Genomic DNA, 72089 nt, shown 5'->3' on the forward strand with positions numbered 1-72089 from the left:
GCAGTTCAACTTGGGTGGTTTCGGAAAAAAAAAAACAAAACAACCAAACAGTTCAAAACTTCACTTGGAGCCAGGACAGTGGAAAGAGCCACAGCTGTACCATTAGTGTCAGTATTCTTAGCAGAACCTACCTCCCTTAGGCTTCAACTTCTTTTACTGGAAAATTGCAACCAGTCGTTAACTGATCTCCCTGAATCTGTTCCCTCAACCCTCCAGTCTTTTCTGTACATTGCTTGCAACAATTACCTTCCAAAAAATCAAATGTGGTCATGTTGCTCCTCTAGAAATTTTCATTACCCTATTGTTACATACAAGAGGAAGGTCAAACTCAAGAGCATTAACTGTACTGCCCTTCAAAACCAAATCCCAGTCAAAATTTTAACCTCATCCTATGCTGGTGTTTAAACTTGTATTTCAGCCATTCCAAACAGGGGAGAGTTTTTTCATATGATCAAATGTTCACTTACTGGTTCTTCCTCCTAGATTATCATGAATTTGGTTCTCTGCCCAGCAAACTCCTTCCCATCTCAACCTCTTCTCATGACCCTACAAAAATTATATCCTTTCCCTGTCATTTACTGTGGTGCTTCATTCAGACTCATCTAAAGGCATCTGTCAGATTCTTTTATCATGATTTTCTCCTGTCTCTCTCTCACCACTGGACTGACAACTCGAGAGCAGTGACTTCCTTTCACTTGCTTCTAGGAGCTACCCTATAAATGTTTGTTGAATGACTTAGTCCACAATGAGTGACACAGCTGACTAATACGAAACTAAAATGACCTTTGTTCACACAACAAACTACATTATTTCGTTGTTATTATTCTCATCCAGTTATTTTCTTGTACTTAGAAGTTTATTTTATTTGTTCATCATGCATCATGCATCATCATGCATCATTGGATGCATCATGCATCATGCATCCAATCATTCCAGCCTGACAAGATAGTTTTCTTTATCACCTTATAATTTTGAGTCTGTTATTCAAGGAATAACGTTTTCTCTTTCAGCTGCATCTTCAGCAACATTTATTATTGTGCTATCAATTCCTCATCCAAGTTATAAATAACAGTTCTGGACAGAGTATTTTACGTGACATTTATCTTATCTTCTCTAGGATTACTCTTATTTCTTCTTTTCTTTTGTCAACTGGATTGTGAACTTCTCAAGACAGATATCATAGATCTCTCATGTTTATATTTTTTTAACTTTCTTGATTTTGGTAAATGCTACAGAATATCCAATGTCCCTTGATAGTGGTGGCAGAAAGCTGATTCTGGATTCAGATGACCTAGGATAAGATCACAGTTCCCCACCTGGGTGTCAACTTAGACAAGTTCTTCAAACCCTTCAAGCTATTGATATAGCATTTTCTCATATACAAAATGGGGAAAATAGTAGTACTTACATCATATAACTGTCTTGAGTGAATAAAACAGATAATGTATATAGAACATTTAATACTATACTTAATGCAGAGTAAATGTTTATAATCATAGAGATTATTAGAGGTGTTAGTGGAACAAAATAAATAATGGAAATATCAATGTCATCAAATCTGCTAATTTATTCATCAGTGTCTACTTTGTTAGGGCTGCCATTACAAAGTACCACAGTCTGGATAGCTTCAGCAACAGAAACCTATTTTCTCACAATTCTGGAGGCCAGATGTCCAATATCAAGGTGTCAGCAGGGTTGGTTTTGTTTCAAGACCTTTATTCTTGGTTAGTAGATGGTCATCTTTTCCTTGCATCTTCATGTGGTCTTTCCTCTGTACATGTCTGTGTCCTAGTCTCGTCTACTTATAAAGGCACCAGTTTTATTGGATTAGAGCCCACCCCAATGAACTCCATTAACCTTACTTATCACTTTAAAGACTCAATCTTGAAATACAGTCACATTCTTAAGCACTGAGGTTTAGGATACCAAACATGGTTTTTTTGGGATGGAACATGATTCAGATTATGACAATCCGCAATAGATGTCACACCTATTATAAGTAACAGCTAAGTAGCCATGACCAATTGTATAACCAATAACAACTTCCTGGCTCTTCTTTTGTTTCTTTGTTTTTTGAGATGGGGTCTTGCTCTGTCACCTGGTTGGAGTGCAGTGGCACGATTTGGCTCCCTGCAGCCATGATCTCCTGGGCTCAAGTGGTCCTCCCGCCTCGGCCTCCAGAGTAACTGGGACTACAGGTGTGTGCCACCACACCTGGCTAATTTTTTAATTTTTTGTATTTTTTGTAGAGACAGGGTTTCCTCGTGTTACTTAGGCTGGTCTCAAACTCCTTGCCTAAAACAATCCAGCGGCTCTGGCCTACCAAAGGTCTGGGATTACAAGCGTGAGCCACCATGCCTGGCCACTTGCTCTTCTTTTTAAAGGATTATATGTCCCCAACTTCTGCAATTTGATTGGCAGTGCTTACAGTGGAAGGGATAAATATTCATGCCCTATTGCCGTCAGGCTCAGCCATGTGACTTGATTTGATCCATGCAAAGTGAGTGTGTGTGCAAACTCCACTACCAAGCAGAAGTTTTAAGAGCCATTGATTGTTTTCTTTAGCTATCTGACTCTTTTCCCTCTGCCACAAGGACCATATATCTCAAATAATGGCTGCTCCTTAAGCCTAGTGCCCAGAATGAGCACTTTTCAACATTCAATGAGACCTATTGGGCGGAGCTGCCTAGATAAGAAGCTGCTGCTAATTCACAAAGTCAAGTGACAAGTATATAGTTTTGGTTAAGTCTGGGATTTGGAGGGATTATTACTGCACTAAAGCTGCCTAATGTGATAACCAGCAATGTATTATCCACAGATGCATATATAGCTCATTCCTTTTCCTTAAATTAATAGAAGTCATAGAAAACTGATATGCCATTGATAAGGTAATTCTAATAAACCTACACTGCAAAAGAGGATCAGGGTTTCAAAAATTTCATGAGGGATCAAAGACTTATTTATTGGATATTGGACATTGGACATTCTTAGTACTTTTCCCATTTATATTATATATAAGAACATGGGAGCTTCCCTCATGTGTAAATTTTCTCTCTAATAAAAAGAATTGCAGATTTTGCAGGCCGAATGGCAGCTTTTCAGCCCTGCTTTCCTTGTTCTAGAGAGAAACATTCTTCTGTTCTTGGAGAATCACAATGGATACAGGAAATCGGAACCGTCTGCTCTCACTTGGCAAACACAAAGGCTCTGTAATGCGGTAGCACTTCACTCACATCAGTATCAAATTTACCAAAACACATGCTAGGTTCACAACTCAATTAAAGAACCATTCTTCAACTTTCTCTTATTTCCCAGTTTCTAAGTGAATGTGACAACTGAGCCAAAATGTAAGGAATCAGCAAGATTTGAGCTGGTCAAACAGGAGAAAGACATTTAAGGCAGATGGTGCAGTTTAAACAGAGGCATGAAGTGTGTTGGAATATAAGCAGTTGAGGGTGGTTGGAGCAGAGGGTAGAGGAGTGGCTACAGATAGGGCTGACAACTTAGCTGGAGCACCATTCTTGGAGGCCAGTGTCCTTGATTCTACCTACACTAGAGCACAACTCAACAAACAATGGGTAAACACTTTTAAGTTTTATGGATCATAAATTTATATGTTTCTGCCTGATTTAAAAATGATTCCTCCATAATAAATACATCGTTTTGCATAGCAGTTAAAAACATAGGCATTTTCAGCTGACAGCTGAATTCCACACTGTAGCTTCTCCATTGGTGTGCCCTACTGAACCTGGGTACATTGATTAACCTACATGAGGCTCAGTTGCCTCTTCTGAATAATGGTGGTAATAGTGATCATCAGCCTTGTATAATGAGGATCATTGACTATAAAGATGCATGTAAACTCTTGGCAAAATACCAGAGTCAAAAGTAAAACTCCAGAAATGGTGCTTTCTGAAACTGTTGTTATCACCATTGTTCAGAAATGAAAGCTTAGTTATGTGCCCCTATGAGGTTTGACCACCTATACCCCTTAGTCATTCTCTAACATTCTAAATAGTTCTTCTTATCTGTCCTAAAAGGTGCTTAAGACAAAGTCAGTAAGAGACATGACAATTCCTTGATTGATGTGGACTAAATGGAGAGCCATAGTTATGCCTCTCAGTGCCTGTCCCAACTCAAACAGGGCTAAGCTCACACAGTTCAAAGGCAGCTCAACTGAAGGCCTGACTTATCAGAGTGACCACACCGGATACGACCATGGAACAGGAAAGAAAGAGAATGTCCCTGGTGACTCCTCTTCTGGAGATTCTCTGGGAAATCAGTCTTTCTGGCCACTATCAAGGCTTGGGGGCAGCTTGGATTGAAAACTGTGGCACTGCATTAGTAGGCAACTTTCCTCCATGAAAATATTATTTTTCTTTCCTTTATTGAATTACTGACTTCATTATTGTGAGATTTATTTGGGAGAGGAAATTTCTGCCTTCCTTGAATTAAAATCTGTGGTTAGGCAGTGGTTCTTTTGTACGTATGATGTTTGGTAGGGTTTTGAAGAAAGGAAGGGATGAAGGAAAAGAAAATGATGAGGATAAAACCACCAGTTGGCTTATTTATTCTTAAATATTTTCTAGTTTAGTTTCAGATAAAAGCATTTGATCACTGGGTCTTTAAAACAATATTGTACTGTGAGAACTTTGGGAGAGTGTTGTCTTAGAAATGAGGAATGGCATGATCCAGAATCATTTTTCCCTTTTCCCACAAAAATTAAAACATGAGCACAGGGCTTAAATGAACAGTAAACACTGGTATTTTTTTGCACTATTTCCCCCAAATCTAACCAGCAAAGCTACTTCTCTTATCAATCACATAATCTTAATGAATTATATTGACCTAGTTTATGATATGGAATATCAGTTGGAGGGTCCTAGCTGCTTTTTTATTGCTGACGGGTTGAGTGTTCCCCTTAAATAACACATTTCTGTTGGGTGATACTGACTATTCTAGATAATGCTGTTTTAAATAAATGAATTACAGCAATCAGTTCTCTCTCTCTCTCTCTCTTTCTCTCACTCTCCCCTCTATCTCCTCCATTTTCCTCTCTGTCTGTCTCTTCTTCTTCTTTCCTTTTGTCCTCTTTTTTGAGTTCTTTTGTTTATCTACCATTCATTCATTTAATCTACATTTACTAGCACTTAAAGAAGCTTGGAGAACAGAACAGGGAAGACTTGGAAAGAATCATAATTCAGAAAGATACAGCAGCCCCTCATCAATCATAAAGGTCAGATTTCTCGAAACACTCAAGGGAAAAATATTAAGTTCTTAAAGGCATAAATCACATGGGTGTTTTTAACTAACATGCAGACCTTTTAGACTGCCTGTTTTTATTACTTACAATAACCAAAATAGAATGTCCTCTGCTTTTCCTATTTTCAAACTTCAAGTTCATGACTACCTCTGACTGGGTTCACTAAGTTTCCAGAGACACAGAGTGGCTTGAATGTTGGTGTGAAGGATGAGAAAAAAATTATTTTAATAACTAGTTAACTTGATTTTGCTTATGAGGCAAATACATTGATATACATCTCTGCCTAATTTTTAGGGTATAGCATAACGTTGATGACAAGTGGAGAATTTACCTGTTCATCACTGAAACTCCAGAAGATGTGAGATGCTCAGCTCAGAGTGTGTGTGTTTGCCAGGTGCTCCTTCTCACATGGCCTGGAGGAAGGTGTGGGATGACTTAGAAATATGCTTCTGCCAAGGAGACAGTGAATGCTCAGACAGGATGGAGTATATTTCCTAAAAAAAAAATACCTGCAGAGTTGGGCTAAAGGAAAGATATGTGTTTACATCCATTTTGGTGTATTACTACCTTAGTAACAATAAATTATTTTAAGTTTATGTTCTGTTAAAAAAAAATCATACTGGGAATCAGCTCTCATGGAAACAACTGACTTAATTAGCAAAATACCTTAATAAACCACTTGAGATTAGCAGCTGAGTCACTGAGAGCATCAGTTAGAAAAGAACAGGACATTAAAGAAAGAGCTCAATGCTCTCGATTAGAAAACCACAGGAATATGGGAACAAGAGAAAAGAAATAAGAGATTTTTTAAAGAGATGGCCAAGTCATATGCCTACAATTTCCATGAGAATCTTTGGAAATTTTTATGTCCAATCATAGGGTGCATTCTGTGCTTCCTATAAGCTCCTTCTATCTGCCTAAAATTTCAGTAAAGACCTTGAGTAATTTGTTTCTTTGTAAAAATAATAGAAAGGGGTTGGATCTATGTCCAATCAGTGTCAAGATGTGAATCACAAAAAATAACAGCAAGTATGGGGCATGGAATGATTTACCAGTATGTGGAAGTCACGGCTGGAGTTTATTATGAGGATGTAAACCTCCACAAGAATTCACAGTGCATGGGTAATGGGGGCAAAATTCTGGGCAGTAAGGAAAAAAATAATCCAGAAGTAGAGATACATTTATTGGAATTACCCAATAAAGAAACTCACTGTTGGGGAGTGATACTGTATATTCCTAACGGAGCTTTGCACAAAACCTTTTGGAGTCCCCAAGGATAGAATGACTAACTGAGTTGAACAGAAAGGAATTCGCCCTATGTATGAGAATTTGGTTGAATGACCACTTGCTCAATGTAGTCCGTTAATGATGACTAGAGCAGATAGTTCTTGCTAGACAAAATTTCCTTCAAATTCCTCAGTATAACATTTCTGCTAGGGGGATAAGTACAACCTGCTTATGAGAGCCATTGCTGGAGTGCCCAAAGGCTGTTCTCTAATTGGATTCTCCTCTCCATGTCCTCTCTAAAATCTCCCCTGTCCTACAGGGCTTCCATGTTGGAGCATCTGAGTACCAGCCAGGTAGACAAATATGAGGAGTTTGCTTTCCATTAGGGTCATAAAGCATTCAAGGACCTGAAATAAGTCCAGGAAGACCACCCTTTGGTGTTCCAGGAGGCAAATCCTTAATTAGTATTGAGTTAGAGCCAGTAAAAAATAAGTTCCCACATCCAAGAGCATAAGCTGAGCCAAATCAGGAAGAGAAACCTAGACTAGAAGGGAAAAGAATTGTAATAAGATGGAAGAAATTTAGGGAATAGGGCAGAGGAGATTATCTCAGTTGAACTGATGGGTCCCTGGCTCATATGTATTTGCTGTCAGCCATTTGGTTTGGGTTTCTAGCTGTGTTAGCTCAACTTAAACGTGCAGATTCAATACAAGTTGTGCAAAGGAAAAGCACAGAGAACTCAATGGTAGCTGAGTCCTCATGAGAGTGACAGAACCCAGAATGATACAAAAGTTCTGGTTAATTCCCCAAATCAATGACCAAGGCTTTGGAATTACCCAACAAAGAAACTCACTGTTGGGGAGTGATTACCGTATATTCCTAATGGAGCTTTGTGGTATAGTTGAAAGAACATCAAATTAAAAGGAAAGCAAGAATGATTGATTCCAAACTTGTTGAAAAACCTACTAGATTTTGTGTGTTTGTTTGTTTGTTTGTTTATCTTTAGTTCAGGAGACCCGCTTCGTGGATCTAAGCCTATATAAATTAAAATTAAAAAAAAAAATACCTACTTTGCCAGGCTGTCTATAAGGATTAAATAAATTATGCCTGTGAAAGTAAATTCTTTTCTTTCTTTCTTTCTTTCTTTCTTTCTTTCTTTCTTTCTTTCTTTCTTTCTTTCTTTCTTTCTTTCTTTCTTTCTCTCTCTCTTTCTCTATCCTTCCTCTTTATCTTCCACAGTAGACACCTGAGAAGCATTTCTACCTGAGAATCAGACGCACCAAGACTTTTACTCCAGTCTGATTTTCAGACATTGCCCCAGTGACCTTCAAGTGCATTAATCTGTTGGATTCCTTTCATGCTGCCTCAGCTTGGGGGATACTCTATGCCCACATGGATGTCAAAGAGGGTGATTGGAGCCCTGAGTCCAGGTGCCTTGGGAAAGATAAGTGGAAACCTCAGCAAACTCAAAGCATGTGTTTTGTGTATCAGGGGAGCACACAAGGGCAGACTATCTGTCAACAGTTTCCAGTGATGAGCAGGGAGGCCTTGCTGCCAGCACCCCACCAGTCACTGCTGACACCTCCTCAGAGGTGACTTATTCCCTTCTGCCCTATAGCAAATTTGTCTTAATAGCTAAAATGATACCAGTTTGGGAATATCCTCTCAAAAGCAGTTACCCATAGAGTTACAAAACCAGGCTTAAGCAGACCATATACATATTCATAAATATTCCTGTGACCAAAATTGACCAAAATTGTGCATTGTTTATTTTGTAAGCAGATGAAAAAAGCAACTACAACCCAGGAAAAAGGTTTTGAAGGCATCTACAAGAGGATGGTAGCTGAAACCATGCAACAGGATGAGATCACTCAGGGAGACAGTGGAAAGCAATATTTAAGGAACAGACAGAGAAAAAGGAGATTGAAAAAGCATAGCCAGAGTAGTGGGAGTATACCCAGAACAAAGTGGTATCTCTGAAGAATCAAGGCTAAAAATGTCAAGATGGCAGAGGGCTAGCAGGCTGAGCGTATAGATTGACATGCAGGTTGAAGAAGATGGAAAACTCTTTCCACGTGTCCCATTTCTCTTAGGATAAGTTCCTGTATTTCTCAAAATGCCCAAATGTCTTTCAACCTCATCTCACATTGTGCTCATTCTCCCACTTCCAAGTCTCTGTTCCCATATCACTGGCTTTCTTATCGTTTCCCCAATGTGCCATGTTTCCTCCTATCACAGAGCCTTTGTACATGCTGTTCCTCTGCCTGAAATACTCTTTGCTTTAGATGCGCTTTAATTCATTTTTCCATACTCAGATAAGCATCATTTCCTCAGTAAAGCCTTCCCTGGCCAATTCAGGTCAAGAAAAATTCTTTAATTTTATAGAATCATGCTTCTTTATATCTTAGCACTATTCCCAATTTATAATTATGCATGCGTATGTGTTTTTTGGTACACATGTCTCAGCCACTGGATTGTAAACTTCATTAGAATGAGACTTGAGAAATTCTTAGCACAGCAAGATTTTAACCAAACAGCAATGGTTACCAACTGGTATAAAGTTAGATGTAGAAAGATACTTCCTGTACTTTTTTCCTATTAGTACGTGCCTAAACAACCCCATCATAATTGCCTTGGTGTTTCTACATGATTTGGCACTCAAGACATACCATGGCCCATCTCAAGCCTACAAGCTTGCTGATTAGGTTGGTAAAGGATAAGCCATAAAGTAGATTTTACAGTCGCTAGTTCTTAGTCTTTGTAAGGGTCACAAGCCCCTTTAAGAACCTGATGAAAACTGGATTCTTTTATGAGTTGAATTGTTTCCCCTCAAAGGAAACATTGGAGTTCAAACCCCAGTACCTATGAATGTGACCTTATTTGGAAACAGAATCTCTGCAGATCATTAAGTTAAATGTAGTCGTTTGGTTGGGACCTAATCCAAAATAACTGATGTCCTTATATAAGGGGGAAATTTGGACACAGAGACCAAATTTGGATGCAAGGAGACAACCATCTATAAGCCAAGGATGTCTGGCACTATCAGAACCTAGGAGAGAAGCCTGGAATAGATTCTTCCTCACAGTTCTCAGAAGGAACCAGCCCTGCACACACCTTGATTTCAGACTTCTAGCCCCCAGAACTGTGTGGCAATATGTTTCTGTTGCTTAAGCCACTCAGTTTGTGGTACTTTGTTAAAGCAGACCCAGGAAGCTAACAGAGACACTTTCTCTAGAAATAAAATTCCTTGAAGACATACCCGATTTGCATGCAATTTCCAGGTGTTTACAGATCCACTGATGACCAGGTTAACCATTTTATAGTATCAAAGATGCTATAAAATTCCTAAGCCAAAATCCCCCAGGATAAAGGCAAAGGAAAGAAGAAAACTGGCATCAGCATCTATTTGTTACATGTTTGGCCCTGCCTAGGCACCTGGCATATATTACTTCACAAATTCTCCAAACCACTCTATGAAATAAAGGGAAATAGAGACCCAGAGAGATCAAACATCATGAAGAAATTAACACATCTAGAGAGTTACTGTGCTGGAAACAAGGCCTGCATTTTCTTTTCCCCTGAAACTAGTGCTTTTTTCATTCTTGCCCTGCCTCTGAGCATGAGTGACCTGTGAGAGCCAAAGCACAAAATATGTGGCTTCCTGGATTGTGAGGTTACAGTGAGACCAGGGTTATGTGTGTGTCAGTGGCTTCAAGGGAAATCGGAGAAGAGTTTTTTTAAAGTTAAGAATGAAAAAAAGACCCTTCCTTTTGACTGCTCCGCATTATTTTTTGGCATTATTATAACTTCTTTGGAACACTCTAAGGATTTTGGCATATAAGAATTTTTGTTCTTGCTAGGCAAGTATGGAGATAACAGTCTTAAGTCAAACTGATAAGTCAAACTGATGATGCCAATTATCAGCAAGAACTTTAAATTAGGATTTTCCGAGACAGAGGTAGGATAGTGGGGAAAATGTGACAGCGAAGCAAAAGAAATTCAAGTTTTTATTCATCCAAAGATATTTATTGATCACCCATTTGGAGGCAGGCTCCATGCTCTGTAGACAAAGTCTGGCCACATAGAGCCTTGTGTCTAGTGGGGAGACCAACAGCTCCATCAGTCAATACAATAAAGTAAGATGTTTGATAAGCAAAGAACAATGTACTACATAGCAGATGATATGAGTAACTACCCATTTCTTGTTGGGGAGAACACTGGATCTAAGTTTACCCTGAAGTCTGAATAGTGGTTGTCCTGGACAGGCAGATAGGAAAGAGGTGGTTCCAGGCAGAGAAAACATATGCAAAAGTCCTGAAGTGACAGAATATAATACACTTGAAGACATGAACACAACTCATCATAGACTAAATGCAGAATGAGAATGGAGCAAAAAATAATAGTAATTACAGTAGAGAGGTATGCAGGGGCTGGATTCTGCAGGGTCTTGCCTGCATCTGTGATGGAGATTGTACTTCCTTCAGAGAACAGTGGGATGCCATTAGAGATTTGCACCATCCTGAAGAGAAGGCTACTGGCTGTGGGAATCAGGCAAGTCATTGAATCTCTCTGAGTCTCAGTTGTCTCATAATACAGGATAATAAGGGCCATTGTGAAGAATAAAGGGGTCATTTCACACAGTACTCTCAGAACAGTGCCCCAGGAAACATGAGCCCTCATATTAGAACAGTGACACAGGCAAGCCCTGCTGGAGCCCTGCCTTCATCAGACGCAGTAGTCATACCTTTCATTTCACCTGCTCTCCTTAGAACCACTCCCCAGTGGCAAGTGTGGCAGCAATGCCCTGTGCATAGTGTCTCTGGATCATTTAGAAGTTTCAACAGGTTGGTCCTATTCCACATGGGTTTTCCTGCCACCATCTTCAGGCAAAGTCTGCAAGCCTCTAAGTCTACTAGGCTGTAGGCAATGCATTGGGGCAGGGCAGCGGGCAGAGCCCAGGGCACTGGGCATTCAAAGGTGAGTTGTTGGACAGTGGCCGGCCTTGAAGCCCTACATTCCATCTGAGCTTAGACTCACCAAGGCTAATCTCCTTTGTGGGTTGTCAGGGGCTGGCAGAGACTCACTCTGGAAGCATGCACGCATCTGCCTCTCGATGCCCCATAGTTTTGTTTGTTCGTTTGTTTTGTTTTGCAGCTTTTGAAAAGCTTGAAAAGTTTTTGAGTTTGGTTCACTGAGGCCTGGGGATGGTAATATTTAAAATATCACCATGTCTCTCTGCTATAGTCAAATTCTGGAAAATTCAGTTCGGTTAAGAGCTTCCTTCTTGTCCCTTTTAGGTGAAATTTTGATTCAGTCAAAATGTGTATGCGTGTGAGTGACAACTCTTCCAAACACAGCATGCCCCAGGACACAAGGGATGTTTTCACCTTCAGGCACAATGCCTTTAAGGATGGGATAGAACACATAGATGTATGGGACCAGAGAATGCACACCCTCTTTGTTCTGAAGATGTCTTCTCATAAGGACAGAAACTCACATGTGCTAAGTACACATGCTCAGGGGACTGTTATAGTTGTTTCTGCACACATATTATCATTTTACTTTATGAAGTCTGTGATGTAATTATTAGGATCCTTGATTATACATGGATGAAAAGTTGGATTCAAAAACATCTATAGATTGGATCAGAACTTCACAGGAGTCCTTTGATGTGAAGCCTGTGGTTTCCCAGTATTGCATTGCAGCTCAGCAGCATGGCTTTAAGCCCACAGTTTGGCACAGTGGTTAGAGACTGACCAGCGTAAATCCCAGCTGTATTACTTCCTGGCTGACATTGGACATGCTACTTAATCTCTCTGTGCTTCAGATTTCTCAACTATAAAATGAAAAATAAAATAGGACTGTTATGAATTAAAAGAATTAATACTTGTCAAATACTTAGGACAGTGCCTTGCGATTAGTTAGTGCTATAAACAAATTAGCTATTATTACTATCACTGGAAAGGGCACCAAAGCCCCAACTTCATCAGGGGAAAATAGGATATTGCCCAATGGCTGGGATAAAAGTAAATACATATATAACCACATAAGTACATAAAAAAGAAGGAGACAAAGAACATTCGATACCCAACCTCAACAGCTTTTTCCAAGAAACCTTCCCTAAAAAATAAAAAAAAGAAAACCTCGAGGTCGATACATGAGAAATGTTGGCTTTTAAAAATTGTTTCCCAGGCAGAGCTAATTCCTTTATTTGGATGTCTCACACTCTCCTTCTCTTTCCCCGCAAATTCATTAAGAACCGGAATGAACTGAATAATACCATCCTCATCCCATGATTATCATTATTATCGGCATCCTCAAAGTCCATCCAGGGACTCTTAGATGAGCTTTACCATCATTACAATCTTCAGCCTCAAAGTTTATCTTCAGCTACAACTGGGAAAATGGAAAGATAGGGATTTAGTGACATTCCTTAACTGGGCTAAGCACCAAATCCTAAATTGTAGCTGTGGCTACAGTCCCAAAACTTTCTATGGATTCTCTCTTTTCAGGGTATGTTTGATTTATGAATTCAGTTCAGAAGCATATCTCTACTGATCCTTTACCTGTGCAAATAACTATGGGGAATTAAAAAAAATGTTTAAGATGGAAACTTGCCCTTTAGGAAAAGAAAGTCTAACTGGAAAACCAAGGGCTGGTCTCACATTGAAAAGTAGTAAGTGATGTCAGAGTGTGGCTAGGATATTGGGATGGCACCAAAATCTCTGTCGCACACTAGCTGATATGTGCTTGAAATAATTAATAATTCTATCATAGTTTCATGTTTTTAATTCAAACTTTTTGCCCCCTCAAAAACCAAATGACTACTTGTCCTGCTCACCTTAGAAATACTTTCCTCTGGGCCAGTGGTTCTCCACCAGCATCAGCATCACCTGGGAGTTGGTTAGAAAGGTGAATTATCAGGCCTTTCCCCAGGTCTACTGAATCTGAAACTCTGGGAGCGGCGGACCAACAAACTCTTCTATCAACTTTTTCAGGGGATTTCAAGTCATGGCACAGTTTGAGATCCACTGCTCTAAGAAGTGTACTCTAACCCACCATTCAAAATTGGACTAAAGGCTTGTGAGGGACACAATGTATTTTTGCCCAAGCATGTGCATTTTGAAGGAGTGAGAATCCAAAGATTCGGTGGCTGGTAAAGAGGAGACCCCTGACGTGGTTTGGCTCTGTGTTCCCACCCTAATCTCATCTCAATCTGTATTCCCCATGTGTCAAGGGGGACACTTAGTGGGAGGTGATTGGATCATGGGAATGGTTTCCCCCATGTCATTCTCATGATTGTGAGTGAGTTCTCACGAGAGCTGATGGTTTTAGAAGAGGCACTTCCCCCTTTGCTCGCTCACACTTTCTCTCCTGCCACCTTGTGAAGAAGGTGACTGCTTCCCCTTCTGCCATGAATATGTGTTTCCTGAGGCCTCCCCAGCCATGCCGAACTGTGAGTCAACTAAATTCTTCCTTTATAAATTACCCAGTCTCTGGTAGTATCTTTATAGCAGTGTGAGAACAGACTAGTACAACCCCCGAAGTTTCAACAGCCCATCAGGTCGAATTCATATCCTTGGATGGAAGATTAAAAATGGTTGGATAAAAGATTGCCCCAACTCTCAAAGATAATCTCAGGAAGGGCCAGTATTTTCTTTAAAAGATCAAGATATGTTTGCCTATTTTTTAGTTTCACAGCCTTAATAAAATTATTGAGTGGTTTTACATTGTTTTTACATCTATCTCTTTAAAGCATTACAACTGATTTCAGTGCATGGTCTGAGTAAGTGTCCAGCTAGACTTTGTTTCTGAATGAAATAGATAATTTTAATTTTCCCAATACATTTTGGTAAGAAAATCCATCCCTTATATTGCCTAAGGATGCTTTGCTATGAAATGTTCAATTCATGTTTCTTTTTTAAGGCCATTGTGCTCAGTGGCTTGACTGTGAACTCTAGAGTCCATGCAGCTTTTTATGAACACTTTGTTTTGTACCTGGCATTTCACAGGGAGCATCCACAACTCTGCTTCCTTTTATTCTTCTAGTCTCAACTGTTCCTTTTTCTAGTGAACTTTGAAATTATTTTGTCAAATTGCAAAGGAAATCTTTCTGGGGTTGGAATTAGATATTTTAACCCCATATTAAGCTGAAAAAATCATATTTTTCATATATATCATATATTCATTATATAAAAATTATATAAAATATTTAGTAGATAGATTTAAAAACTGGTTTAAAAATCATTACATATTGCTGTGTATTTATAAAGTACATTTTTTTAAAATAGAGGTTTCACAAATTTCTTGTAAAGATTATTCCTGTCTGTTTTCCTAATGCTCGTGTAAGTATAATTTTTTGTTTTGGTTTTATTTCTAGCTATTTCTGGTATTTAGAAAGCTATCGATTTTTAAAATATTTATCTTCAGGCCAGGTGTGGTAGTGCATGCCTATATTCCCATCACTTTGGGAGGCCGAGGCAGGTGGATCACAAGGTCAAGAGGTTGAGACCATCCTGGTCAACATGGTAAAACTCCATCTCTACTAAAAATACAAAAATTAGCTGGGTGTGGTGACATGAGCCTGTAGCCCCAGCTACTCAGGAGGCTGAGGCAGGAGAATGATTTGAACCCAGGAGGTGGAAGTTGCAGTGAGCCAAGATCGTGCCACTGGACTCCAGCCTGGTGACAGAGCAAGACTCCGTCTCAAAAAAAAAAAAAAAAAAAAAAAAAAAAAAAAAAAATTATCTTCAAACATTTTTCTGTCTAAGCAGATGCTCAAGTGCATAAGAAGATGCCAGTTTCCCCAGAGGATGGACAAACATATTCAGTTTCATGAGTAGAGTGGGCTAGGGATGGCAGATCCACTGTCTGAAAACTGTGCACACCCAGTGAGACTTCCTTCACAGTCCGTGGCTTAAAGGAAGGAGGATGAGATATATGCAGGAGTTAGTGGGAGAGCCAAGTCTTCATTAGTGCCTCTCAGTAAAAGTAGGAGATGACTGGTGGCTCTCTAAACATTGTCCTTGGTTTTGAGCCACGAAAACAGGAAAAATTCTGTTTGATATCCTGTTACATAGCATCACAGACAGACACAAACATGCATATATACACATTTTTCATAATTAATAGAAGTTTATTCATTGTTCTAGTAGCACGCACACTCACATTAGTCCACTAGACACTAGATTGAGAGGTTTCCTCCTGCCGCTGTTGTCTAGTTCTCTGAATATTGTGTAAATTTAATCATGACCAAAACTCAACTGGATTTCCTCAAACTCCTCCTTCCTCCCTCACCTTCCACAGCTAATCCATCAACAAGTCCCACTTACTGCTTCCAAACATACCCTGACCCTGGTGCCTTTTCCCCACCCCCCTGCAGCCACCCCCATGCAAGGCACCATGCTTTCTCTCCCAAGCTGCTGCACTCCTGCTCACCGGTCCTCTCACCTTCTCTCTCACACCCCTACCATTCATTTCCACACAGCAAACAGGAGGATCTTAGAAAATACAAACCAGATTTTGTGACTCATCACTGAAAACCTTTCAACAACTTCCCATTGGCCTTAGAATGAAGTTTAGACTCATTGCTGTGGCCACTCCAGCATGTGAGGTCTGGCCCTCCCTTGTCTCTTTTGCCTCATCTGGATCCACTCTCTTTGAAAGTCTCAGTCACCAAGCTCCATCTGCTTGGCCTGTACAGTTCCTCAAACAAGATGAACTCCTTGCAGCCTTAGCCTTTGCTTTAACTGTTCCCTCTACCTAGAATGTGACCTATTGGATCTTCTCCTCACCAACTTCTTCCCGACATTGGAAACTCAGGTTAAAGGGCACCTCCTCAAAGAGGCTGTCCCCAACCATCCCCATCATAAGGAGCTATTTATTCACCCTATTCCCTCACCCTCTTTCCATTCTCTGGGTAGTTATTGTCACTCTCTGGCTTTTAAAATTCTCTGTGTGTCATCTGTCTCCTTCTCAGTAGAATGCAGGCTTCCTGAGGGCAGGACCTTGTCCTCGACTGTCTCCCCAGTGCCTAGAAGAGAGTCTTGCATGTAGGAGGGCCTCAGTAATGCTCAATAAATGAATGGATTCCTGATCATTTTGAACAAGCGATACTTCTTTAGTCTGAAAACTACAATCCTCAGATCTTCTTCTCTCTTTTGGGGATTTCATTAACTGTTCACCAGTGGCCCCATTGCCTCTCCTATTTCACTCTTGGATGCTGCTGGAATTTGTATTATCTGACATTGATTCAAGGAAAGAGGTGCTGTTGAAGAGTAGTGGGATGAAAATTGAGGATAAAGGGGTGGCTTCAGCTGCCCCCAGTAGAACTCTCTCAGTAAAAAAGATGACTGTTGGCTTTCTGATTGATGGGCCAGACTTTTGGCAGAAGTGGCAACAGTATGTGAAAACATTGTCCTACCTTACTCCTGCTTGCCCTGGCACCTTTCAAAGCCTGGAAATGGAATGGTCATGACCTTCCTGAGCCATGACACTTGATGGCCAGTTAGTGAAAATTCTTGCACAAGTTGGCAAACTGCTAATGGGTACTTCTTGTTTCCAGTGCCAAAAAATAACTTAATATATTGTGAGTTTACACCCTTTTTGTGCTTAAATGGAAGTGTGATCATGAAGTTCGGGGAAAGTTAAGGTTTCACCACAGCATAAAAGCCCACAGGCCTTGCTGGCAATCCAACAAAGGTGATATTGAAACAGTTTTATTTTCAGCTCATATCATTCAAAATCAGCTTTAGAGAAATGTGTTTTAATGTATTCCCCAGTCTTTTCTTCACTTAGTCAACATGACTTCTATAAGTAATGCACAAATAGCATGCATCCAGTAAATAAAATCATAGTTGAAAATTATTATCAATTATCCTGTCAAGTCAAGGCATTTGATATGGACTTCTGTCTTCTAATCTATGAGATGGGCATAATAACAATAGTATCTAATTCAAGGATCATTGTTGAAGTTGAATAAAATAATCAGTATAAAACTCTGGAGAGAATGTGACACAAAACAAGTGCTCACTGATGTAGATTGAGGTCAATACTACTTTTATTTTCTCTATCTTAAACGTTGTGTGCAAAATGCCAGGGTCATGAGAGATGTATTTATTAAGAGCAACTTGCTGGGGTTTTTTTTGTTTTTGTTTTTGTTTTTTAACTTAGAGAATGGTTTAGCTAATGGGTCCAGCAGAGCCCACCAAGGACACTGTCTTTGTAGGCCTCCAGGACCCTGCTCTAATCCATAGCAGATTCGTACAGTCATACAGGTTTGATTTTGTTGGTCCATGGAGGATTGGTCAGGATCTCAGGGGAAAGAAGCCAAAGGTAGAAGACATCTAATATTTTGAGTGCTTATTGCTTGCAAAGCTGTGTGCTACACACATTCTAAATGCTATTCATTTAACCCTAACAATCCCCATATACCACTTTTTTTGTTTGTTTGTTTGTTTGTAAGAAGTGGAGGAAACTTAGATTCATAGACTGTTCAAATGACTTGCCCAAGGTAACACAGTGGTAATAAGGGACTGAATCAGCATCTGAACTCAAGTAAGTTTGGTTTCAAACCCTCATCCTTTCTACTACACTTCACAACCTCCCTTACAGACTGACATGCACTAAGCAATTTAACTTAGGAGACTGGGAAATAAACCAGAAAAACAATGCATTGTTTTGCAATGACGTTTTAAATTTTTCCAGCAAGTGAAACACTTAAATCTGCCATTTTGGATATTCAGCTATGATTTTAAAAATTACTTGAGAAGTAAAATTTCTAATCAGAAGAAAAGTTACCTAGTTTGGAGGATCATTCTGAGCTTATTAGATTCTGCTTGACCAACAGGCCTGGCCAAATCTCTCTGTTTTGGGTGTTCCTCCCATGCAGGTTGGCTACTGCTCTGAGCAGCCCAAGGTCTGGGGAAGGCAGCATTGGGCACCAAGGCACAAACTTCTTTCCTTGTCCTTGCTCCTTTTCCTCTGTTGCCAGTGGGTCTTCTCTGTGTGCCCTTTTGCTGACCCGGGAGCAGTAAAATCTACTTGTGTTGGGACTTGTAATAGAATGCACGGAACTAGTAATTTGGTCTGCTCTGGCCTGTGGCTACTTTGGCCTCCACTTCCTCCAGTTGGTCTAACCTGATTGACCAGAGGTCCACAGAAGTGCTTGGGGCCAGAGCTCCAGCTAAGTAATGGTAATGACTTGCTTTGCTCTGTCTCGTGACCTTGCTCTGTTGTGGATTCCTGACAGAGAGAGTGAAGTGAAATATTCCTAAATCTCAGGCAAAATAACAACACATGACTTTAATCTCATGATTGTCCCCAACATTCTGTATATGACTGCCAGATTCCGTATTTTTCTCTCCTGGACACAGTTAGATAAACACTGCCAAATCCTTGGTTTTAAGGTTCCCTAACTAAACTCCATGTAAACCAACTTCCTTCTGTGAAAACACTTCATTTTCAGATGAAATGACAACATTCCAGTGTTCTTTTACATCAACCCCAATTCTGATTAAACTTTGATGAGACTGCGTTTCAATGGCAATCTTGCTTTCATTGGACTTCATGATTTCTCCAGTTTTATAGCCCCAAACTTGAATACCTTCTCTTTCTGTGGTGTATATCTCTAAATAGCTACTTTATCCATTTATTAGGTGTTGGTCCTATATTTTCAATCACAGAGCTTAATCTTATTTCCAAGTCCGGGGCACCTAAATTTAGTTTATTTATGCCTGACTTTGTTAAGTTTATTTGTTGATGACCACTCTTCTAGAGACACATGGATGCATCTAAATGGAAAATTTATTAACAAATTTATTTTTGAACAGAATTGTTGTACTGAATGATTACATATGGCAGGAGTCTGGGGAAAATTTTTACTTAGCTCCATTCCAGGAACATCTACTGCAAATTTCATAATAGACTCTCATTCCTGTATTATCTGAGCTATTTGAATTATCTCAATAAAGCTGTTTCCTCCTCTTTCTTGATGGAAATACAGAGTTCTCATGACTGAACAGGGAAAGTAAGAGGTTTAGAAAGAATAAGATGGGCCTGATAGTTTTTCAAATCACTTGATAACCCATTATTATCCAAAGACTACCTACATAATCATATACTTTCCATACAAAGTTAAACTTAAAAAGTCCTTTGAGGTTCAATACCTACACACTTGAATACAGCATAATATTGAACTTTAGTTGTTATGAGCACACAAAATAAAACTCATTTTAAATGTGTTGAACTGAAAAAGCACAGAAATTATTCCCTGAACCAGCAGACTTTCTTTTTAAGGCTATTTTTCTTCCTCATTGAATGTCAACATTTACTATGAGTTACATAGACATGGGAATAATTCTAAATTTCTGACAGGAGGGGCCAATGGTTCATGGTTCAGGAAAGAAAGTTTAGTCTGGAAATGCTCTAATTTAAAGAAACTTAAAGGGGAGGCATCTGAACTGAAAATCTCTAAAGTGCTGCTCCATTATGGCTTGTGCTGCTCTCATGTTTATTCATCAATATACATCAACAACCATTTGGACTGAGAATTTATGGTGATGAATGTTTTCTCCTCTTCTCCTACATCCTTCTTTTTTTCTTCTTCCATTTCTCTTCCTTCTCTTTCTTGTCTTCTTCTTCTTCTTTTTCTCTTCTCCTTCTCCTTCTCCCCCTTCTCTTCCCCCTCCCCCTCCTGCCCCTCGTCCTCCTCTTCCTCCTCCGCATCCTCCTCCTGCTTCTCCTCCTGCTCCTTCTTCTTCTTCTTCTCCTTTTCTCCTTCTTCTCCTCCTCCTCCTTCTTTTTCTTCTTCTTCCACTTCTTCCTCCTCTTCCTCCTCCTCTTCTTCTTGTTCTTCTTCTTCTTTCCTCTTCTTCTTCTTCTTCCTCTTCTTCTTCTTTGTGTCCGCCTCCTTCCTTTCCTTCTCCTTCTTCTTCACCTCTTTTTGCAGCTTGGGATATAGTTAGTTTGAGCTAGATGGGATTATAGGATTGCTATCATCATGGTATTTGTTGTATTAAGGATAGGACATATATGGATCTAAGTAATGTCTTCAGTCCCAAGATATTCAAAGTTTTAAAATCCATCTAAACATCCTTGCATTGCTATTAGTTATCTTTTATGTGATAAGAGTTATGGTGATAGGAACATATGTTTACCTGGAGGAAATTATGAAAGGTGTTAAGTACAGGGAGGTTTAAGTTATAAGAAACATCATAAAAGCATACACTTTGGCTGGGCTTGAGATGTCATTTTGCCTACTCCCATTATTCTAATGTCCACTTTAAGGTTATTAAAATGTCCTAAGATCATTCAAGACAGGGCAGTCTACATCTTCATTTCATTATCCCCCAGCCCTCAGAGATGCCACAGCTACTGAGACAAGGTCACCTAACACTTTAGAATCAGAAAGTTCTTTAAAAGCAAAGCACTCTTCTAAAAAGAGACTAAATTGCAACTGCTTCCTGTATGTGCAACATCAACTAATGTGATCACAGAACGGTTTTAGAAACAACTTTTATCTTAGTTTTTTCCTCATCAAAGATTTTCAATTTAGTTTTTACACATTTTAATTTTTCTTAAAAAAGAATCCCCCATTTTATAATTGAATTTAATAGAAAACTAAGCTTTGCTAAGATGTACTTATATAAGAAGATAGGACAGATATACCACTATCCCACAAGAAGGGTATCATTTCTGGGATCAGGAGTGAAACAAAACCAACAGACCCTAAATTTCTCTAATAGGTATGTCAATACCCACATGTCTATCCCAAAACTACACTTTTAGTTAAACAGGTTTGTGTATTTGGATAACTAGGGGCTTTTCAATAGTTAAGTTAGTGCCTCCTAGTTGGGAAATTAAGACTAGTGTTTTCCCAACAGCTATTCTCCCAGGCTGACTGAAAAACTAATCAACTAGGGCTGAGAGGTTATTAAGTAACATATTCTAGGCTTGAAAACCCATTTCTCATAATAACTGATAACGCCTTGACTTCTTTTTATTTTTACATAATTTTCTTTATTAAAATCATAGAGGTCAAGTAAAAACGGCAATAATATTAATCATGTTTAAGTAACAAGAGTACCTATTTTGCCATCAGTTCTCTTGGTGGAGGAAAATAACACTTAGCTATGTGATTTAAACAATTGTATGTTGAAATGAATACACAATATGCCACTGGGAATGATATAACTGCAACCACAGCACAACACACACACACATATACTCAGATTACTTAAATCCTGAGTGTGTTATATTCGCTGCACATTATTTCTTTTTAAAAAATTATCATTATTATTATTATACTTTAAGTTATGGGGTACATGTGCAGAACAGAACGTGCAGGTTTGTTACGTAGATATACATGTGCCATGGTGGTTTGCTGCACCCATCAACCCGTCATCTACATTAGGTATTTCTCCTAATGCTATCCCTCCCCCAGCCCCCCACTCCCTCACAGGCCCTGATGCGTGATGTTCCCCTCCCTGTGTCCATGTGTTCTCATTGTTCAACTCCCACTTATGAGTGAGGACATGCAGTGTTTGGTTTTCTGTTCTTGTGTTAGTTTGCTGAGAATGATGGTTTCCAGCTTCATCCATGTCCCTGCAAAGGACATGAACTCATTCTTTTCATGGCTGCATAGTATTCCATGGTGTATATGTACCACATTTTCTTCATCTAATCTAACATTGATGGGCATTTTGGTTGGTTCCAAGTCTTTGATATTATTTCTAAATTATAGGATAGTTATAGCCCACTCCTTGAATGCTGGTACTACATTACATTTTCCAACTTTAATTATGAAATAAATATTGAAAATATGTGTTCATTTTTGCTCTAATGGAGACAACATAAATTTTAAAATTAGGATATTATAGAGGTAAGCATCACTCTCCCTGAATAAACTATACAACAAATTATAGGCCCAGTATTTTTTCTACACATGTAGTTGAGCTAATAATTCTGCTTTAAAACAAATAAAAATATGTTCTAATCCTTTATTATTCTAGCATAATTCCTAAAAGAGATGATTGTTTATATTAGAATATCCATAAATAAAGTTAAATTTGTCTCTTTAAGAGGTGTTCACCTACAAAGCCTTTAAATATCATCGATTATTCACAAGTCTTTGGCTGAGGAGGCTCATTCTGTCATTCAATAGGAATTATTTCGACTCAACAAGAATGACAAGGACGACATTTCTGCATTTGAGTTGCTTTCTGTGGATGGAGAAAGACAAGATCCACATAAGTGGAAAAATGTGAAAACACCCCATGTGCTGCAAGTGGATATATAGGCAAAGTGATTTGAAAAAACACAGGGAACATTGAGAAAATGAAGATGTTTGCTTGTTTGTTTGTTTAAGGGTCTCACTCTGTTGCCCAGGCTGGAGTGCAGTGGTGCAATCTTGGCTCACTGCAATCTCCACCTCCTGGGGTCAAGCGATTCTCCCAGCTCAGCCTCCTGAGTAGCTGGGACTACAGAGAAAGTGTATTTGGTAAAGGAAACCCAGCAAGAGGTGAGTGTTTTGTTTTCAAATGATGTCAAATTTAACTTGATGGGAAATTATGAGTAGTTAATTGAAAAATTTCCCAAAGACCTAAAATTCTTGGCCTTCATTAAATATTCAAAGAATTTTAAAATGTGTCCCAATTTTAGGACTCCCAATTAGCAAAGCTTATGGTAAGAAACTCATCCTGATGACAGAGCAATTGGGGACAGAAAGGTCGGGCCTCCTTGACTCCACATGGTCCCTGAGAGAGAGGGAGTGATGGCTCTATCGTAGAGCTGGGCCTTCAGGGTGGCAGAGTTGAAAGCAGGTGTATGTTGAGCACACCCCAGGGCTTGCCTGGACCTGGCAATTTGGAAGTGGTATGGCTTCCTTGGGAGAGGTGGAAGTAAATTGTTCCAATGCAGCATAAAGGCTCAGAAACATATGAGGGGTATCCACAAAGTGGTACCCAGCCCTGGCTCAGACCACTATCAGTGATACCACCTCTGCAGATGAGTGAGGCACTGGGATACTGCACTTCATTAATAGGTACAAGTCCATACTCTGTTTAATAGCCCTCTTTATTGTGACTCTGGTGGCCACTAGAAAGTTTTTACATAAGATTGCAGAGTAAGGAAACCCTCCTGCTACCAGGAGGTGACCCAGTCATTACTTCTCAAGCCCTTTGGGCATTTAGGTAAAGAAGAAATTGTCCCAAGGAGTGAGGCTGGAAAGAGTCAGAGGCCTGATGAAAAAGGGTGTGTCCACCATGCTACGGTGTCTCCACTTTACTTGTAAGCAGTGTAGAACCACAGAGGCAGGGCGCCATCAGATCAGATTTGACCAGATGTCAAATCCTTCTGAACTTTTTACTCCTTTCTGTGAAGTGGCTTAATAACTAAAACAGGCCAACTAAAAAACAAAAGGGTACCCACTTTGCATGGGCCTCCATAAAATAAAAGGAGTTTCCTTCTCTCTCTGAGTAATGCTGTGGCCTGCAATGGGCAAAGACAAAGTCCCAGGGCTGAGGGGAGATGTGCAGCTTGGAGAGGAGAGGAGAGGAGAGGATCATTCTGTGGTTGGGGAGACAGGAACTGGGGCAAACATGGTCACAAAGGCATTAGCAGACTGGGTCAGCTGGAATGCAGCTGCAAAACTCTTCCCTGTCTGTGCGGTTCAGATGCCTTCATGTCCAAACTTCACAATCCTCTGGGACCCCAGGAACCTGCGTGGGCACTGGAGGGAGCATGTGCTTAGTACTGGCTTGTAATTGACTGACGAAGTGAACGAATGAATGAATGAATGAATGAACACAGGATGGCTTCTAGAAAAAAAAAGACCAGGGCAAGGACAGAGGGTGTGAAGATCCTGCAAAGGCCTTTAAGATGTTAAGAGCCCAGTGGTGGGTGGTGGCTGAGGGAGTGGAGAAGAGGCAGGAGTTTTAAGAGCTATTTTGATGGGACTCGGGAATACTGACTGCCAGTGAGGACTGAGGGAAACAAATAGGTCAAAAATGACTTGAAGCCTCTGGCCTTGGCAACTGGACACTGGAGTTTAGGGAAGGTAAGAGGAGAGCAGGCTTTTGAGCGAGGATAACAAATTTGATTTTGATCACATGAAGCACTTTGTTTATTAGAGCATTGTTTTAACTCCCTTATAACCACGATGATCCATATTTATTACAAAAGCAATAATATCAAAGAATGCTTTAAAATGCAATTAGATTTGTTTAATATAGATAAACTGTGAGTAATGAGATTGTTTTCATCATAATATAGGTGTCACACATTTCTCCTGGTAACTAAAAAAGATAAATGGGCAGATAAAACGTAACAGTAGAATAACCTAGAATAGTAAATTTTATTACTGGAAGTTTCTCCCTAGCGATGGACAAACTCAACCACATTTAACACATAAGGAAACCAGGGACAAGAGAGGCTGGCATTCTTCACTCTACAAATACTTAGGGCACTGACCATGTGCCAGGCACTTGCTTGGTGCTAGGGATATAAAAGTAAACATACAAGGTACCCGTACCCAAGGAGCTCACAGCCAAGATAATGGATGACAATGTCCTGAAAGCAGAAGTTATCACACAGCTTAATAATTATTGTGAGAAATGCATGCTCAAGATGCAAGGTGCGACTCATCCAGGCTTGGGAGCAGCTCTTGTGAATGAGCTGACATGGACGGAGATGCAGAAGTCAGACAGACAGGTTATGAAGCAGCGTTCTAGGAAGGCCAAAGCGAGGGCAAGCCCAGTGCATTTAATGACCAAAGGAGTGAGAGTACAAGGGAACTCTAGTCCTGGGTTTAGGAGACAATAGTCTACTGATCCCCGGTTCAGTGCTATTTTAGAATAGTGCCTGTGTATTGACAAGTCTGTGAAGATTCAGCACATACATCAATACTCTTGCATAGAAAAAAAAAGAAGCTTACATGGCTCGCGCTTTACCAGTGTAGACATTAGGATTCTCTAAACTGTCTTGCTTAAAATGTTTCTTTAGAGGAATAATTGCTTCCTATTTTAGCTTTTCATTTCCTTCCAAATGTTTATATCAATTGGGTCATGCCATACAATTCTTCAGTCAGGAAGGGATTTAAGGTATCATTTTTTTGGCAACCAAGGGAGTGCAGGGGCAGGGTGGAGTAGGGCTCAGTGGGAGCAATGCCCACCCTGGTGCAGCAATAAACGGGACATTCTCTGCAGGGACCTTAAGAATTAATAATAAAATTGACCAAAATCCCTCTGCTTTTTATTATCACCACCAATTCTGAATAACGTCAACAATAAATACTTGCTGCCAAGACAAACTTCTCTTACTGACCCCTCCCTGTTTGCATGGCACTGCATTGTGTATATAGCTGTGCATGCAGAAAACCAGCCCTGAACAGGCATTAGAAATACCCAAAGTGTCCATATTAGCCACAGTTAGCTCATATGGCCACACCCTCGCCATTCAATTTTCTTCTGTTAACATAGCTTGAGCAGTCAAAATCAGACATATCAAAACCCCATATCAATGTGCATCTTCCTGAAATTATATTTCTCTCCAATTAGCATTCTCATCTTGACTAGTCTCTATCTATCTCCAGCTGGGACCACAGGGGGCTGACAACCGATGCTGCCACTTCCCTATGCGCAGGTTCACCAGGAGCAGTCTTCGCTCATCTTCTCCAGTTGGGCTATCTGGCACGTGCTTGGAGGGGTAAACACCGAGGGGTCTTTAATACCCAGCTGGATGTCAAAAAACCGCGTGGACAATATCACACTGTAGTTTTTGGTAAAGGTTTCCTGGACAGGATAGCAATCTTTGACTGTATAGATGCCAATCCAAGTTTCATCTATAAGAGGAAAAAAGTTGACTTTTGAATAAAGAAGACAGGCAAGAAGTTCATATTTTTTCTTGTGATGGCAAAAGGTATATAACATAAAATTAATCATTTTACCATTTTTAAGTGTTTGGTGACCTTGAGTACATTCACATTTGTTGAACAACCATCAGCACCATCCATCTCCAGAACTTTTTTTCATCTTCCCAAACTGAAACTCTGTCTCCGTCAAACACTAACTTCCCATTCCTCTTCTCCCAGCTCTTGAAACCCACCATTCAATTTTCTGTCTCTATGAATTTGACGATTCTACATGCCTCATGTAAGTGGGATTGTTCTGTATTTATCATTGTCTGCCTGCATTGTTTCTCTTAACATTATGTCCTCAAGGTTTTAGCATGTGCTGGTGTTTCCTTTCTTTTTAAGGCTGAATAATATTCTGTTGTATGAATATACCACATTTTGTTTATCCATTTATCTGTTGATGAACATTTGGGTTTCCACCTTTTGGCAATTGTGAATAATGCTGCTGTGAACATGGGTGTACAAATATCTGTTTGAGTCTCTGCATTCAATTATTTGGGATATAGATATATATACATATGGAGTTGCTGGGTCATATGGCAGTTTTATCCTTCAATTTTTGAGAAATCACCATACTGTGTTCCACAGCATGAATGCCTGTGTGGTTAAAGCTGTCTTGGGATAGGCATATATCAGCAGCAGGGCAGAGAATGGCTTCACATAAAAGCAGGCTTGTTTGCACACTCATCATGATGGGAGTAGATCTGAACCCTGCAACTGTAGGAAGTGGGGGAAAGAAAAGAAGGCACCTGATTCAAATGTCTGCCTTAGGCAGATGCCTTCCATATCACAGACCTCCGGGTGACCATAAAATGTCAAAATCAAGGCTAAGTTCACAGGAGTCAAAGTGGCAGAGAGGTGCAGGTGGCACTAGAAGGCTGAGGTGTTTCAAATATGAAGCTTAGATCCCATTGCCATGTAGTGAACAAAGTAACGTGCAGACCTAAGTGGAGGCTTTAAAAAAATTTTGATTAAGCGGATGTTTCCCTAAAAACTACCTTCCTTAAAGAACTTAAACCTTCTTTCCCATCACGCATCCTGAATACAACGCTTAGATCCTTTGAACGCTTACAGGATCTAGCTGACTTTCTGTCCGACCACTCCTGGACCATGATCTGCTCCTGGGGACCCCCGATGGAGTACTGGTCTTCAAAGGTGGAGTTCTGAGGAATGTCAAGAGGGTCCCAGGGCTCTGTCAGGGTCATCTTCGAGCACTGCTTGGTGGCTTGCTCAATCTGAAACATCACTCCATCCTTATACAGCAAAATATATTCAAATAATCTGAAACACAGATGGAAAGAAATAGTTTGGGACTTCATGTTACAATCATCTTGCGTTTTAACAGCACAACACCTTTGATAGATACTACTTTTGGAATAGAAAGAAATTGCTTGCTTGGCAATCACTTAACATTTATAAACACTAGACACATGAAACAACCTGTATATGAAATAATTAGAATTCAGAGGTCAGGCTGAGCATGATGGCTCATCCCTGTAATCCCAGCATTTTGGGAGGCCGAGGAGGGAGTCTGATTTGAGCCCAGGAGTTTGAGACTGGCCTGGGCAACATAGTGAGACCCCTGTCTCTAGAAAAAAAATTTTAAAAATTAGCCAGACATGGCAGCGCACAGCTGTAGTCCCAGCCACTTGGGAGGTTGAGGTAAGAGGATCACTTGAGCCTGGGAGGTCAAAGCTGCAGTGAGCCATGATCATGCCACAGCACTACATATACCCTGGGTGAGATCCTGTCCACCATCAAAAAAAAAAAAAAAAAAAAAAAAAAGAGGTCAAAAGTGTATATTCACTGGACAAATTTTGACCAAGGACCTAGTGTATGCCAGACCCTGTGCTTAGCATATAAACATGGTGAAGATGTGGCCCTGGCTGAACAGCTGGTTTGTGAACTTTTGTTTACCCACAGGGACACAGAAGGACTTGACTCTTGTTTGGTGCAGTTTCTCTTGCAGCACTCAGTCAAGGAATTATGGGGGTATACTGAATGTAGAAAAAGAACGCACTGAGGACTGGATGGGCCGAGTGCCTGTGCCTCACTGCCTCCACTGCCGAGCAGTCATGAGTAAGGGGCTTGGATGCACATAGCTGATCCAGCACGGGCGCAGCCCACATACCCTGCAGGGGCTGAGATGAGCAAGGACAAAAGCCGAGGTGACCCCAGAGCAAATGACTCCCTCAGCTGAATTTCTCTCCGTGCTCTCAGCCTCTTCCCATGACTACCTGCTCAACCTTCCTGGGGAGTGACAGGGAGATATTCAGAGGCTGAGCCCAGGAGTCACCAGCCATGCTGTTTCGGCATCAGTCTTGTATCTTTCTTAAAGCTGAGCCATCTTGGTGTTGGGGGAAGCCTGCTATGTTTCTATGCATTTCACTGTCAATCCAAATCTGAGGCCACAGCTGCTGGTCAAGCAAAGTGTGTCTTGCAGCCATGACCTCAGAAAGTGAAAGCTGCAACACTTGAGGGCTGAAAAGCCTAGGGAGGTGACTTTTCATCAGCAAATAAAAATCCTCTACAAATTATCTGTGGCTTATGAGACCCAATGCACTAGAGGAGGCTTCAGGGAGGACGTGTGCTCTCCATCCCAAGCCTCAGCTTAAAAATTGTTTTCTTCAGAAAAAAATATTATAAAGGGTTACTGTCTTTATAGTCAAAACACAGTCATGCATCACTTCATGATAAGCTTATGTTCTGAGAAATGTATCATTAGGTCATTTCATCATTGCACAAACATCATAGAGTGCAGTTACACAAACCTGGATGGTACAGCCTACTACACACCAAGGCTACGCGGTATGGCCTACTGCTCCCAGGGTCCAAACCTGTACTGCATGCGACTGCACTAAATACTGGAGGCAACTGAAACACAATGGTAAGGATTTGTGTATCTAAACATAGAAAAGGTGCAGTAAAATTATGGGATAAAAGATAAAAAATGGTACTCATGTATAGGGTACTTGCCATGAATGGAGTTTACAGGACTGGAAGTTGCTCTGGGTAGGTGAGTGAGTGAGTGAGTAGTGAGAGAATGTGAAGGCCTAGGACGTTACTATATACTACTGTATGTTTTATAAACATTGTACACTTAGGTTACACTAAATTTATAAAAAATATTTTCTTTTCTTCAATAATACATTAATTTTAGCTTCCTGTAACTTTTTAACTTTATATATATATATATTTTTAACTCTTTGACTCTTTTGTAGTAAGACAGCTTAAAACACACATTGCACAGCTATACAAAAATATTTTCTTTCTTTACGTCCTTATTCAATATGCTTTTTTCTATTTTAAAATTTACTTTATTTTTTTAAAAAACTTTTGTGTTAAAAATTACAACACAAACACAGATATTAGCCAGGCCTACACAAGCTCAGGATCATCAGTATCACCCTCTTTCACTCCCACACCTTGTCCCACTGGAAGGCCTTCAGGGCCAGTAACATGCATGGAGCTGTCACCTCCTGTGATAACAATGTTTTCTTCTGGATACTCCTGAAGGACCTGCCTGAGGCAGTTTCACAGTTATCTTTTATGTAAGTGAGAGCACATTCTAAAGTAATGATAAAAGTATAATATAGTAATTATATTCATGTGGCCAAAAACCATACGAAAAAAAGCTCAACATCACTGATCATTAGAGAAATGCACATCAAAACCACAAAAAGATACCATCTCATGCCAGTCAGAATGACTATTACTAAAAAATCAAAAAACAACAGATGCTGGCGAGGTTGTGGAGAAAAAGGAACACTTTTACACTGTTGATGGGAGTATAAATTAATTCAACCATTGTGGAAGACAGTGTGGCAATTCCTCAAAGACCTAGAATCAGAAATACCATCAACCCAGCAATCCCATTACTGTGTATATACCCCAAGGAATATATATCATTCTATTCTAAAGATATATGCATGCCTATGTTCATTGCAGCACTATTCACAATAGCAAAAGACATGGAATCAACCTAAATGCCATCAATGATAGACTGAAAATGTGGATAAAGAAAATGTGGTACATATATACCATGGAATACTATGCAGCCATAAAAAGGAACAAGATCATGTCCTTTGTAGGCACATAGGTGGAGTTGGAAGCCATTATCCTCAGCAAATTAATGCAGAAACAGAAAAGCAAATACCACATATTCTCACTTATAAGTGGGAGCTGAATGATGAGAACAAATGGACACATGAGGGGAGCAACACACACTGGGGCTTGTTGGTAGAGCCTGGGGGAGTGAGAGCATCAATAATAGCTAATGGATGCTGGGCTCAGTACCCTAGGTGATGGGATGATCTGTGCAGCAAAACACCATGGCACACGTTCACTTGCGTAACAAATCTGCACATCCTGCACATGTACCCCTGACTTACAGTAAAAGTTGAAGGAAAAAAAAAGCATAATATAGTAATTACTTATATGTTAGAATTGTATACAACTGGCAGCACAGTAGGTTTGTTTACACCACCATCACCCCAGACACGTGAGTAATGCATTGCGCTACCACATACTATGGCTATGAGGTCGCTAGGCAATAGAATTTTTCAGCTCCATTGTAATCTCATGGGACCACCATTGTATATGTGATCCTTCATTGACTGACACGTCATTATGAAGCACATCAATGTATTATTAGTAGCCGTATGCTTCAGATTTCTATGAGATAGTATGGAAATATAAACATGACATCATTTTACACATTTATATGTATCTTGCTTATTTCAGAAAAGATTTGAAATGGCTTATGAGGGTAAAAATAACCCAGATACATACCTTTAGAAGTGAGAATGAATATAGAAAGAAATATAAGTGTGCATTTTATGAGATATTGCTCAAAAATGGAGCTAATTTTTTATAATATGCATGCAGGGTCAACATAACACTGTTAGCCCTTTGAAAAAGTTTGGAGTTGTATTGTCACTGTTTTCTCATAACCAGCTAAATCGCTGGCACAACAGAGCCTAAGCACTGGCTGAAGAAACACAGCAACATTAACCCAACTCTTAGAGCATTGTTCATTTGTAAATGTGGGAATTGTTGTACATACACAAATCCTGTTCTGTGATACTTTTAATGACAAGTGGGCCACCCAAAATTGTCTTCATTGTTCTCCTCACCACCAGCAGTATCTTGTGCTTTCCCCAGTGCTAGGCATCTGGGCTAGAAAGGCATTCCTAGCGTTTGCTGATAAACCTATTGTGTGCTTCTCAGACTGCAATGATTGTTCCCTGGAGAGTATGTAGCCATGTGCAGGAGAGGGCTTTCCTTCTTGAGATCATCGCCAAATCCACAGGATCACAGAAGTGTCATTAACATAGTTTGACTGTGTTCCCACCCGAATCTCATCTTGAATTGTAGCTCCAATAATTCTCATGTGTCATGGGCGGGACCTGGGGGGAGGTAACTGAATCATGGGACCGGGTCTTTCCCATGCTTTTCTCCTGGTAGTGAATAAGTCTCACAAGGTCTGATGGTTTTATAAATGGGAATTCCCCTGCATAAGCTCTGTCTTGCCTGCCACCATGTAAGAAGTCCCTTTGCTCTTCCTTCATCTTCTGCCACTGTGAATCCATCAAACCTCTTTCCTTTATAAATTACCCAGTCTCAGGTATGTCTTTATTAGCAGCAGGAGAACAGACTAATACAGTCATCCTGGCCTCATATTTGTCATACATGTCATTCTAGCCTCATATTTGCCTCCCTCACCAGTGTTTACTAGACAGAAATGAGACAATGAGATTCTTTCCTCTCGACCTGTGTCATTGTGACCGAGGTCTAATAGCCTCTTGTGTGACTGAACATATCACATGTAAACTTAGAAGCTGAGGGAGGCTATTTTCCAAAATGCAAATGGAATAGGATTAAAGAATGAAGCAGAGAGAAGCACTAGCAAACTGGGATTCCAACAGTTGTTCATTTCCTGGATGCCCTTTTTTCCTGAGATGCTTGGAGCGCCCCCACTTACAGAGTTACAATAAGCTTCCTTTGTTCTAATAAACTTTCCTTCCTTTTTTGGCTTGCAGTTTTTTATGCTACTCAGTTCTATCATTTCTTTTTTCTTTTTTTTTTTTTTTTTTTGAGACGGAGTCTTGTTGTGTCACCCAAGCTAGAGTGCAGTGGCGCGATCTGGGCTCACTGCAAGCTCCGCCTCGCAGGTTCACGCCATTCTCCCGCCTCGGCCTCCGAGTAGCTGGGACTACAGGCGCCCACCACCACGCCCGGCTAGTTTTTTGTATTTTTAGTAGAGACGGGGTTTCACCATGTTAGCCAGGATGGTCTCGATCTCCTGACCTCGTGATCCACCCGCCTCGGCCTCCCAGAGTGCTGGGATTACAGGCTTGAGCCACCGCGCCCAGCAGTCCTATCATTTCTGATAGAGTCGAGGACTCCAGCACTCCATGGAGAACCCCAGGGAGCAGCTGCCAGCACAGCTGTGCTGGGAAAGGCCTGGCATGGCCCTGTGTGCCACCAAGGGCCACAGATGCCTGGTCAGTCACTTGCAACAGAAGGGCAGGGGACAGCAGGGAGGGAATATCACAGCTTCACTGTTTCCCTGAGGCCAGCTCTGCCCACATACAGAAGGAAAATTTAATTTTAAAATGAAAATTCTAGACCCGGAACAATCACTACAAAATGTTAACGTTTGTTAAATCTGGGTGGTCTGAACACAAGTGTTCGTTTTGGTATTCTCTGTACTTTTCTATGTTTTCAAAATATTTACTTTTTAAAAAAGTAGACATCATCTGATATTGAGGTTATGTTGACTGTACCTTAAGTTAAACTGAAAATAATAAATTAATGGAAAACAAAATAGAACTATATAATTCATTTGTTTTCAAAATCCCATGTGGATATAAATGCTAGTACTGCTTTATGATAAATTTTAGAAAACATTTTAAGGATACTGTAATGGCGTGTATGTTTATGTGAACATATTAACAGTTAGGACATAAGTCTCTCCATCACAAATAGAATACAGGGCCTGTGGCCTGACAGGGACCAAAGGTCAAAATGCAGAGATCAGCCACGGTTGAGATGAGTAATCAGAGTGGGGATGCTGTACGGGAATAACCCGTGGACCCAAGGGATTAACAGACTTTGAGAGGAACTGGATTCCTGGAGGCGAGATCAAAGCCTGGCTCTGTCACAGAGGCAATTGTGAGATGAGAGGCACCAACGCCCCCGCTGGGGCACAGTCAAGCAAGGTGAGACAGGGAGGCAGACCAGCCCAGGTCAACAACAGCAGGCAAACTTCGCCTCCCTCCTGGCCAGGCACCAAGCAAAGCACAGTTCACTGGGAGGGGCAGGCGAGTTCCCACAAAGGCCCTGCTGCTGCTGAGCCTCAGCTGTGAGCAAGGTCAGGTTGGCTAGGCCCCGCCAAAGGGTCAGAAGGCCAAGCTCTCCACGGCAACCACAACACACAGGACGGGCCAGCAGCCTGTTTTGCTTCTCACCATATGGGACAAAGGATTTTTGCTGCTTTTAATAAAATTCTCAGGTTACACTGACAATTTCCATTGTTTCCTGCAAATCCATTTCCCTAAAAGTAGGCTCTTGCATCACCATGTTTTCTGAAACACTAAAAATCTGGGGAAGTTTTCTTGCTTTTGAAAATAGTTTTTTTTTTAGTAAAATGGATTCATGATCAATATAAAAAAATGAAAACAATCTAGGGATGGAAAGGAAAGCAAAAATTGCCCAGAAACTCTGATTTGCAGAAATAACAACTCTGTACATGTGTCTGGACATATATTCTTCTAAATATATCTTTATGTACATCTTAATTTTTATATCTAATTTTTTATGTTTTAATTGTGGCAAGATGCACATGACAAAAATGTACCATCTTAGCCATTTTTAAGTGTACAGTTCAGTAATGTTAAATATATTCACATTGTGGTACATCAGTCTCCAGAACTCTTGCAAAATTGAAACTCTATATCCATTAAACAATAATAACCCATTCCTCCCTCTCCCCAACTCCTGGCAACCACCATTCTATGAGCTTGGCTACTCTACATAGCTCATGTAAGTGGAATCACACAATATTTGTTCTTTTCAGTTAATATAATATCTTCAGAGTTTATCTGCGCTGGAGCATGTGTTGGCATTTCCTTCCTTTTTAAGGCAGAATAACATCCCACTGTATGTATACACCATATTTCATTTATCCATTCGTCCACTGATGGATTCCTAGGTGTTTCCTAATTTGGGCTACTGTGAAAAATGCTGCTATAAACATAGGTGTACAAACACTGCATCGATTTTTCAATATGTACTCTACTCATTTTACGCAAATGAGTACCTATTTATTTGTTTTCTAACCATGCATTTTAAATTCAACAATTTGCCCTTGTTAATCTTTTAAGTGAAAAGATAAATCTAATTTTTCTAATTTTTATCATAAAATATTTTAAATATGCAGAACAGTTGAAGACCTAGTATAATGACCACTTTTATGTCTGCCTCCTAGGCTCAACAATCCTCTATATTTTACTGTATTTTTTCTATTTTTCTAAGTATTTGCTTAAAACAAGAGCTTCTGCCACATGGTCCCAATAGGATTGTATCTTAGAAATAAAAATTCATTCCCTGATATCTGCTGCATATTCAAGTGGTGCCCCAAATACATCTTAAAGTTGGTTTTTCAAATCAGAGTCCAATTAAAGTTCAAGCATTATATTTGGTTATGTCTCTATCAAAAATCTGGAGCAGTACTCCTACCTTTTTATTTTCCAACATGACATTGACTCTTTGAAGAGTTCAGGTTTGCAGATATTCCACATTGTGGTTTTTTTTGGCAGTTTCCTCACGGTGTCATTTAAATTGCTCTTTGAGCTTTTGCCATTCTTATGAAATGGATATGAAGTCTAAAGGCTCTTTTTTATTTGAGTTCCAAGATATTTGTAAACAACATGTCATTGGTGAGGTTGTACACTTCAGACTTTATCATATCTGAAGACAGGTGATGTACCTTCCCACGATTAATGCTGCTAACTTTGATCACCAAGTTATATGGTAACTCCAGATATCTGTTATAAAAGTGTTTCCTTTTGCAATTGGCAAGTAATTGATGAGTGATACTTTGTGATGTTGGAAATGTTGTATTACCCAATGGTTATCACCTAATGGTTTTAGGTAAAACCATTTCCTGAATCAATTATTTCACTGGGAGTTGGGATCATAGTACCAATTGTATAGTAAATGACATCCATCTATCTTAATCTACTGAGTACCACACTGGACTCGTGGATTTATTATTTATTCAATGTAGGACAAACAATTAAAGTCATTATTCCTTTTGATGCTAAAATTTGCCCAAGTTTGGTCAGAGGGAGCTCCTTCAAGTTGGTATATGTATCTTCTGACATAATCCTATTGGTCTCTGAGTGCTTCCTGATGTTCTATGACACAAGGTGGCACAGGCTAACCTTGAACTTTCCCTGCCCCAGATCTGAAATCAAGCATTTCTCTAAAAAACTCTAGTTACCTTTAGTGGGGAAACAACTTAGAAACTGACATCAGGGCACTAGATGTGCTCATTGCCATTGAGACGTCATTGCTTTGAACGCTTTTCAGTAGTCAGAGTTTCCAATTTAAAAAAAAAAAAACTCATGAATTAATATAGATATTTTCCATTTAAATTAACATTACAGGTTTTCCCCCTATTTTTTGTATTTATATATCTTTTCTCTTAAAATCAAAATCATGCTTCCTGAAAACATTGACAAAAACATTTATTTGCTTTATTCTATAATTTTGAAATAATAATAACTTCAAAACTATTATAAATAATAAAATTACCGAGTGAAGTTTAAGATTTCATTGTAGTTCTTCTTATCCTTAGAATATAATTCCCTAGTATTGAGAGTCAGTATTGTGTCAAAAATTTACTTAGAATAAGCCTATTCTCTGTGTGGTTATGTTTCCAGATTGATAGATCATTAGGTTCCTTTCTTTTAGTTTGTTCCCAATTCAGGGACTTCACACTTTTCCTCTCTGACTTTATTATTTAAATATGTAAAAATTTTCATATTTCAAAACTCAAAATGACAGAAAATGGTACATTGAGGCAAGTTCCTCTTCCATCCCTATCTCCTCTTCCCCATTCCTCATGCTCCTTATAGATAACACTTTTCAGCTGCTTCCATTTTGTTTTTCCTGCATGTCTGTCAAAAAATAAGCAAATGCATATGTGAATTATTATTTTCTCCTCTTCTTTACAGAAAGAGTAGCATGCTATATAGACTTTTTTTGCATCTTGCTTTCTCCATTCCCCACTAATGCCTAGAGACTATCCTCATTTTTTTATGGCCATATAAATTTACTGTGAGCTAATATCATTATTTATTTAGCCAGTCTTCTACCAATAAACATTGAGTTGTTTCTATTCCTTTGATATTAACAAAAATAATGACCTTGCGTTGTGCTGTTTTCGAGTTGTATGTTTAGGGTAAATTATTAGATGTGGAATTACCAGGTCAAAAGGTAAAAGTATTTGTGGTTTTGTTAAATATTACCAGATTTCTCTCCACAGGGTTGTACTATTTTGCATTCCTATCAGCATTATATTATAGTGCCTTTTTTCTTTATAGTCCTGCCAACAGAGCATGTCGTCAAACTTAAATTTGTGCTAATCTGAGGAGTAAGAAATGGTATTTGACTACTAGGTTTTTGTTAAGAACATTTTTAGTAAGTATAACATCTATAAGAGGGGTCTTTAAAAAGTTCACGGAAAAAATGTATTATGAAAAAACTATGTATGGATTCCAACTTTTTTCACCAAAATAAACTCACAACACTTGTTATAACATGCCTAAACAGGATCTAGTTTGAGGCACTAAGAAGGATAAGACATCAGTCTGGATAGAGCTCCTATCAGAGCAACATGCATTCTGCTAAAATGAAGCAAGAACAAATATTAAATTTATTTTGAGGCTCAAGTGGCAGAACGGTGAAATCACTGATGTTTTACAAAAAGTTTATGTGACATTGCTCCAAAGAAGCAGTTACAAATAAATAACTCATTTCACAAAGGTAGAACTCAGTATTAAGATTAAGATTTAAGATTTAAGCCCATAGTGGCAGTTCATCCACATCAATTTGTGAGGAAAAAAAAATCTTAGGCCAGGTGTGGTGGCTCACGCCTGTAATCCCAGCACTTTGGGAGGCCAAGGTGGACAGATCACAAGGTCAGGAGATTGAGACCATCCTGGGTAACATGGTGAAACCCCCTGTCTACTAAAAATACAAAAAAATTAGCCGGGCATGGTGGTGGGCCCCTGTAGTCCCAGCTACTTAGGAGGCTGAGGCAGGAGAATGGCATGAACCCAGGAGGCGGAGCTTGCAGCGAGCCAAGATCCCACCACTGCACTCCAGCCTGGGCAACAGACCAAGACTCCATCTCAAAAAAAAAAAAAAAAAAAAAAAAAAAAAAAAAAAAAAAAATGTTGATCATGCCCTAATTGTACAGGAGAAAATTATACAGGACAATTGTACAGGACAATTAACAGGAGAAACAATAGCCAGCACCACAGACACCTCAATTAGTTCAGCTTATACAATTCTGAATGAAAAATTTGAGTTGAGCAAACTTGTCACTCCCAAGGGTGCTAAAACAATTGTGGCCCAATCAGATGCAGACAAGAGCAGACCCTTCAGTGGAAATTTTATACAAGTGGTCAAGATCCTGAAGCATTTCTTCTACGAATTGTAACATGAGCTGAAATGTGGCTTTACCAGCACAATCCTGAAGACAAAGCAAAGTCGAAGCTATGGCTATCAAGTGGTAGAAGTGGTCCAGTCAAAGCAAAAGTAAGCTGGACAAGAGCAAAAGTCATGGTAAGTTTCTCTGGATGCTCAAGGCATTTTGCATGTTCACCTTCTGAAAAGCTAAAGAATGATAACATCTTCTTATTATGAGAGTGTTTTGAGAAAATTAGCCAAAGCTTTAGCAGAAAAATGCCCAGGGAAGCTTCACCAGAGCTTCTCCACCATATCAATGTTTCTGCTCATTTCTCTCATCAAACAAGGACAATTCCATGAGATTTTTTATGGGAAATCATTAATCATCCACTTGACAGTCCTGATTTGGCTCCTTCTGACTTGTTGTTTCCTAATCTTTAAAAATATTTAAAGAGGCTGGGTGCGGTGGATCATGCCTGTAATCCCAGCACTTTGGGAGGCTGAGGTGGACAGATCATAAGGTCAGGAGATCGAGACCATCCTGGCTAACATGGTGAAATCCCTTCTCCACTAAAAATACAAAAATTAGCCAGGCATGGTGGCAGGCACCTGTAGTCCCAGCTACTCGGGAGGCTGAGGCAAGAGAATGGCATGAACCTGGGAGGCAGAACTTACAGTGAGCTGAGATCATGCCACTGCATTCCAGGCTGCGTGATAGAGCAAGACTCTGTCTCAAAAAAAAAAAAAAATATATATATATATATATATATATACATGTATTATATATATATAATTTTTCTTCAGTTAATATGTAAAAAAGACTGCATTGACATGGTTAAATTCCCAGGACCTCACTTTGTTAAGGATGGACTAAATGGCAGGTATTATCACTTACAAAGGTGTATTAAAGTTGATGGGGCTTGTGTCAAGAAATAAGTTTATTTTTTTATTTGTATGTTTTAATTCTATTTTCCTATGAACTTGTAAAAGTCCCCTTGTACAACAGGTTGCATAGATTTCAGGTGTGGAGCTTGAGAAATTTTTATGTGAACAATCTGAGTATCTCCAGCCCAGATCAAAGATAAGGCACCTCAGAAGCCTCCATTGTGCCCTCTCAGTCACTAACTTTTCAAAGAGCAGTGTAATTTTAATTCACCTCCTTTCATTATAGTTGGTGGAGTGTTCATATGTTAAGCATCATCTGATTTTATTTTTCCATGAACTGACTGTTCATTTCTCTGCACATCAGGATTTTTTCTCTTCTCTATTTTCTATAGATCATTAATTAATTAGCCTTTTGTACTTAATATAAATTGCCCCTATTTTCCCCTGCCATTTGTTGGTTTTATTTAAATTTTTTCTACAATGCAAAGGATTTTTCATTTTTAAAAGGCAAATTCCTTTTATTGTTTCTGGGTTTTGTCATATTTTTAAAAAGTTTCCTACTCTCAGATTATAAAGGAATGCATCAAGTTTTCTATCATAACTGTGTGGTTTTGTTTTGTTTGTTAGATCTTTAATCAGGTTTGCAGTTTATTTTTACGTATGGTGTGAGATGTGGATTCAGTTTTATCTTTTCTCAGTTGTTCCAACACCATTGATTAGTAAGTCCATTTTTCCCCAGTGACTTGAGATGCCACCCTTATCATATACCTAATTTCCAGATGTATGTGGATCTATTTCAAGACTCTATTTTATTCCACTGAATAGACTATTTACACACCAATGTCACACTTTTTAATTACAGAGACTTACTAGTGTGTTTCAATATTTGTTCAAATTTACTGATCCTCCTCTTATGTCCTTCTTTTCCAAGGTTTTCCTATGTTTGGGCTTTTTAATTTTTCCATATGAAATTTAGAATCAACTTAGCTGAAAAAAAATCCTGCTATTTTGCATTTATTGGAATTGAGTGAAATCTAGGGGAATTGGTACCTTTATGATGTTGAATCATCCTATCGTTCCAAAAAAGGAGTGTTTTAATTTTTTCTTATACAAGTTTTGCACATTTCCTTTAAATTTGTTTCTAAGTAGTTGATCTTTTGTTGTCACTGTTGCTATTTTAAGTGACACTTTCTCTTACCCTATCATTCTAGCAAGGTTATTGTTTGTGTATATGAAGACTATTGATTTTTCATGTTAATTTTACATATGGTCACCTTACTCTTATTGTCTGAATTAGTTTTATGTTCAGGTCTTTTGTGTCTTCCAGGTATACTATATCCATATCATTGATAGAGATGGTTTTCAATTTCTTCTTTTCTAATCCCTTACTACGAATTACTTTGTCTTCTCTGTCTATACTGGTCAGCAAATCCAGCCCAATATTAAATAGAATGTAAGTAATGGGCATCCTTGCCTTCTTCCTGAGTTTAGCAGAAAAAGGGCTATGGTTTCAAGTAAATTAAGAACTACACAGGTTGTACTATGTTAAAGGAGCATCCATCAGTTCCTACTGAATCCATTGTATTAGGAATATTTGTTGAATTTTATCAACTGCCTTTCTGCCAGACTAAGGCTATAATCACATGATTATTTTATAGATGTTTATGGATTTTCTAAAATTGAACCATCTTTGCATTCCTGGAAATCTCACTTGATTACAATGTATTATTTTTTTAATGTGCTGCTGGACTTAGTCTGCTATTAAATAATTTTTAATCACTTATTATATCAATATTCACAAGTGAAATTGCCTTACAATAATTTTAACAGATTCACATTTCCCCATTTCCCTTGCATATATATATATATATATATGCCATGATTTGCTAGTTTCCAGCTCATGTCCATTTAGATTATTTCTACAGTTTTGTTAATATTAATGATGCTGAATATGAATTGGAGATAAAACCTTTTACCTTTCTGTGTTTATATCCCAGCAAAAAATTTATAGAATGGGACCACAGGATCAAAGGAAATTCCCATATCATATTTTATGAGACACTACTAACTGTCCCACCGCCCCACCCCCACCCAACAAAAACACTGGAATTTTTAACTGGATGCAGAGCTTCATTAATTTCTCTGCATTAGAAAAGATACTAAAAGTTTACCCTACTAGGAACAGGGAAAAAAACTTTCTAATTTTCTTAATTTAGCATAAAATTTACAGACAATGTAAAAGGTTAAAAAGCTTAGGTCAAAGAATCAAGCTTCCCAGTTTACTACTGATGAGCTGTATGATCATAAATGTCATCTCTCTACTTCTCATATGGAAAGGGAGATCAAAAATTTGAAACTTATGACATTCTTATGAACAGAATGTGAGATAATAGATATAAAATTGTTATATAAATGTAAGTCATCATAACCATGACAAGAAAATCTCATATTTGTGTTTATTGTCATCAGTTAATGTTTAACAGGGAAACAAATCATTTAACATGTACACATATGAATTGCTCTACTATGTAACAAAGAAGGGCTAATTCATCCAGGTGGGATAGAGAGATGAAGGAGAGAACATTCTGAGTACTATGGTGGGCCCCTTCCTAAAAGACCCAGCAGGCATTTGTACCCCTTCTCCCTTATCTGTCTCTCAATATGGAGGTTGAGAAAATCATACTGAGTAGTCCCTCGACTCCATGGAAGATTGGAGCCCTGCAGATATCAAAATCTACAGATGCTCAAGTCCCTTAGATAAAATGGTTTAATATTTAGATAATATGCATAGTTTAGTATAACCTATGCATATTCTCCTGTATACTATAAATTATTTCTAGATTATTTATAATCTTTATACAATGTAAATGCTATATAAATAGTGATTATGCTTTATATTTTTATTTGTATTATTTTTATTGTCATAGTTAACTTTTTTTTTTTTAAGACAGAGTTTCACTCTGTCACCCAGGCTGGAGTGCAATGGAATGATTTTCGCTCACTGCAACCTTTGCCTCTCAGGCTCAAACAATCTTCCTGCCCCAGCCTCCCAAGTAGCTGGGACCACAGGCACATGCCACCACACCTGGACCTTTTACATAGTTTTTGTAGAGATGGGGTTTTGCCATATTGCCCAGGCTGGTCTCAAACTCCTGGCCTTAATGGATCCTCTCACATCAGCCCCCCAAAGTGCTGGTATTACAGGCATGAACCACCATACCTGACCATTTTTAATTTTTTAAAAGAATATTTTCCATCTGTAGTTGGTGGAATCCACGGATATGGAATCCATGGATGCGGAGGGCTGATTGTACTCATTTTCTTAGTCTCCCTTAGAGCTAAAGGTATCTGGTTCTGGCTTTGAAGATCTAAAGGAAAGTCTGTAATGAGAGAGAATCCTCTGGAGATTCCTCCTCTCTCTCAAAGGAAAAAGAAAAATAAGGGAGAGTCCTTGTTCTAGGGAAGCTACTCCCTTCACTTTCTGTCTTTGAATGTAGTTGGGAGAGGACATAATGCTTGGAGCAGAGGCAGCCATCTTGAAACCATGAGGCAACAAGTCAACATGCAATCTTGCAACTATGAGCCATCATGCTAAGAATGGTAGAGTAAGGGGATGCAGATAAGCCTGGGGTCTTGATGAAACTGTTGAATCAGACCTAGGAACATGTATCCCAAGAATTCTGGAGTAAACAACAAATGTTCTTATATTTTAGCATTTGCTAGTCAGATTTTCTGACACTTATAGCTGTAAATATCCTTAATGAAATGAATAAAAACCACTCCTTTGTGGATAACATCTACTCAATTCATTACAAAAACTCTATGAGAGCCTTCCCTCTCAGAATGAGCAGGGCCCAAAGATTTGACTAATCCTAGAAACCAAAATACCAGAGCCTGGCCTGGGTGTAGGTGAACCTGAGCATTTACTGCCTTCACAGTCAAGAGACAAGTGTTTTTCTGTCATGATTTGGAGTAGTTAGGAAAAAAAGAACACATCCAAAGCAGAGGTTACAGACTGGCAAATTCAGCTGGTTGAACATGTTACTAGCATTTTTATTTTTTTTTAACTGATGAGAAAATATGAGGCTCAGAGCATAACTTCGTAGTTAAGTATGGAGTCAACCAGACTCATTCTAACTCTTAAACACTATGTGCCTTCTCGCTCTCAACGGGGGGAAGGAGTGATTCTTCCCATCCATGTAGAACTGCTTGGCCATCCAAAATATATTAAATTACAGAAAAGGGAGTAGACAAATATTATATTGTGATTACAAAAGGACTTTGGTCTTTATGGAAAAAATTGAACAAACTTTGGATTTGTTTAATACGCACTATAATAGATTAGTAATGCATGCTGGCCATCTGACTCTCAGGAGGAAGAATTGAGCTGCGGCCACTTGCCATGCTGGCGTACACTAAATTTGAGTTACACCCTGCAATGATTATGAGACATAAAAAAGAAAAAACACTATTTCAAAATTGTGTTAGATATAAACTCATCGTGCATATTGTTGCCAATCACATATAACAAAAGGAAAATTAAATTACTTAAGAATGCAGCCTGAGGAAAAGCAAAATCAAAGAATAATTATGTTTGCCATTTAAGAAACTGTAAGGTGATGGGCCTCCATGACTTGGATTCTAGTTCAAAAGATGAAAAAAAGGGCTTGAGAAATTGAAGAGCTTTTTTTCCCCAAAATATATCTGGATGAATATTGGCAATGTGTAGGCGAATACTCTTTCATCTGATGAAAGATAATAAAAAATTTCTCATGAGACAGTAGTGCAGGCTGGCTTTTGTTTTACCACCACAAAAAGAAACAGCATCATTAGTACTGAGATATCCAGGTTGCCATGGTGCTCCGTGGCTTCTAGAACGACACAGCAGGGGGTATTCTAAGGATGGGAAGGACAGTGCAGAGTCAGCATGATGCCATTTAGCAGAAATAGATCAATTCCCACCATGTTGAAATATAAACTCATGCAAACTCTTCCAGCTAACATTTAATGAAACTCTGAAATATAAATCTTATTTTTTATTTTCACTGGGATTTGGGATAGACTGTGTTTACAATTGAAAAGGAATAATGTGTGACCACAAGGATAGCTTTCTGATGAAAAATATCATTATCAAAATAAAAAATACAAGCGGGGTGGCAGTGCCAAGGGCCTGTAGTCCCAGATACTTGGGAGGCCAAGGTAAGCAGACCACTTGAGCCCAGGAGTTTGAGGCCAGCTTGGGCAACATAGTGAGATGTCATCTCTAAATAAATAAGTAAATAAACTAAAAAATTAGAAATTAAAAATGCAGTCATGGCAGTGTAAAGCAGATTGCGGCAAAAACAAAAAATGAAAACAACAACAACAACAAAAAAAAACCACCTCACAGACAGTGACTTAGAGGGTATTACTGTAGAATTCAGAGGGGAAAAAAACATATGAAATAATGAAAAGGCTAAAGCAAAGAAGACATTTGGAAGACAGATGTAATGTAAGAGAACCAGAACAGATAATCAGAAAGAGATTCTGTAAGGAACCAAAAGACAGCAGAGTATCAAACCTCCAGAAATACTAGATAAAAGTTCCCGACTGAGTGCGGTGACTCACACCTGTAATCCCAGCACTTTCGGAGGCCAAGTTGGGCAGATCACGAGGTCAGGAGACCGAGACCATCCTGGCTAACACAGTGAAACCCCTTCTCTACTACAATAAAATAAATAAATAAATAAATAAATAAATAAATAAACAAACAAACAAATAAGGCGGGTACAGTGGTGTGCGCCTGTAGTCCCAGCTACTCAGGAGGCTAAGGCAGGAGAATCGCTTGAACCCAGGAGGCGGAGGTTGCAGTGAGCCAAGATTGCGTCACTGCGCTCCAGCCTGGGTGACAGTGTGAGACTCTGTCCAAAAAAAAAAAAAAAGTTCCCCTAAAACTTACATCTTGCCTGGAGATGTTAATAAAATTCAAGAGTAATAGAAACAGCCTTCAAAAACATAGGCAGAAAAAAAGATTACTGAAAGGAAACCAAGTTTAATTTGGAATTTGGTATTTGACTTCTTTTTTTTTTTTTTTTTTTTTTTTTTTTTGAGACGGAGTCTTGCTTTGCCGCCCAGGCTGAAGTGCAGTGGTGCAATCTCAGCTCACTGCAGCCTCTGCCCCCCAGGTTCCAGCGATTCTCCTGCCTCAGCCTCCTGGGTAGCTGGGATTACAGGCACATGCCACCACGCCCAGCTAATTTTTGTATTTTTAGCAGAGACAGGGTTTCACCATGTTGGCCAGGCTGGTCTCAAACTCCTGACCTCAGGTGATCCACCCGCCTCGGCCTCCCAAAGTGCTGGGATTACAGGCGTGAGCCATCGCACCCAGCCTCAGACTTCTCTTTGAGAGCTGTAAATGCCATAAACATATATAAGCAAAAAGACTATTTTTACCCAAATTGTATACACCAAAACAATCATTATTTAAATGGCAATAAGTAGACGTGGTCAGACATTGAAAATCTCTGAAAGTATGCAACCTTAGTGTGTTCTTTGAAAAAAAAAATTGAATCATTTCTCTAGCTGACTAAAACATGAATTGAAATAAAGGTAAATGAGAAAATTAGTATAAAATAAGTTGCATTGAACTATAAAAGGAGTAAAATGGCTTGTTTTTCTAAAATAGAAGACCTGGTGACAAAGCTCCTTATAAACTTATGCAAACACACACACTATAAAAATTCCTCTGTGTTTTAGCAACTGCAGAAATTGACCTTTTTGAGTGAGGCTTGATTCAGCATGATGAAAGAGGACTACACACCACCAAAACACTTCTAATTCATTTCAATATACTAAGTGGAACCTGAACAAATACTTGTCCTGTGCAAAAGGAACTGTGTTCTGCTGTCCGAGAAGTGGATTCCCACCCTTCATTTCCTTTTTTTTTTTTTTTTTTTTTTTTTTTTTTGAGACGGAGTCTTGCTCTGCCGCCCAGGCTGGAGTGCAGTGGCCGGATCTCAGCTCACTGCAAGCTCCGCCTCCCGGGTTTACGCCATTCTCCTGCCTCAGCCTCCCGAGTAGCTGAGACTACAGGCGCCCGCCACCTTGCCCGGCTAGTTTTTTGTATTTTTTTTTTTTTTTAGTAGAGACGGGGTTTCACCATGTTAGCCAGGATGGTCTCGATCTCCCGACCTCGTGATCCGCCCGTCTTGGCCTCCCAAAATGCTGGGATTACAGGCTTGAGCCACCGCGCCCGGCCCCACCCTTCATTTCCTAACTCCTTAAGGAGAGTTGAAACCTCAGAATGGTGAGATCTCTGGGGTCCAAGGGTAAGCCAGGTCATGCCTGAAGCTGGGCTAGGATGAGAACCTCTATTCAAAAGGACAAGGTGTGTGACAAGGGACAGGTGGAGGGCTTGACTGTGAGAAGAACTCCCACACCTACAGGAAACACAATCCATGCCAAGACACAGCACTTGATGTGACATTTCCAGTGGATATGGAATCTGGGGCAGATTCTCTTCCCCCATCCTTCACTCCCAAGAGTGCCAACTGGTAGAATCTTTCACTGCTCCACAGCCCTGTTTCTTCTGAAATGGGAGCTTCCATCCTCTCATGCTTTCTCCACATTCGCTGCCTCTGCCTCCCACTTCAAGCAGGGTCCCTCTGCCAAGAGTTGTCCTAGAGTTGCCCAAGTGCTGCTGCCCTTGACTTCAGCCAGCCCAGAGACTCTGGGGTGTCATTGGCCCCTTCTGCCTTTCTCAGCCTGAATGTCCTGGCCCATCAGCATCTTGGTGAGACACTCTGGGAAGCAGTATTTTTAAGCAACCTAGAAGGGACTTGCATCCACCATATCTTCTCCCAGATGCCATGGCAATGAGCCTGGGGATTCATGGTGCCACAGATACTTTTCATAAGTTATATGTTACCTATTGCTGACAGTGTTGCGTCAGGCAGAGAGGTGTGCCCTCAGCCCTGCACCACCGGCTTCCCATCTGCCAGTGGCATCCCCGGTGGCTTCTGAGATGCTCTGGAGCAGTGTCTTCCCCGAGAGAGCTGGGTCTGTGACTCTGGTGCCTCTTCTGAGGTGAGCTTTTGGCTGTAGTTCATTGGCAGGGCTCATGTTCTAGAACTCTACCAGAAGATCTAACTTTAAGCCACAATAAAAGCAGCCTTCTGTGAGCAGGCAGGAGTCATCCAAAGCATCATATCCTTTTCCTCCAGGAGAAGTTGCCTTCTTTAGGGAAGCCTTCATCCCAAGAGTTTCTTCTTTCTTTGGGGGGCCTGAAGGTAACTTAGGCACCCTGCTAAGGATCTGATTCCTCTTCAGATGGCCTCCCGACTCAAAGAGGCACTGCTTCTGAGAAACTGTGAGTGCTTTGGAAATAAATCTCAAATGCCCACATTGGGTGAAATTCCCCAAAATTGAAATTGAGGCACAAGAGAGATACTGAAGACAGTGTCTGATGAGAGGGCAGTTGGGGAGTGGCTCATGGGCGAAAGGAGTTTGGGGCATCCACTCTCTGGGGGTGGTGGTGTGCCCTCCTAGGGAAGCTCTACTTCAACCCTACTGGAAAACTTTGCAAAACACTGCAGTGTAATTCGATGTCAAAAATCATTCTTAACATAGAAGAGGTATAACAACATAAAAATGAGAAGCCATGAAACCATTACATAAATCTATCATTTTATTGTCTAAGAAATTTAATTATAAGGAAGAAAGGAAAGAAAATACATATCTATTATTTAGATATCCTTCCACAATGAATGTATATTATCAGTTATTCATTTCCCTCATTCACTGATTCAAAAAAAAATTAGTCAGGCCCTGCTCTTAGCTGTTAGAAAATGGAGCTTGGGAATCGCCTTCTCCGACATCAGAACACAGTTCCTTTTGTACGGGACAAGCATTCATTTAGGTCCCACATAGTATGTTGAAAAGAATGTAAAGTGTTCTGAGGAGTTAGAGATACAGCAACAACCGTACAAAGCCCCTGGCCTTATGGAGCCTTACTGTGCGTGAGGGAAGGTAGGGGAGATGAAGGAACAAACTTTAATATTAAACTCTCTGCCAGATAGTCGTAAGTGCCTTAGATATATTAATATAAAGCAGTTAGGGGGCACTGAGAATGTTGAGTGGAGAAACAGTTTAATTTGGGAGTAGGTCATGCAGCTTCTTAGGAAAAAGGCTTCCGAGGCAGAGGCAATGACAGATTCAAGTGCCAATGGGGTCAGTGTGCTGAGGTCAGGTCCACAATGAGTGAGCTGGTGACAGAGATAAGGTAGGGAAGAGGCTGGGGAGCAGATCCTGAGCCAAGGAGTGGCATGACATATTTTCAAGAGAACCCTGGGGTTTTTATGTGGAGAAGAGACTAAAGGGGGCAAGGTCAGAAGCGGGAAGACCTGTTAGGAGGCTATCATAAACATCCAGCCAAGACATAATAAAGGTTTGGACCAGAATAACCATGGAGGTATGGTCAGATTCAGTATATATCAAAATTAGGGTATAGGTAGAAACATAAAGAGATGAGAACCTGAGCCCAGGGAGAGTCCACTATCAGCAGTCCAGAGAAGAGCAGAGAGAGCAACAAGGCTTGAGGAGAGGAAATAAGGTGGGAGGAGGAAAACCAGAAAACCCGCAGGTTGAAAATCAAGGTTGAAAATCAAGTGAAGAAAGTGCATCAAGATTGGGGAATTAATCTACAATAAGATGAGGACTGATCAAAGATTAGTTGATTGGTAATGTACAGCTTCTGGCTTTTGACCAGAGTATTTTCAATAGAATGGTGAAAAAAGTGATTGGAGGGTTTTTAAGAGAGCATAGGAGTACAAAAATTGTAGTTAGCAAGAGATTTGCTTTAAATAGAAGAGGAGAATGAGATTTCAGCTGGTAAGAACAAGAGAAGTTTTTTTTATTTAAAGATGGGTAAAATAAAAGAAAATGTTAAGGGGGAAAATAGAAATTTTTTACTGGAATTGGTGAAATCTAAGACTATTATATTTATTCCAGGAAAAACAAACCACTAATTGGTGGAATATTTTCAGATCTTTGGGCACTTTGCCCCTGACCACCATCCTCAAGGTCAGAATCAGGAAGAAACAGCTCAAGGTTATTGGAGAAAGTAAAGATGTTTTCAAAGCAGTATAGTGACCACCTCTGGCTTCCATTTGTAAATTAGTCTTACATTCCATCAGCCTCCTTACTCGCCTGGGCTTATCTTCTTTGGATCTCTTTTCCCTAGTGCCTGCTTCTCCCTCCCCATCTCAGCATTAGTTCTCTGAAATCCAGGGTCTATAGACCCACTGAATTAAGTCCCTTAAATCAAACTTTGTGTGCTTCCAAGAAAATCTGTTTCTTGAAGAAAAACTCAAATACTGCAAAACTCAAGTACTGCAAATCAGCATGGCTTATTCTTTGAGGATCAGGAGGCCACAAGCAGTCAAGACTTACTGAGCTCATAAAAGAATATGCTAGCTCCAGCCATCTGAGACCAAAATGATGGGGTAAAGGTCAAAGGAGAAGTCATTCTCCTAATATTCACAAAGTCATGATTTCTTAAAATGAAAATCCAATCCATGCAAAACAAAATTCATGATCAAATAGATTTATTGAGCACTTTATATTCATCTGCCTCCCCCAGCCACACAGAGACACCCTCTGAGGATCTATAATGATGACATATTGAGAAGCCCAAAGGAATATAAACATATGTTAAGAACATAATTTGACCTTCTCCTTTCTCTTGAACAATTTAGACTAAAGCCATTAGGTAGGACCAAGGAAGATATGCTTCTACATGGGCTGGCCTGGAGTGCGGAGCCCATGTGTGAAGGAGACAGCATAACGATACATGACTGGTTACCTACTGCAATTGAATATTACGAGCCAGTTTTCTCACTGTCTGAGAAGGGAGTAGCAAAAATGAAAGGGGAAAAAAAACTAGAATGGACCATGTAGTGTTGGATTAGAAAGAAAACATCAGTTTAAACACCTCTATGGATTAGAACTGGAGGTTCAGAAATAAATATAGATGTAAATGTGTATATATGTATGAGTGTGTGGGGGGAGGGGTGTGTGTATTCAAACTTAACACCCCGTGCTTTGTCCCTTGAGAGGACCTGGTAGCAGTGCCACCTGATAGCACTGAACATGACTACAGCACAGGTCCTGACTTCCACATATTATTCTCCAAGGAAAGTAACCAGGGCTTCTTGAAAAATGGTTTATCCTAGGACTAGGGCAGGAAAATAAAGATGATCTTGGAATATCTTGCTGTGCCAGAAAGCAAGGAAGTGCTCAAACACGTCAAAAGAACATAGAAACCAATTTGAAGAGGCTTCCACTGGCCAAATCTAGGACATTATGAACAGCAAAGTAAACAATGAGAGCAAATAGAACAAAATGAGAAGGCTTGGTTGCACACTGATACAAATAAAGTATAATTCAGAAGATTAATGAAGAATGGGATATGTACATGGTTTTAAAATATTTCCCTACCAAATCTTGTTAATTAAAAAAAAAATGTATCATTTCACAGTGAAGAAGCCTGGCAGACAGCAGTCAATCAGGTGATCAAAGTGAACATCAGGATGCAGTTAGAAGAGAGTATTATCCCTGATATTCCTGCCAAAGGTAAGTAACTTGAAGCTAATTATGAGGAAACATCAGACAAACTCAAATCAAGGAACATTCTACAAAATAACTGGCCTGCAATCTTTAAAAGTTCTAAAGTGCAAGGAATACCTAGGAACTGTTCCAGACAGAAAGAGACCACAGAGACACCACATTTAAATGTAATGCTTGCACTTAAATCTTTTCTTTTCTTTCTTTTTTTTTTTTTTTTTTTTTTTGCTATGAAAAACATACAAAGAACAACTGGCAAAACATGAATGACACCTGAATTTCAGATGGTCAAAATGAACTGGTGTTAATCTCCTGACTTATATGGTTGTATTGTGGTTATGCAGGAGAAAGTCCTTGCTGGGAGGAAATACACTGAAGTATTTGGGGATCATGGATATATCAGTTTGGCAACTTACTATCAAACAGTTCAGGCGGGGGGAAGTTCTTTGTATTATAATTGCAACTTTTCTGTAGGTGTGAGATTGTTTCAAAATAAAACAAAATTATGGATTTCAAAAATAATCCTCATCCTCTTTTCCAAACACATAAGATTACTGAAGTTACCTTAGGTGATAACAGCCCTGGGAATTAATCATCCACAGCTGATACTTGGACCAACACCCCTATAAAAACATTATTCCATTCTTAGTAGGAAGGGAGGCTCAATTGAGTGCAGAGCCTTCTGAGTTTGGGCCCGAGGCATTTCAAGGTAGCCTCTTCTCTTTCTCTATTCATAAGACAGGCTTAGGTGAAAAAGAGAAGGAAGAAAAAGAACTTTGAATTAATTTGTCTACATAATGGGATAGGTTGAGAAAAAATTTAAAATCTGTGTCAAGTTCGTTGCATTAGAAACAGTGAATCAGCCTGATATAATAAAAGTACAATTGGTGCCTTCAGGGTCTCATTTAATCCTATCTGTACCTAGCATTTAACAAATGAAAGCCTAAAAGTGATTTAGTATCAACATTGTAGGCATTATTCAAATTAAATTAAAAGATGAAAAACACAGAGGTTCTGAAATGTTGAGGACCTTATTGGGGTGAAGGCAGGATTAGAGGCCATGGTTGTCACTCCATCATGGTCTAACATGAATCCCCCTGCTCTCTCCACTACAGGAGGCTGATTCTCTGTTTAAAGAAAGAGAAGGTTAATGTTATTTTCTTCTCCAAGAAATAATATGCTGTGGGAGAATCAAGAGAAGCAGACATGAATTAACCAGAATTTGAATAAGAATCCACCTGCTGCTCCATTTGTGACATATTTTTCATGTTTTACAAATACAAATCCTTAATAGAACATGTAGGATTGGTGATGAAATAATATTCCAAGATACCAGACCGTGCGTATTGTTTTACTGGCTCTCTGTTCACTCTGCATTAAGAGCTTCATTGATTCCAACACCCAAGCCACCATTTTGTAAGGGGAAGCCTAAAGTTACTGGTGGCCTCAGAGGGTTCATTGTGTATCAACGTTGCTTCCCCCATAAAGTTCAAAATGTTGCCTGAAATATGAAAATAATCTTCTTGATTTTCCTTCAGTCTTTCAAATAAATACTTGTGAATTTAGTCAAGGAGTCGGAAAAGACAGTTGGAATTAGAAAATAAAAATGGTATCAATTACTAAAATTTCCCATTCGCTGCTCAGGCTTGTCTTATCTGAAGCTTGTAAAGTTGTTTAATCTTTTCCATCATCTCAGGGAAAAGAGAGCCTGGAAAATCCTAGTCATTCCACAGTAACTATCAATGGGATTTTCCATAACTATCTGGATAAAAAACGAAAATCTTAAGAAGTAGATCCAATTCTAAAACTTACTTCTCAACTTACTCATAAATGTGAAGAGACAACTCATCCATATTTTCTTCAAAAAACATCTGGTTGCTTGGCCAGACTGTTAATACCTGAAAAAATTTCTGAGTTTGTTCCAACAAATCTACACTTAAAGAGCTTAAAAATGTGTTTATGCATTAAACATTCTTTTCCACATCTGACTTAGGGCCAGCGATGTGACTGTGAGAAAGAATCTTGCCAAGAACTCGGAAAGAAAGGGAAAAAAAATGTCTTTTAGAAGTTTAACTGTGAAACCAGCACCTATTGGACGAGGGCAGAGGAATGAGAAATCACCACAAAGGGGCAAAAATGCTTCTAGGCCAGCAAGAGTTGGCTGTGACTCCACTAAAGGTATAAAACACACATCTAAAGGTTATATTAATCAGTCATGGAGTCATGGAAGAAGGGTTGCTCAAACAGACTTGAGCAGTACTCACCAAGGGTCCATTCCGAGTGGAAGGGGTCAGGAGCAGCACAATTGGGGTAGCACAGAACCACCAACTCATCTCTATTGTGAAAATGAATGCATCACTTTGCCTTTGCCTGATTACCATCAAACCTTACCCCGGGCTGGCCTGTCTTATTCATGATGGAAAACTCCATATTGCGCATATAGCCTAACCTAGGGCAGGCAATTATTAGATGTTTGTTCAGTGAATTTGCTCCAACTCTTTGCTCACAACTGCCTGATGATAATTTGGCTCCCCGCATAGTTCTGACTACAGGGAGAGAATGACCTAGTCTTGTGGATTTGAGAATCCTGGTCCGCATGCCAGCGATAAAACTCATTGAAATAGACAGTTTAGCATTTGAGTTTCCTTACTCACAGGTTGCTCCCAAAGGAAGGGTCTGTGTGTGCTGCTGGATCAAGTTTCTGAGCCCAAAGGGCTGGTAGCAAGTCTCTGGGCTTGGGTAACTTTACCAGGATGATGATGATAGTGGTAGTGATGGTCCCAACCCTGGTCACGAACAGAGCATCTTGTGTGTACTATCAGACATTGTACTATATGTTTTATATACTTGAACTCATTTCATTCTCACAATAATCCAATAAATTAGGCATTATAAGTGTTCCCATTTTGTAAATGAGGATACTAAGACTCAGAAAACTTTAGTAACTTACCCAAAGACCCATATTCAGGGTCTGGACTCAGATCCAGATTTGTCTGACTCTAAAGCCTAATTTTTTTAATTGTAAAAAAACAATACTACCTTTGGGGAGATTAACCCTTGTCCTTCTCTTTGGCACACTCCTCTGCTTCAGCAGTGTGCTCTGGGTCATCCCAGTCCATCTTCAATATGACTATTCATCAATGCGCCACTACTGTACAAGTCTTCACAGAAAATTACATAGGATACCAATTCACCCTTAATTAGAAGTGCACAAAGTCAAACCCTGTTGCAAGGAACAGCATCACCATCTACCCTATGCCATCAGTACCATTAGCTTCACAACCCAAAAATGGGGGCCTCTTTAACTTTTTCCTCTCCCTCACCACACCTGCCACAACCCATCCAATCATTTACATGTTTCTCAATTGAACCTCTTCAATACTTCCCTGATGCATTCACTTGCCCCCTGCTCACCATTCCCATTGCTACTACCCATCTCTCACCTGGACCACTACGAAAATCTCCAAGGTTGTGTTCTCACTTCTACTCTTGCTCCACATTGCTCCATTTTGTGTCCATATCATGGGAATGCATCCTTAAGGACACATCCATGGATCTTTATATAATCTAATCACAAATTCCACGGTTTAAAACTCCTTCAGTATGACCCTTCGCCATGTCATGTGCTTCAGCCCTAATAATGAGTGGTCTGTGGTTTTTGGAATTTACTCAGATCTATACACTCCAGGATAGCACACATACCAGGCATGGATACACCTGCATCCCCCTGGACCAGCAGTCTCTCCACATCTCCCTGGGAAACCTCTACAGGTGTTTTGGAACTCACTCTCATTTCAGCTCCTCCAGGAAGCCTGGGTTAGGTGCCCAGCTGAGTTCTTCTCATCACACCCCAGCTCTCACCCCTCATACCACTGTATGGGAATTTTTTTTATTTATGTGACTTCACCTCCAGACTCTGACCTCCCCAAAAGCCAGGAATCACTCTGTTTATACACAGTGCCTAACATGAACAAATGCTTATTAAATAAATGAATGAATGAATGTGAACCTGGTATACCATAGGCGTCAGAATCCACCCAGCTTCCTCAAGTATTAGCTGTGTGATCTTAAGAAAGTTGCTTAATCTCCCCAGACCTCAGAGTTATTGTCTGTAAAATGGAGATCATAAAACCTATACTGTCAAGTTATTGTGAGATTTAAGCTAAATTATATAATACATGTAAAATCCTCAGTGTCATGCCTCATATATAAGAAGTATTCAACTGTTGGTTGTTATTATTATTGCTATGCCCTTCAATACCCTACTGAAAACATTCATGTTCTTGAAAGACTTGTAATCAATTCCCAGTTCACCATGATGACTGTGCTGCTCTGCATTTCATAATGCATTATTTTGCACCCTTGATATTGTTTGAAAGGGTCTGCCCTTTCCACACTTTCTTCAAGTCACCTAATACTTGTACAAATGCTTTTAGAATAAATGATATTATCAAATTTGATTTTGTTCTATAAACTAATAGTGCCCTTTTGCTATAGATCTTACAGTCCACTGAAGTTTCAAACCATGAAAATTCACTTTGCAACTCCCAATGATACAAATGCCATAAAGAGAGGCAGTGAGAGGAACACACTTAGGGGGAATGGCAGGGCTCTGGAAAGGAGACAGGCGGTGATCCCAAATTAGAAATCAGGTCTTAAAGGGGCCACAAGCAAGATGACGTCTCAAAAAGAGGGTGCCCTTTGTCACAACAGATGTGCAAAGGTGAATGGTCAGACCAGTTCTTAAAAGAAACTTGCAGCTTTGCCCCTGTAAGGAGTACTGTGCAGTCATTAAAAATAGGAGGCCAGCTAGTAACATGGCAAATAAGAACCTATAAGGGACAATGTTAAGTTAAAAAAGATTAGGATAACATATGGCTTTTGATCATAGTATGTAAAATTTGCTTTAAAATAAACAAAAAACCTAAAGGGAGTAGACCAAAATTTTAATAGCTGTAACAATTTTATAAGTTTGTGGGTGAAATTTTCTTTTTATCAATTTCCCACACCGTTTGTAGTCTTGCGACAGTCTTTTAAAATACAAAAAGTATTTCTTAGAAAATACATATTCTGCGTGCCTCTCTCGCAGATGGCTCTAGAAAGAAATGAGATAGTGCAGAAGACACGCCCTAGACTGCAGGGGGCTCCATGAGCCCAGAGCCTGACTCAGCAGCGTGAGAACAGGGGCGAACCTGGGCACAGGGGCCCCTGAAGCTCGATCCCGCCCTGGATGGGTCCCTTCTTTACCTGCCACCGCCTCGCTGGGTGTTACTGAGTCCCCCGCCAGCAGGACGCCCTCGGTGGGCGCAGCGCCCCTCCCAGCCCCCTACCATGCTATCCCCAAGCGACCCTCCTTGAGAAGGATCTCTCTGGGAGAAGGGAGGAGCTGCAAGGGGCCGGAAAGAGTTACAGGAGGCCCCTGCGACCTCGCCCTCCCGGGGCCCGCGCCGCTCCCCACTCCAGCCCCGCGGGCCGGTGACCTGTACCTCTTACAGGGGATCAGCGCCTTCCTCTCGTCCAGCACCCGCACACGCTGGTTGAGCCCGTCGTAGGAAAGCAGGGCGCGGCTGTTGCGCCCGCTACTTTGCTGGTACATAACCTGGCGCCCTTCCCACTGCTGCGGCGCCTGGCACGGGCGCGGGGCTCCCACCGCCCCCAGGCTGCACAGGCCGCACAGCGTCCAGGCCCAGAGGCAACCCAGCAGCCAGGGGCCCAGAGCGCCCGGGACGGTGTGGAGGGGAGCGCGTCCTGGCATCGCGGTCATCCTTCCCCGGCCCGAGGGCAAGCTCGAGCCCAAGGGGGAGCTGAGGCGTCCGGGATCAGAGTGGCTCCCACCGGCTCTCTGCGCACTGTACCGGGAGTGTGGTCTGGACCAAACTACTTCCTGTCCCTTCGGTGGCCTCTGCCGCTTTTGAGATCCGGACGCGCGACTCCCGGTAGCCAGGACCAGGGCCCTGGAAAGGCTCTAGTGAATCGCGCGGGAGCTATTTCTGCCTGGGTCACTGCCTGCTGCCACTGCCTGCTGCCGCTTCGGTTTTCACTGCTCACTGCTGCCAACAGGAAATGCAGTGGCAGTGGTGCCACTAGCATCCTGGGAGGCATGGCGTTTTAAAGAGGGGGGGTTGCCGGGAGACTGTGCCAAGAAGTGTGTTTCTCTACTAACTTCAGTGTTCAACAGGTAATCACACACGGAGGGGCAAGTTCAAGATCAAGATAGGAAAAGCAGAGCTGCTGCGTTTGCTGTGCAAACGTTTGCCCGGTGTACATTGCCCCTGGACAAAAATGCAAACTTCTTCCTCCAAATTAAAACTGGAAAGACGAGTTTTTTCCTGAAGAAATGATACTAGCTATTCATCATGGCTGCTTCTCAGCCCCCATTCCCAGTGAAGAGTCTAGGAGACTAGTAGACAACCCCTTGCATTGGGCCTAGGACTCATGGACACTGCCTCAAGGTCACATTGCAGTGAGACTGCTCCTCCCATCGCCTGGCAATACCACCAGCCGAGTGGTTTGGGTGTCTGGGGGTTTCGCTTCTTCAAGAACAAGGTTAATTTGGTTTATATTTATATAATGTTAGGATCTATAACATGGAATGAGCGGGGCTCACACACCTGTAATCCCAGCTACTCCGGAGGCTGAAGTGGGAGGATCGCTTGAACCCAGGAGTTAGAGGTTGCAGTGAGCTATGATCAAGCCACTGCACTCCATCCAGCCTGGGTGACATGGTGAGACCCTATCTCTGAAAATATAGTGATAAAATATGAAATCAAGAAAAAAGAAAGGAACTTAAAAAATGTATAGCGTCTTTCCATTTGAACTGCATTTCAGGGATGATTAAGATTGAGCCAGGTGAACGTGGGAAATAACATTCCTGAATGAAGGACACAAGGACAAGAAAAGAATAATGCTGTGGTTCAAGGACAAGGTAGAGGAGTACTCTGAAGCCATAGCACTCATTTTAAGGATTTTGTCATTCATATTGAGGACTGTGGGAACTATCAATCAATGTAAAGCTAGGGAGAAGCATCATTAGGCATACGCTTTGGAAAGCCCACTTAGGCAACAGAAGGGGTAGGGCCAGAGGGAAGGCAGGGAGACGAGGAGGCTACTGTTATCCTGGAAAGAGGTGATCCTGATTCAGCTAAGGCAGCAGGAGTGGTCATGGAGAGGGTGGAAGACAGTTGGGAGCTGTAGAGAAGCATTTCAACTCAGAGAGAGAGGTTTCTGGTTTGGGCCACTGGGAGTCCAGTCCTGAGTGAGGAGAGATGATCAGTTCATTTCAGGATTGGTTGAATTTGAACTGACTGTGGAATATTAAGGTGGAAATATCCAAGGGACAGCTTGATAAATCCTTCTGGAAACCAGCAGAGCTTTTGCATTAGGAAGCCATAGGTACATAAGTGGTAACTAAAGCCGAAGAGTAGAACAGTGGTTTCTGGGGCAATTCCACATCCCCCTTCCCAGCAAAGAAACATTTGGCAATATCTAGAGACATTTTTGATGGTCACAATGTAGATGGGGAGGAGGTTACCGCTGACATTTTGTGGGTAGAGACCAAGGATGCTACTAAACTTCCTACAATGCACAGTGCAGTCACCTCGCCCGACTCAAATGAAGAGAAAATTATCTGGCCCCAAATGTCAAAAGTGTTGGGGGTGAGAAAACCTGCAGTTCAGGGGAGTGTTGAGTGTGAGAAGAAGGATTAGGATGGAGCCCCAGAGAGCTCCAGACATTTAAAGGATGGGCAGACAACAGGCACTTGAGGAGACCAAAAGGAATCACCAGAGAGAAGCCACTGAATAAGGCAACTTCCTGAGCCTTGTTAAATAAATGTAAGGCATGGAAAGAATGGACTGAATGCTGAAGTAGGGTGTTCTAGAATCACAGCCTCCCTGGAGGTCATGAAGAGGAGGGACAGTTGACAGGTTCTCCTGATGCATTCTTCCCTGCTGCCCCCTCTCTGTAGAACCACTAGAGACACTACCAATGGGCCGAATGGGGCAGGTACAGTAGGAAGAAGGGGTCTTCATTTCCTCTTAAAAGGCATGCCTCTTGCTGTGCAGAAGCTCTTTAGTTTAATTAGATCCCATTTGTCAATTTTGGCTTTTGTTGCCATTGCTTTTGGTGTTTTAGACATGAAGTCCTTGCCCATGCCTATGTCCTGAATGGTATTACCTAGGTTTTCTTCTAGGGTTTTTATGGTATTAGGTCTAACATTTAAGTCTCTAATCCATCTTGAATTAATTTTTGTATAAGGAGTAAGGAAAGGATCCAGTTTCAGCTTTCTACTTATGGCTAGCCAGTTTTCCCAGCACCATTTATTAAATAGGGAATCCTTTCCCCATTTCTTGTTTTTCTCAGGTTTGTCAAAGATCAGATGGCTGTAGATGTGTGGTATTAAGAAACTACCATCAGAGTGAACAGGCAACCTACAGAATGGGAGAAAATTTTTGCAATGTACTCATGTGACAAAGGGCTAATATTCAGAACCTACAAAGAACTCAAACAAATTTACAAGAAAAAAACAAACAACCCCATCAAAAAGTGGGCAAAGGATATGAACAGACATTTCTCAAAAGAAGACATTCATACAGCCAACAGACACATGAAAAAATGCTCATCATCACTGGCCATCAGAGAAATGCAAATCAAAACCACAATGAGATACCATCTCACACCAGTTAGAATGGTAATCATTAAAAAGTCAGGAAACAGCAGGTGCTGGAGAGGATGTGGAGAAATAGGAACACTTTTACACTGCTGGTGAGATTGTAAACTACTTCAACCATTATGGAAAACAGTATGGCGATTCCTCAAGGATCTAGAACTAGAAGTACCATATGACCCAGCCATCCCATTTCTGGGTATATACCCAAAGGATTATAAATCATGCTGCTATAAAGACACATGCACATGTATGTTTATTGTGGCACTATTCGCAATAGCAAAGACTTGGAATCAACCCAAATGTCCATCAGTGACAGACTGGATTAAGAAAATGTGGCACATATACACCATGGAATACTATGCAGCCATCAAAAAGGATGAGTTTGTGTCCTTTGTAGGGATATGGATGCAGCTGGAAACCATCATTCTTAGCAAACTATCGCAAGAACAGAAAACCAAACACCGCATGTTCTCACTCGTAGGTGGGAACTGAACAATGAGATCACTTGGACTCAGGAAGGGGAACATCACACACCGGGGCCTATCATGGGGAGCGGAGATGGGGGAAGGATTGCACTGGGAGTTATACTTGATGTAAATGACGAGTTGATGGGTGCTGACGAGTTGATGATTGCAGCACAGCAACATGGCACAAGTATACATATGTAACAAACCTGCACGTTATGCACATTTACCCTAGAACTTAAAGTATAAAAAAAAAAAAAAAAAAAAAAAAAAAGGCATGCCTCAGAGAACATCAGGGAAGCCCACGAGACTTTGTGACTTGGTACTTACATAGTTAAACAGATGCAGCAGGTTCAAACTGGCTGCGGAAATTTGAGCCCTCTCCAAGTTTTCCCTGCTCAGACTCATAGGAAAAGTGTAGGGTAGTTCAGCTCTTTCTCTTGCTCGCCTGGTAGGAACCACAGCTGAAAATCTTTTTCGCTCAGTGAAGAGTTTAGGCTCATTGGAGTTTACTGCTAGAAATGGCTTGAGATGTCATCTCGGCTTTCCTCCTAATGTGATATTTTACTAGCCTGGCTTGGCATCTTTGGAGGTTGAGACCTGTTCCACAGAAGTGGATTACCTTTCTAGAGTGGCTTGTCAGTGTAAGAACACCGTGGGCTTCCCCTAAATAAGAACCACTCTTTGGATGAATCCTGAAATGTATTTGTCTCATTTATCCTTTTCACTTACTATGTTTAATTCATGTTCCCTAATAAACAAGATAATGCATTTAAAGTTCTTAGCTCCATGTCTTGACCATTGTAAATTCCCAGTAGATGTCACTTGCGCTTGTTGTTTCCTCGGCTGTTTTAATCCTTAGTCTTCAGTTTTAATCCTCAGTCAAAACTAAACTAATTGTGTAGGTTTAAGCTTTGGAGAGAAAAATTGTGCCTTAAATTTAAGTTAAACTATGTTTTTAAAGATTAACATTCAGAGAACATGTTTCCATATTGCTGATGCCCTAAAAAATAGCATATACCAGAAGTCTTACCACCTGAAGATTGACATACATCAATCTTATATAAATAAAGCCTCCCTTTTCTGTGGATAGCTGAGCCAGCAATTGAACTTACTACCTCATTGCAAATAAGATAAAAGAGAAAGCAAAGCATACATATTTGCATCCCATAGTACACAGCTTCTTAGCTTCTTACTCAACTCAAGCAACAGTCTCTGAGCACATCAAAAATCAAGATTTTAGGCTGCTGAGGTGGAAATCCTTTGGCATGAAGGATCAGAGATGGGGAGACCTTTCAGATTGTGGTGTCTAATGTTTTCTCCTGGGTTCCACTAATGCTGGAGAGGGGAACAGGGAGTTAGAAGGAAGAGGGAATGTTGGAAGACATTTCCCAAGCTGGAAGATGCTAGCACACCTTCCCCCAGTTCTATTAAGTTCCTGGAGCAGAAACAAACCAAGTGTTATACTGGAAAAATTTCGGCCCAAACTGTCTACTAGCAACAACAGCAACAACAACAACAAACCACACTCCACACAACTAAGGGCGGAGTGGGGTAATTTATACAATGTGTCCCTCCTATTCCGACATCCACTGCACTCTCCCCTGTCTCGCAGGACAGTGTCCCAACTGTCCTTAGCGCTCCTCATGCCGCCTACTGGAGAAAGCAAATATATTTCAGAATTAGAGGGCAGCAGAAGCTCCTATTTCCCCCCAACTCTATACTTGGAAAAACTCTAAGGCAGAGGGAGCAAAGTTCAGTTTTCACGCCAAAGAGTGTCTTTCTCTCTCTTGAAATTCTCTCCCGCACCCTCTTGTATCCGGTGTCGAAAACAACTGCCAGAGGTTCTTTTTCTTGGTCCGAAGAAAAACGACTGGCCAGACTAAAAAGGAGGGACTTCAGGGGGAAAGCAGGCTTCCAGCCCTGGGCTGTGGCCCAGAGGGGATGATGTCACCGCTTCTGCACCGAGGGGCCTGGGGGTGGGGCGGCCAAAGGGGAGCCCGCGCCGCGCCTGCAGCTGCCAAGGGAGCATTCCGAGCCCACGTCAGGGGAGGTGTCCGGATAAATAGGGTCCCGCAATGGCCGTGGCTGGCTGCGCTCCGAGCTGCGGAGTCCGGGACTGGAGCTGCCCGGGCGGGTTCGCGCTCCGAAGGCTGAGAACTGGCGCTGCTCGTGCCCTGTGTGCCAGACGGCCGAGATCCGCGCTCGGACCCGGCCGAGATCCCACTTTGCTACCGACTGGAGTTTGGGGGAAGAAACTCTCCTGCGCCCCAGAGGATTTCCTCCTCAGCGAAGGGACAGCTAAAGACGAAGGTGGCAGGAAGAGAAGGGCGCTTTCTGTCTGCCAGGGTCGCAGCGCGGGAGGGCAGTGCCATGTTCCTTTCCATCCTGGTGGCGCTGTGCCTGTGGCTGCACCTGGCGCTGGGCGTGCGCGGCGCGCCCTGCGAGGCGGTGCGCATCCCTATGTGCCGGCACATGCCCTGGAACATCACGCGGATGCCCAACCACCTGCACCACAGCACACAGGAGAACGCCATCCTGGCCATCGAGCAGTACGAGGAGCTGGTGGACGTGAACTGCAGCTCCGTGCTGCGCTTCTTCCTCTGTGCCATGTACGCGCCCATCTGCACCCTGGAGTTCCTGCACGACCCCATCAAGCCGTGCAAGTCGGTGTGCCAACGCGCGCGCGACGACTGCGAGCCCCTCATGAAGATGTACAACCACAGCTGGCCCGAAAGCCTGGCCTGCGATGAGCTGCCCGTCTATGACCGTGGTGTGTGCATCTCGCCTGAAGCCATCGTTACGGACCTCCCGGAGGGTGAGACCGGAGGAAGGATGGGGGGAGGCGAGGAGGCACCCGGGGCTGTGGCTGCCACTTGAGAACTAGGCGGCCACACTTAAGGCTGCTGGGGGCTTCTGAGGCTTGTAGGAGGTGGGAAGAAATGGGGGAAACATTTTCTTCAGAAAAAGTCTGGTTTCCCCCGTAGGAATTTTAGAAGCTAGCGAAGGGCGCTGTACTCCTTAAGGAAAAAAAAAATTTTGCTTACAAAGGGAGCCTTCGACGATGTTTGCATTTACAGTAGTAACAGAAATGATAATAGCAGTAAACAGGTGTTGCTAGGTGTCTGAGCAAGTGTTAAACACATTACACGTTATTCACTCATTTAATGCCCAAAATAGTCTCTCCAGGCAGGTGTCAATACTCGTTCCATTTAGTGCTACTTCTTAAAAAGTTTTTTTCTGAAAAAGCAGTAATGGTCATTGCTTCCCACCAGGAGTGAGATTTGTAATTGCAGTTTCCCTGGAAAATTGTGAGGTCTGTTTCATGGTCATTGACCCCGAGCCAACTACTGTGGCATTTTAGTTAACCCCATCCCTACTTCCACTTCCTTCTTTTTTCTTTGGTCATTTGACTGTTTTTCTAGGAAGAAGGAGAAGTTTAAATTCACTTCTTGAAATGAAACCTAGGAATATTTTTGCATTATTTTATCCAGGCTTTCTCTGACCCAGGTTACCCCACATTTAAAGACACTATGATATTGCTGTGCTGGAATCTCTGAACTTATTCCCAGAGCATTGCCCTAAACATGAAGGAGGAGTGGTTAAGTGAATGGGGTAAATGGAAACTCCTCTCTAGTTTAGAGTTTTAGGGGAAAAAACCACATATTTATTGTTTAAATTATATAAATAATAGAGGATTATGCTTGGTTTTGGTTATATACCTGTGAACTGTTTCTGCATTGCAAGATATGAGGTGGGGATTTGGAAATATTTTGGTTACTTTGATTAATATAAACTGTTAACTTGGAATATCGACATTTCAATAAGACTTTGGGAGAGAGTGATATGATTTATCCAGTTGGGTTATATATACCAGTGTATACCAGCGAGGTTAAATGGATATACATTCACATCAATTTGTGCTTGGATAGGCGAATATTCCCCCAGAGGATCTCTTTTCTAAGCCCTAGATATCATTATGAAAGGAGAAGTCAACAGTCACATGCCGTTTTTGCTATATAAATACATATATTTTTTTAGATGGATCCTCACTGTGTTACCCAGGCTGGAGTGCAATGGCACAATCTCAGCTCACTGCAACCTTCGCCTCCCGGGTTCAAGTGATTCTCCTACCTCAGCCTCCCGAGTAGCCAGGATTACAGGTGTCCACCACCATGCCTGGCAAATGTTTGTATTTTTAGTAGAGACAGGGTTTTGCCATATTGGCCAGACTGGTCTCAAACTCCTGACCTCAGGTGATCCGCCCATCTCAGCCTCCCAAAGTGCTGGGATTACAGGCGTGAGCCACCTCACCCGGCTCATTTTTACCATTAAGTACTATTCTTTTGTGATACTGTGTTAGTTTATATCTTCAGAGGGCTCCTTATACTAGCTGGGTGAATAGACCAAATCACCAACCATGCCCATGTGGCCCTGTTTGTGTTTCAGATGTTAAGTGGATAGACATCACACCAGACATGATGGTACAGGAAAGGCCTCTTGATGTTGACTGTAAACGCCTAAGCCCTGGTGAGTTCTTTCTTCTTGGATGTTCCCTCTACTTCTCCTCTCCAGAGTGATTTCTGTACTCTTTCCAACTTTCTGCCTCTTTTGCCTTTTTTAGATCGGTGCAAGTGTAAAAAGGTGAAGCCAACTTTGGCAACATATCTCAGCAAAAACTACAGCTATGGTAAGTCATCTGTTAAAGCCATTTACTTTTGAGACTCGGTTCATTACAAAGCTGGAATCTCAATACGGTTGCTGTCATTAAAGCTAGTCACAAAGTAAAGAAAACAAAAGGTTGACTGCTTTTCTAGTCGATTATGTGAATTCTATTAATATATGGCACAATAACAACTGCAAAATGTCTTGCTTTTCTGGATAAATCAAGTGCAAACAAAAGGAATGACCCAGGTGATAATAATTACATGCATCAGATTAAAAGTTTGACATCTTGATCCTCCTTGTCTTGGTAAGAAGTGCTGATCAGCCGGGATGGCACACCCCAACTGTTCTCTTCCTGAGGTTTTACTACTGCAGGAAGAATGGGAAAGTGATCCATGGATCTGATTATCTGTGAGTCGGAGAATTAAGGCCCATAGGCCCAGAGAATTAAGATCTGCCTGCATATCCTTTTACTTGTGAATAGCTACAAATATTTAACGTCTTAAAGAAATTGTGAAAAAAAATATTACTCACAAAATCCTATGGTTACGCTATTGAAATAGTTTAAATGCCCTCCTCTCTCTTACTTGAAAGAACCACTCAGCATTTTCTTCCAAGAATAAGTCAATCATGAAATTTGAAATGTTTTAAGTAATTTTAATTTCACTATTGTCATCTGAAAGTAATTTTAATTAACATATGTTCTTTTTCAATTCAAAAAGAAATGTAAAAGGCAGACATTTTAAAAGCGTCTGTTTGGGCTGGCTACCTTATATTTCATTGCATGTCTTAAATTATTTCTGCTGAAATAACATAAAGTGGTTTTAGGGAAAATGCTTATTTTGTTTGCTGACTTAGTTTTCATCTTGCAAATTGAAATTTTATATCAGTAAGAAACTTTAGGATATATATCAGACGTAAAAGTAGGAGGATCACAGAAACATAAAAATCTGAAAAAAATAAGCTCTTACAAAGCTATCAGATTTAAGGATGATATTTAGCCAATGTGGGTAATTCAGCAACAACAAAAAGTAGTTTATCTTTTCCTGTAGCTTTTTTTCTTAAAGCCTGCTCTATGTAGATACCATCCTAATCTGATTTACTTAGTCCCTCCTCTGCCAAGATCCGGCCTGAGATACTAATCTGTTGTTCTCTTGGGTGTTATGGCCTTGGAACGACCTTGATGAAGAAACCATTTTGTATTCAAGTCCTTTGGTGTCTTCATAAACTGGCTGCCTGAAATGGAATCCAAGACAGAGCCATATTAGGCTGATTACAACTCTATGGGAGGCAGTAATAACAAGAGACCACAGAAACCAGCATTTAAAACTTGGTCAGAGACAGTGACATTAACAGCCATCTGTAATAACAGTTCTATCTCTGCTCACCATGGGTCTACTTTGTCAGTCTGTGAAATTAAAAGTAGTCCTCAGAGACTCCCTCCACTTCAAAAATGTTATGACTAATAACTATCTCTGTAAAACAGAAGAAGCTGAAGCATCAGATGAGTGATGGAAGAAATGCAAACCTTAAGATGACTTCTGATGTGAAATATATGATCCTCACTTTGAATCACCACAGGGGAGAATACAAATACTGTGAATTTTTTACTGAGCTAAAGGCAGAGAAAGACTAAAACTTGCCTTTCCATTTGCTTTCCCATCTCACAGTATGCCCCAGAACATTTAAGACAATGTTGACAATATAGGACATCATCCATTTAGCATATGACTGTGTGGGCTTTTTGCCTGCACTCAGGCCGCTTGGACATAACCATAATTACAGGAGTGATTCTTTAAGAGAGGCTCAGAGGTTGGCATGAAGACACCATCCCTAGTTTTTCCCCAAAACCTTCAACAACACTTCTATCTATTTTTAAATTGCAGTTATTCATGCCAAAATAAAAGCTGTGCAGAGGAGTGGCTGTAATGAGGTCACAACGGTGGTGGATGTAAAAGAGATCTTCAAGTCCTCATCACCCATCCCTCGAACTCAAGTCCCGCTCATTACGAATTCTTCTTGCCAGTGTCCACACATCCTGCCCCATCAAGATGTTCTCATTATGTGTTACGAGTGGCGCTCAAGGTAGGCACAAAGAGGCAGAAGGAACTGTCTGCACACTGTTAGAAAAACCTCAATCTCAGTTAGCAGTCATGGTTTAAAAACATAACAAAAATATGCCAATGGCTTTTTAAAAAAAAAATTAAACAGATGCCTCTGTTTGAATAGCATATATTCTAACTGTCAATTAATTCTTCACAGGATGAAGGAAAAATCAAAATATGAGTATTTGAATAGAGTCTTTAAAAATCCATTTCAAAATTCATTAAGTGATTTCAAAATTTATAGGCAAGTCAATTATTTTAAGGAAGAACAATTCTTTTCAAATCATTCAAACAATTTTAGAGTCACAAATACTAAATTCTTAAGGCCACTTTAATAGCTTACAGATCAAGTAAGTAGGCATCTGAGACTATAGTTCCGCATGTTTCCATATAAACACTTTACAATATTTGATAGAGTATTGCACACACACACACGCACACTTTAAGATGACTTCTGAATCGAATATGTGATTCTCAATTCAAACATCACAAGGCAAAGTATAAACAAATATGTATATGCTTCACACACACTCATACACACAAATTCTAGCTGGGTATATTTGTCTTCCTGGCCTCTCTTTCCTTCTTCTTATTTATTTATTTATATTTTTGGATACTGGTACATTACTTATAATATAAAGTCAAACTCTTGAGCCCAGCCTCCATGTTGGGCCCTGTAAGTTGATTGCAGTATACTCCTCCAGCAAAATCACTCAGTTTTACGTAACAAGTCATCCCTCCCATTCTCTGCTGTTAATGCTCATCTGTTTCTTCTATATAGATATAAACTAAGACTATTCCTCCGAAAAGAAACCAAAAACATTTTTGAGAACTAACTTCACTTTTCTGTATTCTGTCAGTACTTGGGTGCCCTCCTTGCAACATGGATATCACCGTGTGTTCTTGGTTTTAAAGCCAGACTCTGCTTGTATCTTGTCTCCCTAAAGAAGCAATCAGTGACTCTGGACTCATCTCTACCAAGGCGTTTGCATCTGCTGCAGTGCTAGAGATGTGGTTGGGGATACCAGGTTGCTAGTCATTACATTCTATCTGGAGAGGGGAATGGATTATAATCCATTCCAGTAAAAATATTTTTGGATAATTGGGATGTATGTCCTCACAAATGATTCTAATAAATTGGTAAGGGTATGTAAAGACGATTGTGAAAATAAGAGAGGAAATCTGCTTTATGAGACCTGCAAAACTGGTGTAAAGTTACACTTGTTAAAACCATGTGATGCAATAGTAGATGTAAAGATAAATAAAACGGAGGAAAAACTCTTGAAGCAGGTTTTGATGCACTTTATATTGTACTATACAATAACTTTCAAATGGATTAAATAGACAAATATTGTAAGAACTTAAAAAACAGGATAAAATTAGGTGACTAAATATATCTGAAAAGCAAAGTAATTTGTAAACATAAAAGTAATGTAAGAAATTACAAGGAAAAATATCAATACACATATTTGACCACATAATATTATACACATAAAAATCACAAATAATGATAGAAAAGCAAATAAAAATTGATAAACATAATTGAAAAAGATATGAAAAGATAGTAGTCTTATTAAAGAGTTCATAAAATTAATATTTAAACATTGAGACCACGATGTGGAAATATATGTACATAAATTTATATAGAGAAGTTCAAATAGTAACACAAATATAATACAAATAGTAAGTAAACATTTAAAAAATTATCTCCTTGATTCTAAATCCAAATAAAAACAAGATTCCATTTTCACCTAATGCTTAATGTTAATGAATTGGATGAAAGTGCAACCATTTTGAAAACAACTTGGCACTATGCATTGAAAATCTTTTTAAAAAATACATACCCTTTGACTCAGTTATTCTATTTTAAAAATCTGTCCTAAGAAAATAATAAGCCAGTGCACACTACTGTATACAGGGTTATTCAATGCAATACTGGTAATCATAGCTAAGCAAAAGGGAATTCAGCAATAAAGAAATGGCTGGATATATTATGGATATCCATATTCATAACATTATATTATTAACATTAGATTTTTAAATTATTCTAATTACATCAGAAAATTTAGATCATAAAATGACAAAAGGAAATTTGCAGATCATCTAAATACACAATGTGGTCTAGTAAGTGTAATAAATATTGTTACAAGGAGGAATGAAAGGAAACACCAATAAAATTAAATGGTGGATATGTGGATTATGGGGCAAAAGGTTATTGAATAATTTTTTTACAATTTCTGTAATTTTAGCTTTTTACTTTTGCAATAAAAATCTGCTTACTAAGATAATTTGTTTTCAGGATGATGCTTCTTGAAAATTGCTTAGTTGAAAAGTGGAGAGATCAGCTTAGTAAAAGATCCATAGTAAGTATCATGAACAACACTGTGAAGATGGATGTAAGTGCGTATAAAATATTTCTTTAGAATTGGGGAATTCTTCCCATTGTCTCATCTTCAAGCTCTCATAAGAGCCAGCAATAGCGACAGTGTTTGTCTTTTGAATAGGCCGTTAAGAGTGTAGCTATTCTCACTCAGAATTTTTACCAGGAATCTGTCATTCAACTTCAAAGGTTGTGAAGTTGTGTTTGATACTAATGTACTGGTTATTTCCAAGTTAAATGAGCCTTTTGTTTCTTTATTACATGTAGTTGTTTTATTGAACCATGAGATCCTTGAGCAGACTTAATATCCATTGAGACTAAATCTGACATATATTTGGAAGGGTGGAAATATCTGATAATAAAACTTACCCTATCACTATACATAGCAGAATCTTTTCCTATATTTATAATAACTTAAGACTTTTGTCAAAAATCATACACAAAAAGTAATTGTTTTACAGTCAAATCTAGGATTTTTGTGGTAACATCATAGAAATATTGGTAATTCAATTAGAGGAGTTAAATAATTTTTTGCCCAGAAATGTGAAATTACAACCCAATCTAAAGACATCAGGTAATTGGTTTGAAATTTTTAAAGCTTCCCTTCTCTGCAAAATATGTCCATATTCATTAAGAAGAATTTGTGTTTACAGGTTCACAAAACATATTGCTACTGCCTGTGCTCTCTTAGTTTGCACCAATGAAAAGTCCCAGGCAAGAGGAAAGTATATATTAACAATTGATTTATGGAGAATGTAGTTAGAATACAGCCTCCCCTAGTCAGTGTACTTCTGAATAAGAGAACCAAACACTATTGTGTTAAATCAGAGCCAAAAACTCATGAGCTGCTCAGAAGCATGCTTAGTTCTATTAGACAGGAAATTCTAGCAGGATTGGTTATCTGGTTTCCCGGACTACAGTAGATTAGAAGCATCAATACAGAAGGCAAGCAGACCGTGAGAACCTGAGCTTGCTGAGAAGAAAGCTTTCAATAATCAGAGCTGTGGGACCATTCACTTTTGCAGCATATTTTCCAATAAACTTCAGTAGGAGTTTGAAAATATCACCACATGATAGCAACATACCATAATGAGTTTATTAGTTTAGAATAGATTAGAATTGTGTTGTAGCACAGCGGGGACAATGTTTTTCTTTTCATTGCATTCCTACTGCATAGAATAATACCCAACTGATGACTGTGGTCAAACTTCTGGCTGAATGAAGTAGACTCTAACCAAGCAGGGACATCTGTGTTAATATAAAGCAATGTCAATTCAACTGAACTCACTTTTTTATTGTTCCTTACTTGAGTTATTTAAAGAATAAACTTTTTGCTATCAGAGAGACTTGATTTTTCAGAATGACTCATTTCCCAATGGTTCTGGATAGCTAGCATGTTAGAGGATGACTAGGTGTAGAAGGGGCCTCTGTCTTCCTTTGGATGTGGGAGAATTAAGTGAACAAACCCCTGACTTCCCAGTGACGTGGGGTAAACTAATGCTAGTAGCCATGAAATAAGAGCCTTTTTAGAAGGCTTTGCACTATAGGAATGTTGCATTATGGGGCTAGTGGTCAAAAGTGCATGGGTGAGGGCCTCTGGCTCTGGAGTCAGGGTGGGTGAATTTGAATCCTGGCTCTGACATTTACTAGCTCTGTGGCCTGCAAATAACCTCTTTGTGCTTGTTTCCTGCCCCTGTCAATGGTGCTTATTTGGAAGGACTGTTGTTTCAATGAAATGAATGCATGTGAAAACTTCATCACACACTGAGCACTTTCTGAGTCACCTGGTACCTGATAAGGGCTTGACATAGGGTAGCTATTACAGTTGTTACCGTCATTAGTATATTACAGTGAAAAACTTGCCTTAATTTTCATATTAGCTGAGCACCATAAAGGGGTGAGATAATTTGATAGTCATGTTTACAAATTGCCTTTCAGCAGTGGGAAGAGAGGCTGCGGGAACAGCGGAGAACAATTCAGGACAAGAAGAAAACAGCTGGGCGCACCAGTCGTAGTAATCCCCCCAAACCAAAGGGAAAGCCTCCTGCTCCCAAACCAGCCAGCCCCAAGAAGAACATTAAAACTAGGAGTGCCCAGAAGAAAACAAACCCGAAAAAAGTGTGAGCTAACTAGTTTCCAAAACGGAGACTTCCAACTTCCTTACAGGATGAGGCTGGGCATTGCCTGGGACAACCTATGCAAGGCCATGTGCCCCTTGCCCTAACAACTCACTGCAGTGCTCTTCATAGACACATCTTGCAGCATTTTTCTTAATGCTATGCTTCAGTTTTTCTTTGTAAGCCATCACAAGCCATAGTGGTAGGTTTGCCCTTTGGTACAGAAGGTGAGTTAAAGCTGGTGGAAAAGGCTTATTGCATTGCATTCAGAGTAACCTGTGTGCATACTCTAGGAGAGCAGGGAAAATAATGCTTGTTACAATGTGACCTAATATGTGCATTGTAAAATAAATGCCATATTTCAAACAAAACACGTAATTTTTTACAGTATGTTTTATTACCATTTGATATCTGTTGTTACAATGTTAGTGATGTTTTAAAATGAGATTGAAAATCTAATGCTTCTAAGAAGGAACAGTAGTGGAATGAATGTCTAAAAGATCTTTATGTGCTTATGGTCTGTAGAAGGATTTTTGTGATGAAAGGGGATTTTTTGAAAAATCTAGAGAAGTAGCATATGGAAAATTATAATGTGTCTTTTTTACAATGACTTTTCAGCTCTGTTTTTAGCTAGAAACTCTAAAAACAAAAATAATAATAAAGAAAAATAAATAAAAAAGAGAGGCAGACAATGTCTGGATTCCTGTTTTTTGGTTACCTGATTTCATGATCATGATGCTTCTTGTCAACACCCTCTTAAGCAGCACCAGAAACAGTGAGTTTGTCTGTACCACTGGGAGTTAGGTACTAATTAGTTGGCTAATGCTCAAGTATTTTATACCCACAACAAGAGAGGTATGTCACTCATCTCACTTCCCAGGACATCCACCCTGAGAGTAATTTGACAAGTATAAAAAAGGCCTTCATGTGAGTGCCAAAAATTTATTTTCTTCACTTAAATAATTTTTTTTTGCCTAAATACATGTGAGAGGAGTTAAATATAAATATACACAGAGGAAAGTTGAGGTTCCATCTCTGAAATGACAATTACTTGACAGTTGGGATACTTTAATCAGAAAAGAAGAACTTATCTTGCAGTATT

At 40.1% G+C, this 72089-nt stretch overlaps 2 protein-coding genes across 2 annotated transcripts in view; one reads left to right on the plus strand and one right to left on the minus strand.

Moving 5' to 3' along the window:
- Positions 1-24587: 24587 nt before the first annotated feature.
- On the minus strand, positions 24588-56704 carry EPDR1 (ependymin related 1). Its single transcript, XM_005549761.5, is given in 4 exon segments — positions 24588-26327; positions 27472-27680; positions 56075-56588; positions 56591-56704. Coding segments are annotated over 4 exon segments (1020 nt in total). The 5' UTR covers positions 56691-56704; the 3' UTR covers positions 24588-26130.
- Positions 56705-61810: 5106 nt separating this feature from the next.
- The window catches only part of SFRP4 (secreted frizzled related protein 4), a 10738-nt gene continuing 459 nt past the window's right edge, over positions 61811-72089 (plus strand). The window contains exons 1-6 of the mRNA XM_005549762.4: positions 61811-62538; positions 64170-64250; positions 64345-64410; positions 66272-66470; positions 68790-68853; positions 70809-72089. The exon at positions 70809-72089 is cut by the window's right edge and continues 459 nt beyond it. Of these exons, the coding sequence (XP_005549819.1) occupies positions 62094-62538; positions 64170-64250; positions 64345-64410; positions 66272-66470; positions 68790-68853; positions 70809-70994 (1041 nt within the window). The 5' untranslated portion in view covers positions 61811-62093 and the 3' untranslated portion in view covers positions 70995-72089. The remainder of the gene's footprint in view (positions 62539-64169; positions 64251-64344; positions 64411-66271; positions 66471-68789; positions 68854-70808) is intronic.

Source organism: Macaca fascicularis, chromosome 3 (genome assembly GCF_037993035.2).
Source record: "Macaca fascicularis isolate 582-1 chromosome 3, T2T-MFA8v1.1".
In the NCBI taxonomy this organism is placed as follows: Eukaryota; Metazoa; Chordata; class Mammalia; order Primates; family Cercopithecidae; genus Macaca; species Macaca fascicularis.